Source organism: Xiphophorus couchianus, chromosome 8 (genome assembly GCF_001444195.1).
Source record: "Xiphophorus couchianus chromosome 8, X_couchianus-1.0, whole genome shotgun sequence".
NCBI classification, from domain to species: Eukaryota; Metazoa; Chordata; class Actinopteri; order Cyprinodontiformes; family Poeciliidae; genus Xiphophorus; species Xiphophorus couchianus.
The window spans coordinates 1,180,396-1,248,217 of record NC_040235.1 but is presented as its reverse complement, the minus strand read 5'-3'; the positions used below and the strand labels follow the sequence as shown (position 1 = coordinate 1,248,217).

Sequence of the window (67,822 nt, the reverse complement as noted above, 5' to 3'; positions counted from 1 at the left end):
TATCTATCTATCTATCTATGTATCTATCTATGTATCTATCTATGTATCTATCTATCTATCTATATATCTATCTATGTATCTATCTATCTATCTATCTATCTATCTATCTATCTATCTATGTATCTATCTATCTATCTATCTATCTATCTATCTATGTATCTATCTATGTATCTATCTATGTATCTATCTATCTATCTATCTATGTATCTATCTATGTATCTATCTATGTATCTATCTATGTATCTATCTATCTATCTATCTATGTATCTATCTATGTATCTATCTATGTATCTATCTATGTATCTATCTATGTATCTATCTATCTATCTATCTATGTATCTATCTATGTATCTATCTATCTATCTATGTATCTATCTATGTATCTATCTATGTATCTATCTATCTATCTATCTATGTATCTATCTATGTATCTATCTATGTATCTATCTATGTATCTATCTATGTATCTATCTATGTATCTATCTATCTATCTATGTATCTATCTATGTATCTATCTATGTATCTATCTATCTATCTATCTATCTATCTATCTATCTATGTATCTATCTATGTATCTATCTATCTATCTATGTATCTATCTATGTATCTATCTATGTATCTATCTATGTATCTATCTATGTATCTATCTATCTATCTATCTATCTATCTATCTATCTATGTATCTATCTATGTATCTATCTATCTATCTATCTATCTATCTATGTATCTATCTATCTATCTATCTATCTATCTATGTATCTATCTATGTATCTATCTATGTATCTATCTATGTATCTATCTATGTATCTATCTATCTATCTATCTATGTATCTATCTATGTATCTATCTATGTATCTATCTATGTATCTATCTATCTATCTATCTATGTATCTATCTATGTATCTATCTATGTATCTATCTATGTAGCTATCTATCTATCTATCTATCTATCTATCTATGTATCTATCTATGTATCTATCTATCTATCTATCTATGTATCTATCTATGTATCTATCTATGTATCTATCTATCTATCTATCTATCTATCTATCTATGTATCTATCTATGTATCTATCTATGTATCTATCTATCTATCTATCTATGTATCTATCTATGTATCTATCTATGTATCTATCTATGTATCTATCTATCTATCTATCTATGTATCTATCTATGTATCTATCTATGTATCTATCTATGTATCTATCTATGTATCTATCTATCTATCTATCTATGTATCTATCTATGTATCTATCTATCTATGTATCTATCTATGTATCTATCTATCTATGTATCTATCTATCTATCATTATGTATCTATCTATGTATCTATCTATCTATCTATCTATCTATCTATCTATTATCTATCTAGTATCTATCTAGTATCTATCTATGATGCTATCTATCTATCTATCTATGTATCTATCTATGTATCTATCTATGTATCTATCTATGTATCTATCTATCTATCTATCATATCTATCTATGTATCTATCTATATCTATCTATCTATCTATCTATGTATCTATCTATGTATCTATCTATGTATCTATCTATGTATCTATCTATGTATCTATCTATGTATCTATCTATGTATCTATCTATGTATCTATCTATGTATCTATCTATGTATCTATCTATCTATCTATCATGTATCTATCTATGTATCTATCTATGTATCTATCTATCTATCTATCTATTCTATCTATCTATCTATCTATCTATGTATCTATCTATGTATCTATCTATCTATCTATCTATGTATCTATCTATGTATCTATCTATGTATCTATCTATGTATCTATCTATGTATCTATCTATCTATGTATCTATCTATGTATCTATCTATGTATCTATCTAGTATCTATCTATGTATCTATCTATGTATCTATCTATGTATCTATCTATTATCTATCTATGATCTATCTATGTATCTATCTATGTATCTATCTATGTATCTATCATGTATCTATCTATGTATCTATCTATCTATCTATCTATGTATCTATCTATGTATCTATCTATGTATCTATCTATCTATCTATCTATGTATCTATCTATGTATCTATCTATCTATGTATCTATCTATGTATCTATCTATGTATCTATCTATCTATGTATCTATCTATCTATCTATCTATCTATCTATGTATCTATCTATGTATCTATCTATGTATCTATCTATGTATCTATCTATGTATCTATCTATGTATCTATCTATCTATCTATCTATGTATCTATCTATCTATCTATCTATCTATGTATCTATCTATGTATCTATCTATGTATCTATCTATCTATGTATCTATCTATGTATCTATCTATGTATCTATCTATGTATCTATCTATCTATGTATCTATGTATCTATCTATCTATCTATCTATGTATCTATCTATGTATCTATCTATCTATCTATCTATCTATCTATCTATGTATCTATCTATGTATCTATCTATGTATCTATCTATGTATCTATCTATCTATGTATCTATCTATGTATCTATCTATCTATCATTGTATCTATTATCTATCTATCTATGTATCTATCTATGTATCTATCTATGTATCTATCTATGTATCTATCTATCTATCTATCTATGTATCTATCTATGTATTATCTATCATATGTATCTATATCTATGTATCTATCTATGTATCTATCTATGTATCTATCTATGTATCTATCTCTATCTATCTATCTATGTATCTATCTATGTATCTCTATCTATTATCTAGTATCTATCTATGTATCTATCTAGTATCTATCTATGTATCTATCTATGTATCTATCTATCTATGTATCTTTGTATCATCTATGTATCTATCTATGTATCTATCATCTATCTATCTATGTATCATCATGTATCTATCTATCTATCTATCTATTATGTATCTATCTATGTATCTATCTATGATATCTATGATCTATCTATCTATCTTATAGTATCTTATATCTATCTATCTAGTATCTGTATCTATCTATGTATCTATCTATGTATCTATCTATGTATCTATCTATGTATCTATTCTATCTATTATCTATGTATTATCTAGTATCTATCTATCTATTATGTATTCTATCTATGTATCTATCTATGTAATCTATGTATCTATTATCTATGTATCTATGTATCTATCTATATCTATCTATGTATTATCTATGTATCTATCTTAGTATCTATCTATCTATCTTTAGTATCTATCTATGTATCTATCTATGTATCTATCTATGTATCTATCTATGTATCTATCTATGTATCTATCTATGTATCTATCTATGTATCTATCTATCTATGTATCTCGGACTGAAGCTCCATCACTGTGAACTTTGGTGCCTTCAGGAACTTTTTTAATGACTAAAATCGAATGTAATCCTGATTTATCCGTTAATTTGTCCCTAATGGAGCAGAAATTTTCTCTCAGACTCTTTAGGAGACGATCAGCCGAACTTGTTGGGAAAAACTCCATCAATGTGAAGTTTGCTGCTCTGATCAGTGCAGTGGAGCTTCCTGTGGCAGCTGCTGCTAGTTGTTTTCTGACCTTTGACCTCACACCCAGTGTGTCTCCAGTGTAGAATGTCGCCGAGGCGACCGGGAGAGGGCGGTTTGATTCCAGATGCACCGTCATCGGTGGAGATGGTGCTGGACGGAGGGAACCGAGCGTTCCTGTTCATCAGCAGGAAACAAGGACAGTTTGGAACCTGAGACCCGTCCAGGTGACCCCGCCTCTCACCTGGACGTTCGCTGGAGAGGCACCAGCACCTCCTGACCCCACTGGGTCAAAGGTGTTAGAAAATAGATGGATGGATGGATGGATGGATGGACGGGTGACGACCCGACCCAGAGTAACTCCGGAGGCTCCAGCTCCTGGTTCCTCGGTTGGTTTGTGGATCTTTTCTTTCTAACAAACAAAGTTTTATGAATCTGACAGAAATGATTTTCTCACATTATGACAGAAACCAGCAGCAGCTGTTTGCTCCAGATAACATCAATATCAGAGCTGCTGCTCTGCTGGCAGACACGTCTGTCAGCTGTTTCTGTTTCCTTTCCGGTGGGCGTGGCTTGTCCCGTGTGACGTCATTTCCTCCCTCCGGGACGTTTTTAGTTTGTATTGAGAGGTTTTAGTTCCACTGAGTGAAGCTGGTGGCTGCAGCTGGATCTCCGTCCTTCTTTAGATTTCCTCCACAGGTAAATTACAGATGTATTTAAAATACTAATTTTAAATGTAAAAATTATATTTAAATAAACTTTTTGAAGGTGGAAACAAAACTCTCAGGTGAACCTGGGAGATTTTCACTGAGGTTTGCTTTAAATAACTTTAAATACATAAACGTCTGAAAGTGTTTTTGGTCTCAAAGTGTTTTGAACAAAATCCCAGTTTCTGCCAGACTGGTTTAACTGGATCAGCTGGGGCAGCCTGGCAGGGCCGCTGCAGCTTCTGCTAGAAAAAAGAAGTGAACTGAAAAAAAGAAAACTAATTTTTTACAAAGATATTAGGACATTTCTGAGAAAACCTACTAGAAAACACATTTACTAAAATTTACTAGATTAATCTCTGAAATCTTATACAAAATCGTGGAAATTTCTGAGTTTGAAAAGTCAGAAATGTTCTAGGAAAAAAATAAACATTTTTAGGTGAAAAATCTCAGAATTATTTTAGGAAAAAATATAGAAATGTTTTAGTTTGAAAAGTTAAAAAAAACGCAGAAATATTTAGATGAATCTAAAAACAAATTTATAGAACAACTTGGAAACATTCAGGCCTTAAATTGTGACTTTTCAAGCTTCATTTTAGTGATTTTTATAGAAAATCAAGGAAGAGAAAGAATCATTATGGAGGGAGAGCTGCGTCTATTCTATTCTGCTCTATTCTATTCTAGTCTGTTCTATTATGTTCTGTTCTATGACGGCGGTTTCCTCTTACAGGAAGTAATCCGCTGTGAAACCAGAACCTTAAACACAAAGCAGAAGTTCTTCGTAACCAAACCGGACTTTAAGGAAATTGTCTGATTTTCTGTTGCTTCTTGTTGGTCATATTGAAAGTTGCCCGCTGTTCAGTCGCGGCAACCGCAGAGTTTCCTTCTGTTTCTGCAGCAACCAGTCGAGTTGAGCCCAGACGAGGCGATGAAGGTTCTGGTGGTTCTGGCGGTTCTGCTGCTGGCGGCGGTTCTGGTGGACGGCAGAGTGTTTGAGCGGTGCCAGTGGGCCCGAACCATGAAGAGCTACGGGATGGACGGGTACTGGGGCATCAGCCTGGCCAACTGTAAGTCGGCCGGAAACAGATTATTACCATTTCCTGTTGTCGGTATTATCAACAAAATTTACATTTTGACAAACAAAACGGTTTTCTGGTTTCAAACCGGTTCAGGAAACCGGATCATTTGTGATCATTTTATAATTAAATACTTTAAAATAAACTAATCAGACTGAAACATTTTTAAAATCTAATATTTACCTATAATTATATGGAGGTTTATGATCTATTTAGAGGAGAAAATAAGAAATAATGGCAGTAAATTAAATTACTGCTGCCACAGTTATTGGCACAATTAGAAGTATTATAAACATTTAGCTAAATATTTACATTCAGGCTAAATACTTAGCTCACCAACTATAGCTATATTTAGTTTATTTAGATCTGATCAAAAATATTTAGCTCGAATATTTAGTTAAACTAAATATTTAGCTTTAATCTAAATATTTAGTTTAAGGCTAAAATATTTAGTTTGCAAGCTAAGTATTTATACTAAATATTTAGCCCAGTGGATAGAGATAAATATTTAACCTTAAACTAAATATTTAGCTCACAGATAAATATTTCCTTAGTAAAATTGAAACTGTGGAATTTATAAACGAATGAATAACAGAGGAAATGTGACATTGACCCTTTAATGACTAAACAATCCAAATTATTGCTGTTAACTTTACAAATGGCCGCTTCCCATACAGAGGCTTTGTGGACAACATTAGCATGACGCCAGAGGATGACAGGCTGGGATCTCTGACTGTCGGATGCTTCGGTTACTGCCTGCTGACCCTCTGCTGGCCGTTTAAACATGAAACTGGTTTTGTCTTCAGGGATGTGTCTGACTTACTCTGAGTCGAGCTACAACACTATGGCGGTCAACCACAACCGGGACAAATCCACCGACTACGGCATCTTCCAGATCAACAGCCGCTGGTGGTGCAACGACACCCGGATCAGAACCGCCAACGGATGTCACATCATGTGTGAACGTAGGTCAAGAACCTCCAGCTTTTAAATCAACACAATGAAGCAAAATATGTGGAAAATACTGAAACATGGCCACACATTCATCCATATGAGCTAGACCAGCAGGCTAATGTGTAGCTTAGCTTAGCTTATATGTAGCCGCTAACTGAATAGTTAGGAGTTAGCTAACCCTGAAGCGCTAGTCATGAAACACTAGCTCTGCTAACATGCTATACCAACATGGTATTTAGCAGAAGCTAACGCTAAAGTGCTATATTAACACAGTATTTATGGGAAGCTAACCAAAGCGCTAACTTCAGTTGATATTCTGTCTGCTCTTGAAAAACGACAAACACCAATTTAATGCCAACATCATTTCTATGTTCCATAAAGTCCTTGATATTCTATTTATGCTTCTATTTTGTTCTCTACTGTCTGTGTTTTGTTTTGTTCCTGTTTCTGGTTTTAAATAAAGTTACTGGGAAAAAAAGAGAGACTGTGAGGACAGGAAACGTAACCACTGCGAATACACACTTCAAAATAAGAGCATGAATACAAACTACTGGAATAAATCTTAAATTCTTACAGATGTTAAACTTTATTCAACTGAAAGTTTACAAAACAGCTAACTAAATTAGCTCTTGATAATTTATTCAGAAAAATTAATTTAGGGGAAGCTAAGAGCGCTAAATGTTAATAAAGTTAGCATTAGCGCTAATGTAAAAATAAACTAGCAGCAACTGGCTGCACCTTGGTTGAATGAGGTCAGAGATTTCGATATTTATCCAATCACCATTTTGTTAAATATTTTCATTTATTTGTCATTTTGTAGGAATCAGTTTTCACTTTTTTTTGTGCAATTTTCTTTGTCAAAAAGCCATTTTTTAAAAACTCATAATTAATTTGTAAAAGCAATGCAGAGGCTAAAACATCCAAGTGGTTGAAGACTTTTAAAGGCGTCTGGTGTTAAAGGCCATGAAATCATTTTCCATCGACCTGAATACAGAATTATTCATCATATTTAATCCATTTAAATCGATTTCTCTTTGTTCTGTTAGCTGAGATCCAGTTTAACCAAAATAAATCAAAACTAATTATATCTGACTGAATTTAAGATGAAATTTATTTACTAAAGTAAGTTTTGTTATTAAATAAAAAGTTCTTAAATCCTCTGGTAGGATTTTTAATGTTTTCTTTCTGTATCGGAGTAAACGAAGTGTTTTTAAACTTCTGTGTTTTCTGTCCCAGAGCTGCTGAGTGACAATGTGGACGTGGCCATCAGCTGTGCGAAGCGTGTGGTCAGGGATCCCCAGGGCATCGCCGCCTGGTGAGATCATGTGACCAGCCTGGGCTGATCTGCTGCGTTTAGATCGCTCTGTATGCTGATGACGTTTTCCTCTGTGTGGCTGCAGGGTGGGCTGGAGGACGCACTGCAAAAACCAGGACGTGAGTAAATATTTGGACGGATGCGGCCTGGATTCCTCATTTCTTTAAACCAGGAAGAAGAAACTCTGATCAAAATCAAAACTTCATGGAAGCTGATTAAATCTGTTCAGAATGAAATGATACAATCAGAAGATGTGGAAAAGTTCTGCTCTCTATATTCACTGTTCAAATTAAAACGTTGATTTTTAACCTGATGACTTGCTTGTGTATTTTTTAATGATCTGAGGCCCAGATGTCTGTATTTCAGCTTTGTGTTCAGAATTCATTTTGTTCCTGTTTAGCTTCAACTCACCAGCATTTCTTTATTTGTCGGTTTTCTTTTAGTTCAGCTTTTGAATTTTGTTCCTCAGAAACAGTTTGTGTTTAATAAAAACAGCAGATCTGCTGGTTTGTTCCTACTTTTGGAGATATTTTTGTTATATATGTACTTTCATCATCAGCGTCGAACTGTACAGTGGCTGGATTTAATGTTTTAAAGTAATTATCCTGTAAAAACCTCAAAGCTGTTAAAGGATGCTAAATGCTTGCAAACCAGAGTTTGTGTTTTTTTCTATTTCCAAAACGACATGAAATAAAGATGAGATCTTAAATTAGATCAACGGAGAAAATATTATGCAAAAATATGAATGATCGTGTGTTTAAAAGCCACAGTTAAAATGCTCTGGTTACTTACAGACGAATGCTATTAGTGTATATGCAGAATGTATAAAAAATACCGTCTGCTGAAAGCACATGTTGATTTATGCATTTATCCAGAAATCTTTGCTAAAAATGGAGATCGCTTCATAAATTATTCTCTAATTTTTATAACCGTTACATAAAAATAAATGTGTTTGATGGTGAACCCAAATGCAGAAAGGCAGAGGTGGCAAGTAAATTTTGTATTTAATTAAAAAAATGATGAAAAACTTACAAAAAAACACCGGGAGCCAGAGCAGAACAAAAACCATAAATCCAAGGAAAATCCAGCAGGGAAGAAACCGGAAAAATAACAGGAGGAAGCAGCAGATGTGTTCAAGTACAGGGAGAGTGGATGTGGAACCAGGACCTGCTGATTGGCTAACGGGTCGCAGGTGTGAGGGAGAGAAAGTGGCACAGCGGGCGAGAGAGAACACACAGGAGACCAGAAAATAAATCTAACACTAAAAAGAACTAGATCTAAGAAACTAGAGACACAAAATAAACTGGAATCACTAAGAAACTGACAGAAACCACCAGGACTGCTATGCTAACACTAGCATGTTAGCATGGAGCTAACAGGCTAATCTGGTCCAAACTGGTAGGAGTTTGGAGGAAATTCAGTTTTTTTTAAATGAGGAAGTGAAAGATGTAAAATCTCCAGGTCTGTGAAACTGGGGAGTTTGGCAACAGATGGCCAGAAGAGGAACCAAACTGGATGGAGGAAACAGGAAGTGAAACCAGATCAGGAACCAGATCACACTGCTCAACAGCTTTTAGATCACATGAGTCCAACTCAAGGCTCGGGGACCAAATGTGGCCCGCCATAGATCCTTATGTGGCCCTTTAGGCTCCAGATGCTAAATTACATCAACCAGGTTCTCCAGTTCTCTGTGATTATGGAAACTCACATGGCGTTACTGGTTCTGATTGTACTGGTTCTGGTTCAGTTATTGGTTCTGTTTGGGATGCTGGTTCTGTTTGGGATGCGGGTCACGGCCAGGGCTGGAAGCTGGAAGGTGGGAGTCGGTTAGAAACTGGCAGCAGAAAGTCATTAGTTGATGCTAATGAGCGCCGGCAGCCCGATTTAATCAGAACCAGAGTTTGACATCTGGATGGGAAACAGTTCATCAGCCCGGTTCTGGAGGACCGGGTCAGGAGGTCAGGGACCTCCCTGTTGGAAGCACTTAACTAGATTTTAATTTTGTAGCCTCGTCATCCTCGGTTGTTTTAGTAAAGCTACAAAATTAAAATGCATCACGTTCTTTTGTGTTTTAATTTTAGTTGATTTGGTTGAATTTGGACCAGAACTTCATCCTCACAGCAGCTGCTCCACCTCCAGCTGCTGTGGTTCTGACCCAAACCAACCTGTTCCCCTCCTGGCCTGTGGGGGCGCTGAACCAAGAACCACTGAAGGAAACGACACAAAAAGCTCTGAAGACACTGAGAGCAACTTCCTTCTTCACCAGATGGAAACAAAATGGAGGCGCCAGATTTTTCTCTTTAGTCTTTGGCTGAAGACCAGGAGCCATTTCTGCTGCTAGCGCTAGGCTAGCATGTTAGCTTTGGTTGGATTTACCCAGAATGCCTTGCGCTGTAGTCCACTTCCTGCTTTTGGAGCGGTCTCTGTTCTGTTCACTTCAACCAACCCAGACTGAAGTTTGTAGACAGACCAGAGTTAGCTTAGCATTCACACCTCACCAACCGAACCGGACTTTCTAGACAACGGGCTGGAGTTGGATTAAAGTAGATTGAAAGACGCATGACTTTTTCACCTTTTTGGCCCTGTTGGGGCTCCATATATATTGAGATTGTCAGATCAGTGACAGTGTAAGATATAAACGCTGGTCTCCATGTTTACATAGATGTATGCGCTCTCATCAGTCTGTTTACTCTGGTGGCACAAAGACAGATTCAGTTTCTGAGTAAAACTGAGTGAAGAGACTCACAGGGTTCCCAAAATGTGGGTCAGGACCCAGAAATGTGGTCCAACATCAACCAGAAGCAACCAAAACCACCAGCTTCAGGCAAAACGTCAGACGTTTCACAGGTTTATGTTTATATTTGACTTTTCTGGAAAATTATGGAAAAATTTAAACCTAAAAATCTTCCATTCAAACTGTCAAGATATCCAAACGTCCTGTTTGTTCCAGGAAATCCTCCGACTTCCAACCGGATCAGAAGAACCACAAAGAAACTGAATATAATCTCTTTATTTACTCCAGTTCAGGAAATGTACACTAAAGTTCTCTGAAGGTATAAAAATTTGTTTTAAATAAGTAATTATTCTGTTTGATATGTCTGTAAATTCTCATAATTATTAAATGAAACCCTGAAGACATGAAGCTCCTCCAATCAGGAGCTCAGAGAGTTAGAAGAGTTAAGCTGTCCTGCAGGCTGGTGCCACGCCCAACATGGCGTCGGTCTGAGGAGGCGGAGTCAGGAGGGGCGTGGTCTCCGGGAGGCAGAGTCACCGGGGCGGTGTCACTGGGGAGGCGGAGTCACCAGGGGCGGAGTTACCGGGAGGCGGAGGCTGGTTCAAGGCTTTGGTTGCTGGTTTGGATCCGTCTGAGCTGCTCCGGGTCCAGGCGTATAAACGGTTTCCTGAGCTGAGGAACCTGAGGAAGGTTGGAGGAAGCGAAGCGGGTTCTGGTCGGAGCGGGCCGGGTTTGAATCTGGATTTAGTTGAAGGAGGAAACCCTGAGGATGGTGGACAGGAGGACCCTGAGGACAGAAGGACAGAAGGACAGACGTCAGTCCTGGTTGATAATCAGACATTTGATCCTGTTTCTTGTTTCAGCTGAGCTGCGACTAAACGAGACGTTTTAAACATCTCCACCACTGAGCCTCTCAGTAAAGTTTACTTACAATGGAAATCAATTAAGTTATACAAAGAATTAAAAAATATATAAGAAACAATAAAATCAAGTCAAAGGAAAATAATAAATAGTAGTGGGCCCAGAACTGCGCCTTGTGGAACCCCACTTTAAATAACCTGGGAAGACCCAGATGATGATGTCATGGCTTCCAAAGCTTCTGATTGGTTACTTCTCAACACAGGTTGGTAACAAACTGAATCAAAGGACAAGCAGGACGTTGGTGACCCGGTTACTCCGGTTCTGACAGGAAAAACGGGCCGAAAATCCAACAAACTACGACAAATAAAGACTCTTCACCAAACACTGAGGGAAACGTCCTCCATTTCTTCTACTCTCCCGTTCCCATAATTTGCTGTTATGCAGCTACAGGTTCTGATTGGCTGCGATTCCTTCCTGGAGGACGACAACAGCTGACATGATGCTGCCATCACCGAATCGTTTTCACTCTCCTGGTGTTAACTCTAACTTTTCTCTAGCAGAGAACTGAAGCCGGGTCAGTTCTTCTGCTCTGTCTGCAGACGGCTGCTGGTACTGAGCCCGGTTCTGGTTCTGCTGTTAAAGGGGAGTTTTTCCTCTCCACCGTCGCCTCATGCTTTTTAAACCAAGATGAATATAAACTGAAACATCTGGTTTCAGCTGCAGGTAAATTTATCTGTTGTCTCTAATTTGTCTCCAACTTTAATCAGAGGAAACATTAAAAAGTTTCTGCCTGAGTTCATCAAAATTCCACGTTTCCTTGCTGCAGACTGGTTTTCTGACTGGTTTTATCTGATGCAGACTGGCTGACTGTTAGCTGGAGTTTCCAGAGGAGCTGATTCAGGCGATTTTCAGCTGCTGCTAATTAGAGAATGTTGAAGCACAGAGAATTATCTATCTGCTTCAAAGTCCTTCAGAGACAGTGAGTGTGTGTGTGTGTGTGTGTGTGTGTTCGGCCTCGATCGGGCTGCAGATTATCAGGATTTTCTAATTATTAGGCGTAATTAAGACAGAGTCGTGGATTATGAGGCTGAATCCTGAAAACGCTGCCGCAGATGCAGAGAGACGCTGGAACAATACAGAGTCCATCACCGAGTGTGTTCAGCAGTGGTGGGGGAGGGGCAGTGAACAGAACCACACACTGGACCTGCAGCAGAAACACAGACTCTTTTCTGCATCAAATATTAGAAATACTTTAATTAATGACGTTATTAAAGGTATTCTGCTGATTTCAGGCACAATATTCCTCATAGTGGAACTTTTTTTTATAGTTTTCAGACAAACTTCAGTAGTTTAGGTGACGGGCAGAGTCCAGCAGAACCGTCTGCTGCTGCAGAGACACGAGATGGAACCAGAAGAAATGAGCTGAAACCAGTTAAAACCAGCTGAAAACAACAGAAACCAACTAAAACCGATTGAACTGGACCAAACCACCTGACAATGGCTGAACCAGTAAAAACCATTTTAAACTGGGTGAAACCAGTAGAAATTAGTTCATGTCCCCCTGTTAAACCAACAAGTTGTTGATTTACCAACATCAGAAATGGAGTTTATCTGCTGTTCATCCCTCATGTTTGTTCATCTTCCTCTGATATGTCTCCCTCTCCCCCCCCCCCAGCGTGTTGCTGCCCCCTGCTGGCCGTTTCTGACCTAAACAGGCTGCTGGCTGTAATCCCTCCTCCACTCTCACAGCCTCTTTTTTTTTTTTTTTACCCCTCTTTTGTGGGCTCTAGTGTCCCTTATATGACAGCAGGCTGACAGGAAACGGGGAAGGAGAGGGGGGAAGACATGCGGCAAATGTCGTCGGGTCCGGGAGTCGAACCCGCGACGGCCGAGTCGAGGACTGAAGGCCTCCAAATATGGGTCGCGCTAACCACTACGCCACCACAGCACGCCTCTCTCACAGCCTCTTTTAGCACAAACGGCTAACATGTAGCTAATCTGCATCAACATCTCCACAGAAACACACACACACACACACAGCTGCATTAACAGCAGGTCACAGCAGGACAAACATCCTGACTGACTAACTGATGTGTTGCTGACAGATTGAGTTTAAACGGTTTTATGCTCTTAATGCACCGATCCATGTGCCAGAGGTCGGAACAGGCCCGATTTTAGCCGAATCACCTGCAGCAAAAAAAGCTGAGAATCAAACAAACTCCCACCATTCAGTCAACAAACTGCATGTAGTTTGATTGGTTCGTAATTCAGTAAAAAAACAACAAAAAAACAATAAATGCTCTGGTGAATTAATGAAAATATTCTTGAGTCCAATTTTAATCTAATTTAAAAATAAATGGGCTGTAATGTTCAACGTCACCACTAGATGTCAGTGAGGATCCTAATCAGCTGTGAGGTGTTGAAGTGAATCAAGTCCCAGTTTAAGTGAAGCTGTTGGGCTGAACTCCCGTCTGCAGCCTCATGATGGCGTCTCAACACTCAGGAGCAGTGGTCCCCAACCACTGGGCGCAAGAAATAATTAACTACTTCCGCATCTTTTATTTTGAAAAATCCTAAACCGGATTTTACCGGTTACGTCTTGCGCGTCAAAATTGAGCCAACTTGCAGCAGACTGAGTACTTTAAGATGCTGGTTGGACGGCTGCTGGATTGTTCCTGTTTCTCTCCTTCACCTGGACCCACGGACCTTGCCTGCATCTCGGTTACCACGGTAACCAGGTTGCCCTGCCTCACCTGTCCGTCTTTAGGCCGTCTTTCCCTGCAGCAGTTCCCGGGAGTTTTCGGCGGCTCTGGCTAAGCCGTCGGCCGTCAGCGCCTCCTCCAGGCTGCGGCGGGCCTGGAACACCTTCAGCTCCTGATCCCTGCCCAGAACACACAGAACCGGGTCAGAACTGCATCTGAGCCGCTCCAGAACTTCTGCTTCGTCATTAAGAACCGTTTCCGTCTGGGCGGATCTGGTTCCCCTCAGCAGAACAGAAACATAAACCAGATCATTAAACATGTTGAGAATCTGTTCAGATTCTGATCAGGAATCAGTTCAGGGTTTGAATTTCTGCAAAATAATGAATCTGTTCAGAATTAGGGAATAGATTCAAGAATCTGTTCAGTTCATTTAGAATCAAGACTTTCTCAGAGTCAGTTTGTTCATTTTGGGGGAATCTGTTCAGGAATGTGTTTGGAGTCAGGAACTGTTCGCCTTTGGAATCTGTTCATTTTGGGAATCTGTTCAGTAGCTGCTGGAATCAGGATGTAGAGGTGTTACTGGACCAGAGGGCTGACGGCTGATCTGAACAGAACCAGAACCAGTAGAACCACAGACCAGAATGTTCCCACTTTAATTCACATGAAGAAGAAAAACACAAAGAGGAAGAGGAGGGGGAAGAGGAATGGGAGCAATTTGGGATGACAGGCACATTCAGCCGGAGAGACGGAGAAAGAATGGGAAATTAATGGAGGGAAGAGATAAAAAATGAGGAGGAGGAGGGAATACTGCTGGAGGGAGAGAGGAGGAAGATAAGGATGTTTCTGGAAAGGAGGAGAAAATGAAGTGGAGGAGGAAATGAATGAAGGAAAACGGGAGGAGAGGAAGCATCCGGAAAGAGGAAGATGGATGGATGGAGAGAAAAAAAGAGAGAGAGAGAGCGAGCTGGGAAGGACAGGTGATGAAGGATCTAGTGATGGGTTTCAGTGATTCTGCTCCCACAGTGCCCCCTGCTGTCTGACTGCAGGAAAAGCAAACATTCAGCCTGAAACCAGAAACAAGCAGCAGATCCCAGTATTCCCAGTATTCCCAGAGGAACCAGCTGAGTCATCCCAGTTAGTTCCACAAACCGCTTTAAACTGTAGGATTAAACTTTAATTCATGTTTCAGTTTGAGCCTGGTTCTGATCCAAACCTCCAGGTTAAAACACATTTACTGTTAAAACTCCATGGACTCAACTTCCCAGAATTCCCAGCAAGTTTATTGTGTTGATTATTTCCCAGCCTATTCCAGGCCTGGAGAATCCTTAAATTGATCCTGGGATCAGAACCTCCGTGGATCATCTGGTCTGACAGAAGAATCCTGATTCTGAACAGATTCCTGATTTGAACAGTTCTGGAGGATCCCTGAATGAACCGGCTCCCCGGGCCTCACCGGATCTGCTCGTCCGTCACGGTGAAGGGCTTGCAGAGCGGCTGGGTCGTGTTCAGCCAGATGGCCGGGTTCTTCTCGGCCGCCGCCGACGTCTGACCCGTGATCGGCGCCGAGCTCATATGCAGGGCGCTGGCGATGGCCGACAGCAGGACGTCGTCGCCGGCGTCCGGCCCGATGCCTGCGGACAGGAGAGGTCGGGGGTCAGGTGTCGGGGGTCAGGCCGGGTTCTGCTGGAGGTTTGGGTTTTACCTCGCAGGCCTTTGGGCAGGTCCATGCTGCGCAGAACCTGCTCTGTGATGTCCGACGACCGCAGGCCCGTCAGACGCTTCTCCCAGAACAGCTGCAGAACAAACACGGGCTATGAGCCGAACCAGAACCAGAACCAGAGGTCATCAGAACTGCAGCAGAACAAAGACGACCAGAACCTCGGCTTGGTTCTAGTGGTCATAATGTTTTGCCTGATTAGTTTATAATCGTCTGTGCTCATTGGTCGTCTCTTCTCAGAGCTGATTCCTGATTGGCCCTTCTGCGCTGTCCGGCGGCGGCTGGTTGCCATGACAACCCGGGCCCCGCCCTCACCTGTCGCGGCTGCTCCACGGCTCTCTGCAGGTCCGTCTTCACCTTGTTTCCGGGGTGACTGGTAACCTTGGTAACAGGCTGTTTGAAGATGGACGCCGTCTGTCTGATGGGCAGAGCCGTGTTCAGGTCCGGTTTGCCTCCCTGCAGGGAAACAGAAACAGGTTGGGGCCGGTCTGATTCATCCATTCACCCATTCATTCCCTCAGCATGAACCTGCCAGGAGCTGCAGGGTTAACTCATCGCCATGGCAACAGCAGGAAGTCTGTGGAGCGCCATCCAGCTCTGAACTGGTCCCGTCGAGGTTCTGATGGATCCAGAACCGGTCCTATTAAACATCACTGGGCTGCTTAGTACCAGGAACCCGATGGGTTCTACCGGCCGAGTCTAACTCTAGTGGTTCTGGTTCTGAATGTTTTACCACCAGAACCTAGAGGCTGGTTCTGAGATTCCGGTTCGGTTCTGGAGTCACTTTCAGTTCTTGTTCCAGACGAGCCGGGTCAGAACGGACCAGAACCACAGTTCTACAGAACCTGGAGTCAGACCTGCTTTAGCCTAACAGGTTCTGCTGAGGTTTCATTTGGACTTTTTCTGCTTTTTCACCGTTTCACAACAGAACCCGACCAGAACCGACCGTGTCCTGATTCTGAACTGATTCTTTTTTTCTGAACAGATTCCTGAACCTAAAGAGTTTCCAGCATCCGAAACAAAGAGTGGAAACATTTCTCCTCTGACCTTTGACCTCTGATAAGATTCATGATTTTAAACAGAATGAACTGAATCTAGACTATATAAACCCGACTTTGAACAGATTCCTGATTCTGAACAGATTCTCCAAACAGTGAACTGTTGCCTCCCAGCAGGAGAATCTCTGATTAATCGTGCATAAGCCACGCCCCCTTTCTGGCCCCGCCCCCATCGTAGCTCCACCTACCTTGGCCAGGTTCTGTGCGTCGTGTCGGAACCGCTGCTTGTTCTTCTGCAATTTTCCGGGCATCATCTTCCCGGTCCGGAAGTCGAAGCAGGCCAGGTCCACGGCGTTGCCCAGGTAACGGGCCAGCTGCGGCTTGCTCCGGAACTTTTTCCCTGTCGGACTGGAGGAGACGTGAAACCGGGTCAGTCCGGACAAACTGGACCTGCAGGTTCCGATGGGTCCGGCTCAGTCTCAGGACATTCTGCTGCAGATTGGGTCACATTCTGGGAAAATAACTGAGACGCTCGGAGAGGTTCCGATTAATCACAATTGGTTAATTGTGATTAATTGATTATTGAAATAATCATCAATATATAAATACAGATTTCTATTAGCATCTTTAATGTGTTTCTAATATTGTAAAAATGTTTCAATGGTTAAATTAAAAATGTGGAACAAATATTTTTATCTGATTAATCAATTAATAATCGATTAATCGTCAGAATAATTGATTACTAAAATGATTGTTATTTGCAGCCAGAGTTTAAACTGGGTCAACAGAACCACGATCCACAACAGCAGAAAGAGAAAATAACCCAGCTGCTGTAGTGGCCTAGTCAAAGTCCTGATGTCAACCAGATGAATCAAGCTGCTGTAGTGGCTTAGTCAAAGTCCTGACGTCAGCCGGATGAATCAAGCTGCTGTAGTGGCTTAGTCAAAGTCCTGATGTCAACCAGATGAATCAAGCTGCTGTAGTGGCTTAGTCAAAGTCCTGACGTCAGCCGGATGCTGAGATGGGTGGCTCTCCAGTGTGACTCACTGGGAGCCACTGGGAGCTCTGGGCTCAGACTGGAGCTGCTGCTCTTCCAGGAAGCTGCTGACTGACTTCCTGACTAGCTGATGAGTCACCTCCCGACCCAACCCGACCCGAAACTCAGCCTTTCAGGAAGTGGCGGAACCGCCAGCGGCGCCCAGCGACAGGAAGCGCCGGCGGGCGGCCGCTGCCTTGCCGCAGTGCAGGCAGGCCTGCAGCGGGAGCCGCTTCCTGTGACCCCAAGCTGCAGCAGAGAAGAAGAAGCTGCAGTCCACTCCAACCCCATCTGCTGATGCATGATGGGAAAAGTCCAGACTGATACAGGCCCGGGTCGGCAGGTCCCACTGAAAACAAGTTCAGCTGTACCAAACCTCTCCACTAGATGGCAGCATGCAGGACGGCCTGTCCCTTTAAGAGGGTCTGGAGGAGATCTGGGTTTAATAGTAGATGCAAGTCGGGTCTCTGTGTTCTTCTGGGTCGGCTGTGGTTCTGGACCTGGAGGCCATTTTCTCTCCTTATTGTGGAATCATGACCTCTGACCTTCACTGAGCCGGTGAGGCCTGCGGAGCTTCAGATGCTGTTTTAGTTCCTCAGGCCCCCAAGTTAGCATGATAAATACTTAGCATGCTAGCTATAGCATGCTAACTATAACATATGCTAACTGAACATTTAACGTAACAAAGAAGCAAAGGATGAGCTGTACAGACGTTTACCAACAAACAGAACAGATTCAGGAGTTTATATTCAAGTTCTCAAGACCCCGCTTTTATTTTGATAGTCCTCTTCCACTAAACAGCAAGAGAATTTGAACATTAGCTCAATATTTAATTCTGAGCTAGCTAAACATTTAGTTTGTATACTAAGAGTTTAGCCAACTTGGAGCTAATTAAATATTTAGCAAGCTCAAAATTGAGCTAGCTCTAAGCTAGATTGGGGCTAAATACTTATGTTAATCTAAATATTTAGCTTGCTAAGTATTTAGTTAGTTAACTGAATACTTAGCTTGCACAAAGCTAACTAAATATTTAACAACCTCAAAGCTAAATTCAAGCTAAATATTTAGTTCATATAACTGCTCTTAATATTTAGCTTTGAATAAAATATTTAGCTTGTGAAATTAATATTTAGTTTCATAACTAAGTATTTAGTTATGAAACTAAATATTTAGCTTACTCGCAACTAACCAAGTATTTAGCAAACTCAAAGCTAGATTGGATTTAAATACTTAACTAAGGGGCGTGCTGTGGTGGCGCAGCGGGTTAGCACGCCCCACGTTTGGAGGCCTTAGTCCTCGACGCGGACGTCGCGGGTTCGACTCCCGGTCCCGACGACCTTTGCCGCATGTCTTCCCCTCTTTCCTCACCCTCCTTCCTGTCTGCCTACTGTGCAAAAAATACGAGCCGCTAGCGCCGCAAAAACTCTTCGGAGAAAAAAAAAAAATACTTAGCTAAGTATTTAAATCTAAGTAATATTTATTATTCTAAATGACATGCTGTTTCTCTCTCGACAGGCTAAACAACCCAAATTATGACTGTTAATTTCTGACAGTTACTAACAGAACCCTTTAATAAACCACATTCCGTTCAGAACATCAAAGCCCAATAAATAAATAATAAACCAGAACCCACACTGGGCCCGGCTCCAGCCTACTTCAGGCCGTCAGTCGGGTTCTGGTCAAGTGATTTCTTCATTCTAGGGTCAGGCAGTGAGCAGGCCTGCAGGATTTAAATAAATGTGACTTAATTATTTAACCGGGGTGTGAATACTTCCTGTATGGTGGAAACGTGTCGTCGGGTCATAAAGCAGAACCCTGCAGCCAGTGTGAATACTTTCACAGAGTTCTGTTTGTTGGCTCGGTTCTAGAAATGAATCATTCTGGACTCTTTGCACACAACCGTCCTGAACTGGGTCAAATAATCCGGGATTAATCTGGATCAGAGCAGAAGTTGCTGGAACTAAGTGAAAGCAAACAGAACCTCGGAACCGGCTGGCTCAGTCCCAGTAGTTCCCGTCAATTCCAGTAAACCACTGGTTCTGTGGAAAAACACTCCCAGCGGGACATTTCTGGAACCGCAGAGCTGGTTCCCATAAACACTTCTCAGAGTAGGACGGCTCGGTTCGGACCAGCAGCTGCTGGTTCCGAACTGATGGATCACCTGTAGTAGTAGACGTCGCTCTTTCCGGCGCTCAGCCCGGACTTCCTGATCACTTCCTCCTTCTTCCAGCCGGGCGGCAGCGCCGGACAGTCCGTCTTCTTCCTCTCCATCACCGCGGGGCTCCCGGTCCGGATCGGTTCCGCTCAGTCCCGGACAAACAGGCGGCGCGCCGAGCTCAGGCGGACCGACGTCACCAACGTTAACGGCAGCGGTCCCGCCCCGGTTCGGCTTCTCTCGGCTTTAACTCGGCCAGAAAGTGAAACCCGGCTCGGACAATTCTGTGGCCCGGGAGGTCCGGACTGGATCCGAGGTTCGGTTCCGAGTGTTCGCGGGGAGAACCGGTGGGTCACAGCAGCTGAACTGGAGCTGAACCGGACCAACGGCAGACTGTGACGTCTCAGTCGGATCGCACTTCTACGACAGGCTCACGCCCGAAGATCGTCTGTTGCACAGGATGACTCACTCCTGACTCAAAAACGTCTGAAACTACAGAACGCTTACAGTTCCGGGATTTATCTTAATAGCATTTCCGCCTGAATAACCAATCAGAAAACAGAATGCAAAGAAACCCCTGAGCTGAGAATAAAGTTAAATAAAACGTTAAGTGATATATATATGTGTAGTTGACAAATAAGCTGTAATAAAAATAGTTTATATTTTTTATTTTATGTATTAATTTAATTCTGTGTTCTTGTTGTTTTCTATTTCCATGTGGATCATATATTGTGTACAAAATTAACTTCCTAAACACCTAAACACATGTATTCATTTCAATCTTATATTGAATTATTATTTTTTTCAATTTGCTGCATCAGTGCCAGAAGTTTAATAGTGAGACGCTGAAAGTTATTTTCAACCACAACTGATTTAATACATATTTTTTGGTGAAGATGTGGCACAATTTGATTAATTTTTCTAAATAATCATAGAAAGGACAACACTACTCCTTAATTATTTTTACATTAATTCTGTTCAAACTCAAAGAAATGTCCACAAACTCTAGTTTACAGCGACCTCGTCGTGTTCTCTTCATGTCAAATCAGTGCAAGATGTTTTTTCTCTTACACTTAAAACAGTTGAGAAAACAAGTCATCATCTACCCAGAATGCATTGTGGCATGAACACGATTTCGGTGCGATAATGTTTTATTTAATTTTATAAAACTAAAGAGTGAATATTTTTTTACTGTGGTATTTTACATCTGAAATAAATGTTTTCAAATAAATTAGTTGTGTATCCCTTTAATCCGAAGAGGACTGGCGCAGTCCGAGTCGTTATGGCGCTAATAAAAACAAGCTAGGAGACTCCTAGCCGGGATAACCCACCGACATGTCCGCCTCTTATTGCCAGCAATAACTTAAGAATTAATAAGTAAATTATTTCAGAAGTATTTAATGTGATAAATAAAAACACTGACCTCTATTGTCGGTGTCGTAGGTTTCTGTCTGTAAATGAAAAAGCTGCTCTCACCTGGTGGCTGCAGGAACTTCGCAGCGGGGTCCTTCGTCCCAGGATGGCCAAATTACTGCCAGTTCAAAATACACATTACTGCGGCGTTTCCACCATGACGTCGACTCTTTATTTGGCTATTAACCCTCCTGTTATGTTAGGGGTCAAACTGACCTGTTTTAAAGTGTAATTTAAAAAAAATGTTTGGAGGTATTTTTCTTTGCTTGAAACTTTTTCTATTTGTCTTAGTAGGTGCACCCTACATATAAATTGAAAATGTATTCATTTTACCCATTTGCAACCTCCATACGTCTACATATTACACAGATACTGGCGATTTGACCCGGCAGTCAAGTTGAAGGGCAATAAAGGATTAAAAAATGTCCAATTCTATGTTTCCTTGCAGATATGAACCATATTTCACCACACACACACACACACACACACACAAGCCCACTTTCTCACTATTCTCACAACATTGAAAGCTCAAAACATTGTCCTGAGCCGTATGCAACGAAATTTCGTTCTGTATACACCCTGTGCATGCAAAATGACAATAAAGTCAGTCTAAGTCTAAGTCTATTCTCTTGACTTGTCTAGGAAATTGCGTGAAAGCAGATTCACACCCTCACTGAGTGACACTCAGCAGAAGTGGAGGCAAACATAAATTTGACTCATTTGTTTGATTTTAATCAGCGGGTCAATTTGACCCAGAACAGTATGATTGTCTCAAGTTCAATTATAAAGATCAACCATTGAAAAAGTCAAAATGTAATATTAAAAAAATGTACGAAATATAAATTTCAAGCAAATTGTTGTTTGTGTCTAGGTTTTGTTCAGTGGACATAAAAAAATGTAAATTCCATTGTTTTATGTCCAAACAAGTAAATGATTAAGTTGTCGTCAATGATCCTTTATTTGTGAGAAATAACAAAAATAATTGCAAAAATATTGATTGAAATGGTTAGTATTGGAGTTAATAATCAGATACAAAATGTTTTGAAGGATTATTTTTGGTTTCTGACATTATTGCATGATTAAACTCTCTTCACATCAAACTGACCCAGGAACATTAATGCTGTCCCTCAGAAACGGACAGCAGGGTTAACAGAATATTAACATGAGAAAACTATAAAATAAGTCAAAAATAAACTTGTTTCAGAGGCACAAATGCTGGACGGTCGCTCTGCCATATCTAGAAATCAACGCAATTTCTAAATTATAACTGATTTAAACTTAATCTGGTAAATTTGTTGAAATTTTTATATTAAGACTAAAATGAACAAATTCACTCGTCTTTTGTAAAAGTGTCTTCAATATAAACCTTAAACTAATACTGTAGATAATATTTAATATTTATAAAGTTAACATTTAATGTTTACTGCGTGTTGAGCTCAAAGCTGGTGTAAAAACAGGAGGTCTCACTTCAACACAAATTGTCAGTGTTTACTGGTTAAAACATGTTTGATCTTCAGTGAATTTACTCAGGAATTTTATTTTAAAAAGTGAAAGTTCATAATATTATGTCATAATATGTCCAGTGAAGTAAAACTCCTGTCTTGAAATTAGTTTTAAAGTTACTGCAGTGAGTATTTGGTGGAACCTGGACATGGAGGCAGAAACTGGAGCGTTTTAAACATTAATGTTTTATTCATGATTGTAACAGGAAAAGGAAATGATGTGTAACAGCAGAGAGTAAACAGAGGAATGATCAGAACAGGAAGTAGAGCTGAAAGTGCAGCAGGAAACAGGAAGAGTCATGATCTGTTATGTGATGGATCAGAACATGATGTGGAATGTCTTTCAGTCAGAGCTAACCACGCTACGGTAACCACGGTAACAAACACGTCTAGTACTCCTCCCCCTCCTCGTCCTCGCCCTCCACCGAGTCGACGCCCACCTCCTCGTAGTCCTTCTCCAGGGCGGCCATGTCCTCCCGCGCCTCAGAGAACTCGCCCTCCTCCATGCCCTCGCCCACGTACCAGTGGACGAAGGCCCGCTTGGCGTACATCAGGTCGAACTTGTGGTCAAGGCGCGCCCAGGCCTCGGCGATGGCCGTGGTGTTGCTGAGCATGCAGACGGCGCGCTGCACCTTGGCCAGGTCTCCGCCCGGCACCACGGTGGGCGGCTGGTAGTTGATGCCCACCTTGAAGCCGGTGGGGCACCAGTCCACGAACTGGATGGAGCGCTTGGTCTTGATGGTGGCGATGGCGGCATTGACGTCCTTGGGCACCACGTCGCCGCGGTACAGCAGGCAGCAGGCCATGTATTTGCCGTGGCGCGGGTCGCACTTCACCATCTGGTTGGCGGGCTCGAAGCAGGCGTTGGTGATCTCGGCCACCGTCAGCTGCTCGTGGTAGGCCTTCTCGGCCGAGATGACGGGCGCGTAGGTGGCCAGGGGGAAGTGGATGCGCGGGTAGGGCACCAGGTTGGTCTGGAACTCCGTCAGGTCCACGTTGAGCGCGCCGTCGAAGCGCAGCGACGCCGTGATGGACGACACGATCTGGCTGATGAGGCGGTTCAGGTTGGTGTAGGAGGGGCGCTCGATGTCCAGGTTGCGGCGGCAGATGTCGTAGATGGCCTCGTTGTCCACCATGAAGGCGCAGTCCGAGTGCTCCAGGGTGGTGTGGGTGGTGAGGATGGAGTTGTACGGCTCCACCACCGCCGTGGAGACCTGCGGCGCCGGGTAGATGGAGAACTCCAGCTTGGACTTCTTCCCATAATCTACCGAGAGGCGCTCCATCAGCAGGGAGGTGAAGCCGGAGCCGGTTCCTCCGCCGAACGAGTGAAACACCAGGAAGCCCTGCAGGCCGGTGCACTGGTCAGCCTGCGGAGGAACAACCGGGTCAGAACCGGGCCAGAACCCGCATCTGCTGCTGCTTTAGGCCGTCAAAGTGACTAATGATGTTAGACGATAAATCATAGCAGAAGTTTGACATCATTTTCAAGTAACGCATGATAATGGTATGATGATTTAAAATCCAAAACATTCAAATTTACTCAATTTAAAATAAATAAAAACAATAAAATTAATTATAAAATCTCCAGATGGCAGCAGACTGAAGACTTATCATCCAGGTTTTGTTGCGACCGGCCTAGTTCAAGCACCATGGAGCTGAACTCACCAGTTTACGGATGCGGTCCAGAACCTGGTCGATGATCTCCTTGCCGATGGTGTAGTGGCCGCGGGCGTAGTTGTTGGCAGCGTCTTCCTTCCCAGTGATGAGCTGCTCAGGGTGGAACAGCTGGCGGTACGTCCCAGTCCGAACCTCATCTACAAAATAAATTAAAAATTTACTCTTGGGTCAATTTATTTACATTAATAAAACCTCAAGTAACTTTTATTATAAAATATAAACAGTCACAATGTCATAAAGGTATGAGACAAAATCTGTGAAAATTAAAATTGAGCTCCTCTGCTTCTCCCAGTGCTAACTAGAAACAACCAATCAGAGCCAGGGGGCGTGTCTTAGCGCTGTCAATCACTATGTAAAAAAACAATTCTTTTCTTCTAAGAGTTACTGGAGCGTTAAGCCGTGAACTCGGATGTTTACCGATGACGGTGGGCTCCAGGTCCACGAACACGGCCCTGGGGACGTGCTTCCCGGCGCCGGTCTCACTGAAGAAGGTGTTGAAGGAGTCGTCTCCCCCGCCGATGGTCTTATCGCTGGGCATCTGTCCGTCCGGCTGGATGCCGTGCTCCAGGCAGTACAGCTCCCAGCAGGCATTCCCGATCTGGACTCCGGCCTGGCCGACGTGGATGGAGATGCACTCGCGCTGCAAACACACAGAAGCAACAACTACAGGATTCAACAGAACACCAGCTGATAAAGGCTGCAAAGATATAAAAATACTGATCTTTACTTTCTGTTTGCAAAACATCTGCTGCAGAATTTATACTTCAAAAGTATTCATATCTTCTGCATAAAAATGTTTTATTCAATACTAAAGCTCAGCAACATTTTATCAACCATAACTTTATTTTTTCTTTTTACATTTTCATCTACTTTGTCAATTCCTAGTTCTGTTTTGTTGACATTAAGCTCTTTTCACTAATGTTGATTTTGAACCTTCTTTGAAGCCATTTTAATATGACAGATTTATAATCTTGATCAAAGCTCCAACAAATATCTCATTCATAATCTCTGAAAACATCTAAATACAAACTAAACATTTATTAAAGTGTTTGAAAACATTGTGGCGGGCATGTCAAAGTATATAGAATTAGACAAAAACATCAGGGAAATAAAATACACCGAATAAGGTAAAAATTTACAGTATAAAAATACAAGGAAATTATATTTTTAAAAGTCTGCTAAGGTTCAATGAAATTCGAGTGGAATAATTTAAGAAAATGTACATGTTTTTAATTTAACAGTAAAATGAAAAGCGGGAAAATACAGCAACTGAAATTTAAACACGGCGCTCATTCCATTTTGATTGGCTGTCGGTCTCCATGGTCCCGCCCCCAGCTCCCGGAGGAAAGCGGTTCCGTCCTCCGGCCCAGCTCCAAGCTGGCGCTGGTAGAACCTGGATAGCGATGCTAATAGAACCGGCCGAGGCTAAGCAGCAGCAGCAGCAGCACCAGGACCGGTTCGGAAGGAGAAATCCCAAAGAGTTATAATTAAATAACGCTGCGGTTTTCAGACGGTTTCTCTGATCCCGAGCACGTGACCCTAAGGATTTACGGCGCGAGCTGAAACCGTTAGTTATTCATCTGTTTGAAAGTGCGCAGTGACCGACTGACGGAAAAAACGACCAAATAATGCCCGGAAAATCCACCATCCTATTTAAAACCTGTGTTTGAAGTAAAAATCCGGGTAACTAACAACTGAGATCGGTTTGTAAACCAAAAGCCGCGTCGCAGCGACAATTAAAAGGATACTTTAAATCCCACAGAAAAAATCCTTTTGACCTCTCCTGAATTTCCGTTATAAGCGAACAGTTCTTACCATTCTGTGCAGTTGGTTTTGAGGTAAACGTCAACAAAAAAAGCCTAGAAGAGGGTTGGACGTCTTACAGATCGACTGTTAGGCGGTCGAGGAAAGACAAAATGGAGACATGCAGGCGGTTCGAGCCGCTTTATGCAACGTACCATCAGGCCGGAGGGGTTGGACCGAACCACTGGGTGCAGGGGAGGGGGGTCGTAAAACAAATTTATGAGGGTCGCAGGTTTATAAAACCAAAACAGACTAAATATAAAACATAACATTTTTATTTCAAACATGGGAAAAAATTCATATATCAGGAGAAAATACAGGAAACAAACAACACTTTCATATCCAGTTCAAAAAGCCAGTTTATTAAATCCTAAACTCAATAATAATAATAATAATAATAAATGTTTTGTGGCAGATTATCTTTGCAGGTAGAATTCAATAATATTTTTGGTGAAAAAAGTAAAATAAATAAATACATTTTAAAAAAGCATCCAAAGAACAACAATAATACAGTCTAAACAAACTCATAATACAGACTGAGATTTCTTTTATCTATATTTTTGTAGATTAAGTGGATTCTGTGCTTATGGAGGAGACAGGCCTATAGAAAACAAATGCAGCAACTACAGTATATCGTAATTATGTACTGCCCGGTGTTTTAGTTTTAAATTAGCGAACATAAAATCAAAGAAAATTAATTAAACTGAATGTTTATAAGGCAAATTTTAAACCAAATGTACATTCTTCCAACACAGCGCAAAACTGTGTGAAATAAAACCGGAATAATAATAATAATAATAATAATAATAATAATAATAATAATAATAATAATAATAATAATAATAATAATAATAATGGGGGTGGAAAAAACCGGTTTATGTATGAACAGTGGAAATATATCTGTTTCACAGCAAACAGACCGATGTCAACACTTGAAAGAGTTCAACGCAGCTACTTCCGTTTAATGTTTGACTACTTCCTGTTAGCAACCTGTCAGTTCAAACTGACTCTGAGCAGCTTAGTTGTAGACCGTAACCAGGGAGTCCTCCTGGATTAACCGTTACCCCACGGCTGCACATGGATAAAACACATTTCAGACCATAAAATGTTTTTCGGTTATTTTCGTCCATGTTTGCAGCTTCCGGTTCTCTTCGCAGCGCAGCTCGGCGGAGTTTAGGTGAGAAAACTTCTGAGATTCAGTTCGCCATCTTTATTCTGATTCTCCAGTAAAAACTCCCCGTTAACACAACTTCTGTTAGAGCTGAGGTTGAAACTTTAAACGGGGATTTTGTTTCTGTTTAGCCATTAAAAGTTATTTTAGCACCGTTTGCGCTACATATAAAACAAGAGATGGCAAACTTCCATCTCCTATGTTGATCCCACAGGGATACATTTAGAGATAGGTAGTAACTAGCTACATTTACTTTAGAAACTAAAAAAATAATCAGATACTTTTAGGAGTAGTTATACTACACTGTACGTTTTGCGTTTACTTTAGTAATATTTCTGGATTCTCTGCCCACTGTGAGTAACTTCACTGAATGAAGAACAAACGTGTTTTAACCAAAAAATGCAGGCCTGCAGTTTATATTGAAGTGAGACCTCTTGTTTCTACAGCAGCTTTGTAGTTCTAAACATTTGGAGACGAACAAGAAATCAAGAAACAGTAAACAATGTACATTATAACTGCAAATATTTTCCCCTGTTCTAACTTATAAATACACAACCTTTCAACCCATTAGGTTAATCAATTTTATATAGAAAAAATAGATATGGAAAAGTTTTTCTTCTAACTAATATTTATTGTTATTTATTTATATTTATATTATTGGTATGATAAATAATGTTAAATAATGTAATATTATATTATTTACACTATTTATTTTTGTATCATTTATATTATTTATTCTACAACTGATAATATAATGTAAAGAACATTTATGTGTAAATATTATTTATTAATAAATTCTTATGTATACATTGATAAGTAGAATTTACATGTTATGAACAAACTCAGTAAAACAACGGAAAGCAAAAACCAAAACAGGTACACATATCTATCATCGTCAAAAACATAAAAATAAATAAAAAATTACATAAAATGTGTCTGATTAAATCATTTTTAAATATAAAATCTTATATTCTGATCAGTTACTTCAGCAGCCTCTTTTTACCAAATACTTGTTTATTCCTTAATTATTTTTATGAATGATTACTTTTTACTTGAGTAAAAGTATGTTAAACTGACTAGAGTACAATGTTTGAGTGCTCTACCCCGGCATTTGGTAGTGGATTTAAAACTCGGTCAGAACCTGATTTGGGTTTATTTCTGTGTAAATAAAGGATGGAGTCCAGCAGCCTGGGGAGCGACTGTCTGTCCCCGGAGTCGACGGTGACGTCTCTGCTGTCGCGCTCCGGCCACCTGCGCAGCGGCCTGCAGCCTGCGGGCCGCAGCGCCAGCGCCACCTTCAGGTTCAGAGACCAGGTGATGATGATGAAGAGCGGTGAGGCGCTTGTTGCCGGGTGATTCTGAGGTGTGTTTTTTTCCACCTGCAGGTCTTTGATTCGGCGTCGGCGGCGCTGGACGCCTACATCACAGACTTCAACCGCAGCTGCCAGCAGTGCAGGTCGCTGACGGCGTCGCTGGTTCTGCCACGCAGCCAGCCGGCCAATCACAGGACGGCCAGAAACAGAGACGGTGCGTCATAGAAACATAATAAAAATAAGTATTCATCCACCATGGAGGGATCTTTTATAAGTCAGGGGTAAAAAAATGTGGCTTTTTTTGGCATAAAAAACGATTTAATTTCATGATAAAGCAAATTAACTTAAAATCTAAACCATGAAATAAAGGATTGCATAAATACTCACTGTAAGTGGAGTTTGCAGTGATCTGATTGGCTGATCTGTGTGTAGCCTGAGCTCCCTGTGTTCTGATTGGCTGATCTGGTTGTGGCCTGCAGTCCTCCGGGAGCGTCTGACCGACAGGGAGCTGGACTTCCTCAGCCTCCCCGTCAGCTCCCTCCATCACCGCCTGAACCGCGACCGCATCTCCATGACAACAGAGGAGCTGCTGTCCATCCCCTGCGACGGCTCGATGCCCGTCACTCACACGTCTGCCTTCATCCGAGGTCCTTGAACGCACCACCAGGATCACACCGGCCCATGTTTCAGAAGTTGTGCTGGAAGTTTGTCGTCAGTTTGCGATAAACGTTACGTTAAACGTTAAAGGAGCCGTCTGTGTCTGTCTCTCTGGCGTCAGGCGTCCTGTGCCGGTCCCGGGGTTCTGAACCGGTCCCGTCCTGCGCCGGATCCAGACTCAGCAGCAGCCATGTTGCTCACCAACACCTTCACCTGGACCCAGGGCCTCCAGACCAGTACCAGAACCAGAAACAGAACCGTTTTCCTGCTAGGACCTCCAGGTTGGTGGAGTCTGTTTGGATTCTGCAGAACTGGTGACAGAAAAACTACAAATCTTCACAACATGAATCAAATAAAGCTGAGGTTTAAATTATGATGCACGATAAACCGGCACCCACGTCGGTATCGCTCGATATCAGTCCGTTCTTTATCGGCCCGATAAATCAAACTGGGCCAAAATCAAAAACCTATAATTACACCCATCTTAATTCTGTCTGGTTCTGGTTGTTTTTTTACCAAAAAGCGTCAAAACTGTAGAAAAAAAAAAATCAGTAAATACAAATTATCGGCCAAAACATCAATATTAACATCAGCTATCACCATCGGGCCAACCTTTCATATCGCCGCATTCCTGCTTCATTTTTATAAAAAATCCAAAATGGTGTCTTCAAATGCGCTTTAGCATGAATCCAAGTTAATAAAAGAAAGCAAGAATAATGTCTTCCAGCTAGAAATTAAAAATCTGTTTATTATTTTAAAATTCTGCAGTTTATGCACAAAGGCATAAAGAATTCAGGAATCGCTTTTTTATTCCCATTTATGTTAAAAATGAAAACATGGAGTAAAGAGTCGGTGTGTCGTTTGCATTGAATTCTGAGTAAACAGTTTTATCTGATCTTTGCTCCTCCAGGGTTTATTTTGATCTGATGGACTGAATCATTTGAATGTTTCCTCCTCCAGGTCGAGAGGGAGGCTGCAGACGGACAGACTGAGCCAGTCTGCTGACATTCCTGCTGTAGGTGGTTTGGTTTACTGACCTGTTGTAGTACCTGAACCTCCCTCTGGTCCTTTAACCCCGGCCTCCTCAGTCTGCACACAGAGCTGCAGATCTGCACCTTCCTCGCTGGGTGACCAGCAACAAGTCGGTCCTGGGCTGCTCTGAGGTCAGCAGCCTGCCGGACCTGACCTACCCCAGCTGGGTCCTCCGCGCCGCCGAGCCGCCGCCCTGGGAGGAGCGCGGTACGCCGCAGGTCACTTCCTGTCTCTGTGCTCGCTTGGTCTGGTCTGACTGCAGCCGGATGTCTGTTGTTTCCCAGGCGATGCTTCACCTGGAGCGGCCAGAGGGAGAGCTCCGTCCTGGGTGTTGGACCTGGAGATGGACGAAGAGCTGAAGGCAGCACCAGCACAGCTGAGAGGGAGGTCAAAGGTCAGAGTTAATCTTCTTTACCTTTAATCTCATTTAGGGATGCACTCATCCACTTTTTCACCACCGACACAAAATCTGAGGTTTGTTATCGGCCGATACCGATCCAGAAAAACAGCCTATCTGCCTTAAAGGGGCAGCGTCGTGTTTTCTATGCTCATGGTTTCATTTTACAGAATAATCCATGTTTCCTTCGGTTGTTATTAAATGGCTCACATACCAATAATATGATATAAAAAACATTGTCACGATACCAGATCTAGATTGTCTTTCAATACCGGAACCGATGCAGGTATTGATATCGGATCGGTGCATCCTGAGGATCCTGAGGATGAAAACGTGTTTCTGTTTTCTGTTCTCGTCTCGTTTTCAGTGTGTGGTTCAGGCTGAAGGGGAGCAGACGCTCCGAGAGCTGCGGCTGCAGCTGGCCGAACACATCTCTGCCCTCACTGCCCAGGGGAACGGATCCGGCAGCCTGGCGGCGCCGTTCAGAGGTACGAACACAGCAGGGTCCAGTCAGCAGCAAACCCACTGAGGCTAACATGATGCTGAACCCGTCCAGACAACAGGATCGAGTCTCTAATCCAGAAGGCCGATCAGGTTCTGGACGCCCTGAGTTCTGGAGGAGCAGAAGGTTCTGGAGGAGCAGGAGGTTCTGCAGGAGCAGAGGGTTCTGGAGGGAAAGGTGAGACCAGGAACTCATGACATCACACTCAGTAAGACATGACGTTCAAAACATTCCTTCTGAAGTGAATTGCAGAGAAACGATAAAGAAATTCTTCAGTTTTTGTTAAATACGTCCAACAAACACTCAGTTCATGTCGGACCTTGACCTCTGACCTGCGGCTAAACTCAGAGCTGCAGCTTCAGGAACCCTGATGTGGTCCCGCTTCTGCTAATGTGCTAATGGAGGAGCTAACTTTTCATTTAGCGCTTTTGCTAACTTTGAAAATGTTTAGTGCATTTAGCTTCCTCTACATTAGTTTTTCTGAATTAATTCAAAAGCTCTAATAACTGTTTTGTTGGAGTGAAATGACGAACTTGAACCAGCAGAGGGCGGTGGAGTCTGCTGTAGCACATGTAGTAACAATGACACGTGATGGAAATCAAAATTTAGCCCTTTAACATTATGTTCCACTAAATGCCACGTTGATATATCAGTTTAGTTTCTTCATTCTCTGATAAACACCATGTTTATATTGCAAATTAGTATTAGCTTCGGCTAAATGCCATACTGACGTAGCATTTTAGTGACTCTGTTTGGGGTTAGTGCAGCTAGCTTTTGATTAGCCACTGAGCTGGTTTGTGTTTTTCAGTGAGTCCTGTTGGCACCGAGGACCTGCTGCTGTCCTCGCCTCTTCGCTGCCCCTCCCCCACTCTGTAAGATCCATTTCCTACATGATTGGTCCGTTCAGATTTCCCTCAGTGACTCAAACTTGTGATGAACCTGCAGAACCACAGAGCTGGAGTCGGATCAGACTCTGCTGGATCAGGAGGTAACTCTCGTCCTGGCGGGCATTACTGATCGCGCTTAATGCTCCACAGTTATGATAATAATTATAACACTGATGGGTTTATAAGAAGCTAACATGCTAAATCAGTTGAATAAACACAAAATATTTAATCTTTAGAGTCTTTATCTTCGTTTTATTTGCTAATATTTATCATAATCGCTCTTAAAAATATAATCAAATCACTGAATTCGCTCTCTCAGGTTTTGAGCAGTGGTTACCATGGAAACGACACTGGTACGCAGCCCGGCCCGGTGGAGGCCATGAAGCAGATGCTGTTCCGGCTCCAGGCCGTGGAGGCGGAGCTTCAGAGGCAGCGGATGGACGCCGACGGACAGAAGACGCCGGAGAAACAGGTGGAACTTCAGCAGAACCCGTTTTACCCGAACTTAGCAAAATAAGTTCTACAGAATCCTGCTAATGACCCGATTATTGAACTCTGGTGTGTGGAAGCACAGAGACTCTGACCTTTTGACACGCCGCTCTGTCACAGGCGTCACAATTTAATTTTTACGTTTTGTATTTATTTTGCACTTATTTACACAGGATTTTTTACTTTTACTCACATTTTATCTCATTATTTTTATTTAGTTATTATTTTTGTTTTCTATGGTACATTGATAAAAGAAATTTAAATACAAAATATGGAAAACATTAAAAATTTAATGAAATAAAATATGAAAGTAATTTTTTTATTATTAAATATATTCACAATATGGAAAAATTAGGAAAAAGGTAACTCAGATCATACAGATAATATGAAATATTAATACTGTTGAAAATGATAAATATTCGTATACAGTAGGTCACCCTGTATAATCAAATAAATTGTGAAAATTATTATTTTTTTGGATGCGATATTTGACAGTTGAATCGTTTCATCCGGCCATTTATTTGTTATGTCAGTTTTTCCAGGATTGGTCCTCCATACATTTGCTCCAGAGTTCTGGTTAAACCCGGCCTCTCTTTCTTTAACAGGTATCCAGTTCGGTTCCGGGTGTTTCTGTGATTTGTCGCCCCCTGCTGGTCCAGTAGTGGTAAAACAGGAGCTGATCTGTGTTGCAGGAAGCCGACGTTGATCCAGAGCTGCAGAGTTTCCCAGGAAGTCCATCGCTAAAGAGGTCAGACTTCAAACCGTTCAACACAAATCCAAACAGAAAAGTTTTCTGGTACTTTACAATGTTGAAATTATTCCATAAAAAAATACAAAAAGTTGTAAAATCTGCATGTGTCATTCTTCATAAATTTAGCAAAATTTGTTGCTTCTTCACGTTTTTAGTCAAATTAGGACCCAAAGAGCCACAGGACACTAGGAACGTTGGTTAATATGAGGGGAAATGGAGCCTGTTTGTACAGTGAGGCACAGTGGTGGCAGCATCATGCTGTGGGATTTTAAATCCAAAACAAAGCACCTGAGTTCTGCACACAAACTTACTTCAGATTGTCACTAAATCTTTGCGTTCATCAGCTTTAATGCAGCTCTGATTACTAACAGTGATGCAAGGTGGTGGCAGCATCATGATGTGGGATTATTTAAATTTGTTTTAGTATAAAATAAAACACCTGAATTGTTGTTTCTGTAATTGCACTTAATCCAGTTTCATTTCTAATAAATTGCTGTGATCCATCAAGGTGAACTTCCTGGTTGTCACTTCCTGGATGTCACTTCCTGTTTTCAGAGTCGGGCTGTACCTGAACCGCCTGAAGCTGCTGGTGGAGGATCCGGGTCAGAGAGGAAGACGGACGGACTCCTCCTCCCAGCAGGACTCGTCCTGAAGCAGACGGGCCGGCCCGGTTCTGCTGACGTTCTGAACCTCGGACTAAAATAAAAACGTTTCAGTAGCTCTGAATCTTTATTAGAGGAACTCGGCGCTAACTTCCTGTTTCCTCCCGCAGCAGGAAGTGCTCCAGTGCTGCATAAAGTTTATTCTCTGGTAGTTGGACCTGCGGGTCGGTTCTGACTGGTCCAAACATCAGAGCCAGACGTTGATCAGTCCGTCGCTGCCAGCCGACATCAGAGTCCCACCCTGGAGGTCAAAGGTCACGCTCTGGACGCTCTTCCTGTGTCCCGCCAGGGTGCTCACGCCACACGACTCCGCCTCCACCAGCCGCACCAAACAGTCGCCGCTAGCAACCGCCAGCAGCTTCCCCGATTGGTTGAAGGCCACCTGGTTGGCGGCGTGTGGCCCAGCGTCCACGATGCCCGTCGGCGCCGCCGGCTTCCGGGTGTCCCACAGGTGGACGGTGCCCCTGGAGTCACAGGACGCCACGGCGTTCGTGGTGGGGCTGAAGGCGGCGTGGTTGCAGGGGTGGCGGTGTCCACGGAACGTGGCGGTGCTCACGCCCAGCCGGCCGTCCCAAACCACCACCGTCTTATCGGCGGAGGAGGTGAGCAGCAGGTCGGAGCACGGCAGGAAGGCCACGCTGTTCACCGAGGCGCCGTGGCGCCGCAGGATCATCCTGCAGCAGCCGCGGCTGGGGTCCCACATCCGGACCGTCCCGTCGGCGGAGCAGGACGCCAGAATTTGGCCGCTGGAGTGGAAGGAGCTGCCCCAGGTGGGCTGGCTGTGACCGGCCAGCAGCAGCACGCAGCGACACGCAGAGAAGTCCCAGAGTCGGACCTGCAGCACAAACCAGAACCTGCAGTCAGGAGACAGGAAACGGGAAACCAGGAGACAGGAAACCAGGAAACCAGGAGACAGGAAACCAGGAAACAGGAAACCAGGAGACAGGAAACCAGGAGACAGGAAACCAGGAAACAGGAAACCAGGAGACAGGAAACAGGAAATCAGGAGACAGGAAACCAGGAGACAGGAAACAGGAAACCAGGAGACAGGAAACAGGAAATCAGGAGACAGGAAACCAGGAGACAGGAAACAGGAAATCAGGAGACAGGAAACCAGGAAACAGGAAACCAGGAGACAGGAAACCAGGAGACAGGAAACCAGGATCCAGGAGACAGGAAATAGGAAACCAGGAGACAGGAAACCAGGAGACAGGAAATCAGGAGACAGGAAACAGGAAATCAGGAGACAGGAAACCAGGAAACAGGAAACCAGGAGACAGGAAACAGGAAACCAGGAAACAGGAAACCAGGAGACAGGAAACCAGGAAATCAGGAAACCAGGAGACAGGAAACCAGGAGACATGAAACAGGAAACAGGATCCAGGAGACAGGAAACCAGGATCCAGGAGACAGGAAACAGGAGACAGGAAACAGGAAACCAGGAAACAGGATCCAGGAGACAGGAAACGGGAAGGAAATGTTTCCTGCGACATGTTTTCCCTTCACAGATCTGATAAATCCATTAAACTCGACTAAAAACAAGCAAATCTGCTGAAGGATGTGGGAGAGAGTCAAACTAAATATTTAGTTAGCAAACTAAGTAAGTTAAGTATTTAAATTTAAGCTACACATTTAGTTAGCAAGATAGACATTTAGCACTGAACTGAATGTTTAGCTAATATGCTAATTCCCTTGCCAGTAACTGGAAGTGAGCTATCAAAATAAGAGCTGGGTCTTCTTACGGAGTTGCTCATGTCACCAATTTAAATAAATAATCAAGGCTGATCCAAAGTGTCGATAGTTTGGTTTAAAAGTGGCTCCGGTGTAATCTGTGGAGCCTGAGTCACGTTTTAAAACGGAAACTCACCGTCTTGTCTCCGCTGGTTGTGGCCAGTCTGGATCCTTCAGGGTGGAAGCTGCAGCCTGACAGCCAATCAGAGTGGCCCTCCCCTATCAGCAGCATCCGGGCAACCTGACGTCAACATTCACAGCATCACCCTACAGCTTAGGTATCCAACTCAAGGCCCAGGGGCCAAATTGGCCCCCAAAGCTTTTTACATAAATAGAACCTTTGGGGTAATAGATGTGTGATGCTGAGAGCTCTGGTGTAAAAAAACAAACATCATCCTTCTTCTACTTCCTGTTTTCTCTTCTTTGTTGTTTCCTCTAGTAGTAATGTCCGGTTGTTTTCATAGACTGAAAATCCGCCTCATCATGGCGCAAAAACTTCGGTTTTTTTATTGGCTTAAGTCAATTTTTTCTTAATTTCAATGTTAATTTGAATATTTTGTAACAGTAATTACAATATCAACAAGAAAATAAATTTTGGGACATTAATGGAAACACCGCAATTGCGGATTTCTTTCCCACATTAGCGGAATATAAACAAAGTTTTACCGCGTTGGTAATGGACGTGCGGCCCCAGAGGCCGGCCTACCTTCTCCCCGCTGCGCGGCAGGTCCCACAGCCTCCAGGTGCGGTCGTCGCTGGCCGAGGCCAGTAGCGGCCTGCCGGGGTGCGGCGCCACGCCGCTGATGGGCAGCTGGTGCGCCCGGAAGGAGCAGAACAGCTGGAAGCTGCTCTTCTCCGGAGCCTCCGGACCGGCCGGCAGCCCGCAGGGCTCCATGGCTCCGCTCGGGCTGCTGGGTGGAGGCTTCCTTCTGGGTGTCTCCGGTTCCGGTTCCGGAAGCCTCTGGGCTCGCTCTTTCTGCAGCCCGAGGAGCGTCTTGGTCCGCAGAGCCGCTTCGTGTTTGTCCCGCAGCCGCTTCAGCGCCTCCTCTGAGTCCTGCAGCTGCTCCTGCAGCTGCTTGCAGTCCCCGGTCAGGACGTGCTTCTGCTCGGAGAGCCGCCGGTGCTGCTGCCGGTGGTAGTCGCTCTCCTGCTGCATGCGCAGCAGGCTCTGCGCCGCCGTCAGCACCTGCTTCCGGAGCTGCTCGGCGTCGCCGCGTACGGCCTCCAGCTTCTCCAGCAGCGCCTGGCGGTGGGTCAGCGCGTCCGGGACGAAGATGCCGCCGCCGCCGCCGCCCCTGGCCCGGCTGTGCCACTCCAGCTCGAAGAGACTCAGGGTCCGGGTCAGGCCCAGCTTGCGGAGGAAGTTCCGCAGGAAGTCCTCCACCGACTCCGGGATGTCCTGGACCACCGGGTCTTCTGGGTTCACCGGGGGTGAAGAGGCTGAGGAGGAAGAGGAGTCCTCCTCCTCTTCCTCCTCCTCCTCCTCCTTCTCCTCTTCGTCCTTCTCCTCATCCTCAGCCGGTGACTCCTTGAGGGAGTCACAGTTCTCCTCCACTTTGTCTCTTTTCTCCTCCACTTTGTCTCTTTTCTTCGCTGACATTTTCTGTCCTTCTCCTTGTTGTCGCGTCGCCAAGGCAACAGCTCACCTTCGGAAGTCATTATTGTTTACTCCGTTACCGTGGCAACGCATCGGCGCATTAAAGAAACAGGACATTTTAAACTTTTGATTCAAATTAAATTTTGAATCAAAACTACTTTATTGATCCCAAAGAGAAATTAAATGTTCAGAGTTAATGATGACGGTGAACCTTATAATGAGTTTAACTGAAAACTTTTATCAGACTCTAAATTATTCCATTAAACTCTTCAGTCTAAATATGTTTATTCAGAAACAGGTTTCTAAATAGGATCTATATCTTCTCTTTAAATTTCTACGTGCTTCTTTACATCTCATGCTAAATCCTTTATTTGTTTTTTTCTGTTAGCCTGTGTCTTTATATTCATTATTTATATCTTAATATATTTAAATTTTACATTAAACAAACATTAATCACACATTATTTAAAACATCCGATTAAAATGTGTTTCATTTATGATTATTAAATATTAATAAATAGTAATAATTTGGCTTGAATCAATATTTGTGAAGTTAATTTATTTCATATTAACGCAGTTAATTGTTTATTCTGTTACCATGACGACCACGTGTTCAGCGTTATTTAAAGTTTGTGGGCTGCCCGGTAAGAAACCGGGTCGGAACCAGGCTGGTGCAGAAGCGACGGCAGCTTCCGGTGAGTTCTCCTTCGAAAACATGTTGAGATGTTCGGGAAGTTAGAAGAAAGAAACGAAAATGTTTTAATCCTGGATTTATTCTCAATGTCTTCCAACATACAAAACAAAAAACAGAATAAAGGACAACAGATTCTGGTCACAGTAAGACAATTAAAATAAGAAAAAACACATTAAAAATAATTTTTTAAGTATAAATTACATTACCTTTTAAATCAGGGGTGGGCAGTCCTGGTCCTCGAGGGCCGGTGTCCTGCAACTCTTAGACGTCTCCCTGGTCCAACACACTTGAATCCAACAGCTGAATCACCTCCTAAGTGCAGTCAAGTTCTCCAGAGTCCTGCTAATGACCTCATTATTTGACTCAGGTGTGTTGAAGTAGAGATGCATCTAAAAGTTGCAGGAGACCGGCCCTCGAGGCCTGGAGTTGCCCACCCCTGTTTTAAATGTTCTATCCATAAAATACATATATTTTTTAGTTTATTCGTGGTTTTTGAGTGGTATGTGTTTAGGATACAGACTAAGTCTGATGAATTAATTTCAAAAATAAAAACTTATTTCTGTTTTTATAGAACTATTCCTTAACTGTACCTTGTATTGAAGTTATTTTCATTTTATTGTTACTTCATTTATGATTTAATTGTGTTGTTACAATAAAGTATTTTTAGATTTATTTGTTTTGCTTCTATAATTTCATAAATTCATACAATTCTCCTAAAATAAGACCAAAGCCTGTTATAATAATTCGGATGGTTTTCCTGACTGGCCGGCAGACGGCGCTGTTTCCGCCTGACTCTGGTCACGTGACTTCCTCACATGACTGTCAGCCGGAAGGAATCAGCAGGAAGATCGTCCCTCTGTTGTAAATATATATTTTTTGTTTTTTATGAATTGTTAAGTATGAGTTAAACATTTTACTGCTCTCGGAGGTTTAGCTGCTAAACACAGAACATTTACCGGTTCTGGTTCCGGTTTGGTGTGTGCTTTAACGGCTGTTTCCGGTCCAGAACAAACAGAAATTCCTGCCTTTAACTGTTAACGGAGGAAATATTAATACTCATGTGTTCAGGTCGATCTGTTTACGGTCACACGTGTTAACTGCAGCGGAACAAACGCTTAATTTAAAGTTTTTCAATTCCGTTTGGGTTAAAGATGGTTCTGGAACCGTTAACCCAGGTTCATTAAGCTAACTGGTTCTTTAAACTGCCTGTTACTTGTCAACACAACGCTGGTCAGGGCTGAAGTGTAGGGTTAGCCGTTTTCCTGGCTGAAGGATTGAAACGTTTTCACTAGCGGCTTTATTTAGTTTTATTCCCTTGAAAGTGAGATAAAAAGTTCAAAGAAAAACAGAAGAACTGAGAAATATCATTGTTTTAAGATTATAAAACATGGTGGAGGTAGTATTATGATGAGGGAGCTGTTTTCTTTAGGATGCAGAGGAGCACTGATTGGCATAGATAAAGAAATGTAGTTTAACTCAGATTACGTTTTGTTATTGAAACTCTGGGTTATTGTTTGAAAAAAATACAGTTTGAATAATTTTGGATTTTTATTATTTTGCAGTGGGTTTTTAAACTAGAGATGTGAATCTTTAAATCTAGCTTTCAGTTTGATTCAGGAACATTTTTTAATTCAGAAACCATTTTTCTGAAACGGTTGAGAGATTCTGTTCAAATCTGACCGAACCGAGGAAAAGAGTGTAAACAACTAGAACATTTACTGAATCAAATTTAATCAGTTTATATTCAAACAAAAATAGATTTGATCATAAAATTCTGTACCAGTGTTAGCTTAGCTTAAGTATTTAGCTTTTTCTTAAATAAGAAAATATCTAAGAATTATTGGAAATGCATACGGTGGTCGGTGAACTCGTAATAAAATATAGAAATAGAAGCAGCAAAGACGTTTAACTTGCATTTTAAAATCAATTTCTGAATTGATTCAGAATTCCCAGGACTAGGAATTTCAATGCTTTATAGATCCTGCTAGGCTTGTTGCAGTAATCAATAAACCAATAAATTGCATGATAAATTAAAATGAGCTCAATAATTTCCTTTTGCATGATTTGTTGTTTCTCTGTTTCTACCAAAATCTGGATAATAAAAGTTTTCAGTCTCAACTAGCTTCTTTTATTGAAGGATCATTTTGTTTGCAGAGACTCATAATTCATTTTATTTGTTGTTTCTGTTGTTTTGTTTATTTTCATCCATCCATCCATCCATCCATCCAACCATTTCATCTGTTTTCATCTGTTTTATTTATGTTATATATTTAAAATATCTTCCAGTTGTCAGAATTGAAAGTTTATTGATCTTTGTGTTCTTGCATTATATTATTGTTTATCACAATAACCTTTGGGACGATTCATCGTCCAGAAACACGACAGGCTTCCAGCTTAAACGATTCTCAGGATGTTTCTGCTTGAAAGAAATAAACCACCAAACTTAACGGATGTGTTTAGTTGATGATTTGACATTTTTTGTTGTTGTTGATGTTTCCACTCGAGTGGAGTGTTACTTCCTGTATGGTCACTTCCTGTTTGGTCTCAGTTCTGGTCAGGATGGGTTCTGCGGTGGAACGGACGGACAAACACGTCCGGGAGTATCTGCTGTACCGAGGCTTCACCAGCACGCTGAAGCAGCTGGACAGCGACATCAAGGCGGACAAGGAGAAAGGCTTCCGGGTGCGTTGGACCGGACCGGACCGGACCGGACTGGACTGGACCTGACCCGGTCTGACGGTTCCTCTGTCCCCCAGGTGGACCGGATCATCGAGCAGCTGCAGCAGCTGGTGCAGAGCTTTGACCTGGCCGGGCTGAAGGAGTACTGGCTGTATCTGGACCGGCGCCTGTTCTGCAGGCTGGAGGACGTGTACCGGTCCACCGTCAACAAGCTGAGAACCAGCCTGTACCGCTACTACGTCATCAACACCATCCAGGTCTGGTACCTGATCCAGAACCAGCTGCCTGTCAGCCAGAGGGAGCCGGTTAGCCGCTTTCGCTAGGTGCCGTTACCGTTCACCGAGTCAGAACCGGACTGTTCTAATGCGAGACCAGCAGGAACCGTTCACATAACGCCTCATTCTTATCAGTTTCTATAAAATACGACTTGAATCAAAGCTGACAAAGTTCCTGATTATTTCGCTACATAAAATACGTTTCATGCAGCGCGCCACAACGGGAAATAAGGCAACAAACGTGAAAAGCAACTTATAATAACGTTTGTGTCGACTTTACTGTACGCACAGACCTGTTGCCATGGCAACTGACTGACAGCTTCACCGCCGCACGAGTGTTCCTGATAAACCTGAATGTGAACCAAAAACACAAAAACATTCTTCACATAAATCACCATAACAGAACCTTCAGTCCGTTACAGTTTCACGTTCTTTTAGTTTTCAGGGTTGATGTTTATTTTGCGATTATTAATAAGTGGCAATCTATGATAAACATTTGCTCTGCTGATAATCTGTCAGTGTAGCTGTGTTGGTCACCTTATGTTAGAAACACACCGACCTGCAGCACATCTACATGCTAAAATTTCATAGTCAAGCTAGCATAGCTGAGCTCCTTCCTCAGAATTGAAACCTGTGAAATGTCATTTCCTTGTAGACAATTAATATGAAAACATTGGGACCTTTTTCTGATTCTTTGTGTGATTTTGTGTCGTTTTCATGACTCAGTGCATGACCCATTTCTGACCCATTTCTGACCCGTTTCTGACCCATTTCTGACCCGTTTCTGACTTGATTTTGACCCGTTTTCGATCCGTTTCTGACCAGTTTCCGACTTGTGTTTAACCAGTTTCAAACCCGTTTCTGACCCGTGCAGAAAGGAAACCTGGAGAAGACGCAGGAGTTCTTCCAGAAGCAGGCGTTGGAGCTGCAGGGTCAGGCCGAGTGGCGCGACTGGTTCATCCTGCCCTTCATCCCGACCCCGGAGCAGAACCCGGCCTTCGGGCCGTACTTTTCCCGCCAGTGGGCCGACACCTTCCTGGTGTCGCTGCACAACTTCCTGTCGGTCCTGTTCCAGTGCATGCATATCCTTCACAGGAAGCCGCAGCTGCAGATAAACAGGCTGAACGAGGCGATAAATCAATCTGACAGATTCGTCTAATTTTCGTCTTTTGTTTCGATGTTTTTGGAACATTTCGATGTGAAAATGAGAATTTGTTCTCAGTCAACTGATCTGGTGAAGAGAAAAACATTACAGTTTTGGAAAATCTGGATTTTTTCCCAATAGTCTAAAGTCAGAGCACCCAGGGCGGCCATCTTGTTTTACAAGCCTGTTTAGCCACTTTTATGTATTTTGGATCTGAAATCTGAATGCTGGACCGGTCACAACAATCATTTCTGCTGGACGATAAATTGCTCCAGAAATTATCAACATATTGGTAACAGTATAATAGTGCAAGTAAAAACCATAAATCAAATGGATCAGAGTGTTTCTGTAAACAAAATCATCTGAATGAAAGTTATTGTTTTTAATTTATTATCTGATTAATTGGTTATTGCGACATTTTTTTCAAAAATTAAATCATAATGTTACAAGAATAAAGGTGAAATAATACATGAATGAAGTTGTGATATTAGAAGAATAAAGTTGTAATTTTATGAAAAGTCCAACAAAAAAACAACAAAATATTAATTATCCAATTTTTTTCTTTTTAAAACAAGTTCTTGTAATTTTAAGACATTCTTCTGGTAAAATCTTTAATCTGCTAATATTAAAACTTCATTCCTGTAATTAAACAATCGTTTCATAGCCTGGCCCATCGTACGACTCACAGAATGAATAACTGGAATAAAAGCCACTTTTGGAAGATATTTTCTGTCGTTTCTTAGAAAGGAATCCGATTTGTTCTGAAAATAATTGTAGGTTTTGTTTTAGTCGCCCAGCAGCAGCCGAACCAACATGCTGCTTTATTTATACCTGAGTCACATTTTGCAGGTGAATCTTTTGGTTCCTTAACTGAGCTCCACCTCAGCCGGTTCTGCTGAGCTTCGACTCCGAGGTCCAGAGGATGACGAGTCTGGCCGAGGAGAACGAACAGCTCCGCCAAGTGGTGAGGGGAGGAAGTGTTTCTGATCCAGTGGATCAGGTTGATCAGTCTGTCTACATGGTTTGATCTGCTTTCATTGCCAGCGCTGCTTCAGTTCATTGAGGTTTCTGAGCAGCATTTCGATCAGGGCTGGACTTTGACTAGGCCGTAGCAGCCTCAGTCCTTTACTTTTTCATCAGCAGTTTCATCTCTGACGCCGTTACGCTTCAGCTGATGTTTGCAGAATGATGTGTTTTATTATTCTGACAGAGTTTTGTGTGTTTCTCCAGCTGTTCGCCCTGCAGACTGAGAGCCGGGACCAGAAGGACGGAGACGAGGCGGTGCAGCACAAGCTGCCGCTGTACGTCCAGAACATGGACCGGCTGGGAGACACTGAGCTGTGAGCCTCTAACATCTCTCTTTACTGATGACTGACCGAAGCCTTGATTAGTGCCTTCCTCCTGTTTTTAGTCAGAATTCAAGACATTTAGTGATATTTTGTTACAAGAACTGAGAAACGGCCAACAGGACAGATTTTACTGACCCAAAGTGGTTGCCATGGCTACATATCTGACATTTATAGATGTTACTGCTTTTACATGTTACATCTACTTTATCAGTTGTATTATCTGATATTAAGTTAAGTTAGCTGTTGTTAATATTGGTCAGTTTTAGCTTCAATGCTAATGTTTTTAGCATTTTGTTTCAGTGTTGGGTTTTTGGTTATGTGGTCAAATTGTTGGCTGTTAGCTTCAGTGCTAATAGTTTTAGCTTCATCATCAGTGCTGATGAACATGCTAATGTTCTCAGGATTTAACTTCAGTGCTAATTCTTTATCATTTAAAATTAATGCTCAGAATTAAGACTCAGTGCTTAATTGTTTTAATGATTTAAGTTTAATACTTACATTTAATGTCTGCTTTTGTTATTAATGCCGACAACTTTTACCATCAGTGCTAATTGATGCTAATTGTAGCATTTAGTTTCCTGCTAATGTAGAAGTTTTCATGTTCATCATTAGTTTGTTAGGTTTAATGTTTAATGCACTTGTTTTAAATTTTGGTCATATATTCTGTATTGGCAGCTTTTAGTACTAAGGTATTGCTAATGTTTAGCATTTTGTGCAGTGCTATTTTTGGTTGAAATCATTTTATTAGCATTTTGGGGCTAATGTTGCTTAGCTTTATTGCTAATGTATCTCATATAACTGTCACATGACCTCATTTACTCACTGTGGGCTGTAAGTGGATTTTGGTTGTTTTGAAGTTTGTTAAAGAGACTTAAAACAAAAACTACAGAAAACACACATGGCATGTAGCGAGAGATGTTCTGGAAAAGAACAAAGTACTAAAGGTTTCTTTAGATCTGAGGTACTTGATCTAACCAACATTTTTCAGCACTTAGCTTTGCTGCTAATGTTGTTAGCTCTTAGCTTTATATTGATTTCAACAGTTTAGTACTACTTCTAATGTTAACAGTTTCTTTTGTTTGGTGTTAGCAATTAGCTTCAGTGCTATTGTTTTCACATCCAGTGTTACCTTGCTAATGTTAGCACTTTGCTTCATTGCTAATGTTAGCACTTTGCTTCATTGCTAATGTTAGCACTTTGCTTCATTGCTAATGTTAGCACTTTGCTTCATTGCTAATGTTAGCAGAATTTAACTTCAAGCATAATGTTTTCAGCTGTTGGTTTTGGTTGCCATGCATTTAGCATTTTGCTTTTGTGCTAACATTGTTAGCATTAAGCTTTGGTGTTAATGTTAGCACTGAGTTTCTGCTCTAATTTCTACTCAAAAATGATTTTTAGTAATATTTTTAAATTACTAATATTACCAAGGGAAGTTATACCCTTAGTAATAATTACTAAGTTTAGTAACATTTTTGTCATCTAGCCAAAATAGCTTTAGCATTCGTTAGCGCCTGTAGAACATTCTGGCTCCATAGGTTTAAAACAGACTTATATCTGGTTTTATTTAAATCAGAACCTTTTTAATTGTCCATTTTTTTATTCTTGATTTGTCCTTCATAAGTGTTTATGATTTTAACTGTTTGCTAGCTGTGCTCTCCTTCAGCTAGCTGCATTTATTTAGCCTCATCGACCGTCCGCCATGTTGTGCAGAACTTTCTGTGCAGCGGCGCTAGCTTATGTTTACAGGCCAGAATGCATCAACATGAAATGATTCACATCCAAATGGCAGCGGCTGCTATTTTCTGTTACATTTACTGTTGGCATGGCAACCATCAAAACCAGCCTAAACCATCTGAGTAAAGATTAATATTTCAGTTTGAAAATTGTTCATGAAAAGGTGTTTGTATGAGAAATAACCACGGTGAGTGTCCTAGAGGTAAACTGATGTCTGCATAGCGACAGATAATGTTTGTGTCTGTTTGTTTATTCATGTCTTCATAACTCCTCATTTAAAATACTTTAAATCACTTTTGGGTGGATTTTCTTCTTGCACTTGATCAGTTCTGTGTGTTATAAACATTTATTTATATGTGAAGTGTTTTGACCTGATTTGTGTTGTTGCTTATTTATTTCTGCTGTTAGAGTTTAAACTGTGTGCTGTGATGATGTTGCCAAATAAACAATTCACCTGATGAATTGTTATCTTTGTCCATGATCCATTTGTAGAAATCAATTTGCAGTAAAGATCAGTTTCTGTAAAGAAAAGGAAAATCTGAGACTGAAGACCAGAACAGCTCCTGTTCCATAAACACTTTGAGATATAAAATGTAACATTTAGCAGGAAACACATGAAGCCTGAATAAATTGTACTTTTGACGGGTCTGATTCTTCGGAGTGAACCACAGAAACCGTCCAGAACCGTGGAAGATCCACTTCTGCTCCCAGAATGCAACACTTCCATCCGTCATCCACTTTTTTATTATTATTATCATTAAAGTTTCTGCAGGACATTGGAAACCATCACAGTTTTACTATAAATACACCAATCAATGAACTATTAGAGAAAATGTGTTAAATAACATTTTTATAAAGATAAAAATACGATTTAGAAATCCTCATCCAATGTCATTAAGACCAAATAAAACATTTATAGGTTTTCTGTAAAATAAGGTGAATCTTTTACCGTGTCAATCAGTTCAGTTTGGACTCGGTTTGAACCAGTTCATCTGTGTTTGTTGAACTCTTGTGTGTCGCAGGGACTTGGTGTCGAGTCAGCGAGTCGTCAGCGCCGCCACCGCGCCCTCCAGGAACTTCTTCTCCACGCTGCTGCCTCAGGCCAAACGGGCCCCGATGAAGGCGCCGCCGCCCACCTCAGGGTCCCCGAACCAGGCAGCGCTGGGCAGGAAGGAGCTGCCAGCCAATCAGGTGACAGCAGGGGTTTGATCAGCCAATCAGGTGATAGCAGAGGTTTGATCAGCCAATCAGGGGACAGCAGAGGTTTGATCAGCCAATCAGGGGACAGCAGAGGTTTGATCAGCCAATCAGGGGACAGCAGAGGTTTGATCAGCCAATCAGGGGACAGCAGAGGTTTGATCAGCCAATCAGGGGACAGCAGAGGTTTGATCAGCCAATCAGGGGACAGCAGAGGTTTGATCAGCCAATCAGGGGACAGCAGAGGTTTGATCAGCCAATCAGGGGACAGCAGAGGTTTGATCAGCCAATCAGGTGACAGCAGAGGTTTGATCAGCCAATCAGGTGACAGCAGAGGTTTGATCAGCCAATCAGGGGACAGCAGGGGTTTGATCAGCCAATCAAGGGACAGCAGGGGTTCGATCAGCCAATCAGGGGACAGCAGGTTATCCTGACTGTTTGGTTTTACCTGTTTAATGTTTGCAATGGTGAGCAGAATCCATTCTTGGTTTCTGATGAGCTTCTGTCCTGGAACCTCAGTTATTTCTTTGGTTCATTTTAGGCAACGCTAACTAAAAGGTTAGCTGTGCTAACCCTAAAGCACTAATCGTGAACATTTGGTCCAATAATGCTAATGGGCTACACCAACATGATGCTTAGCAGAAGCTAAACGCTACACCAACAACATATTTAATGGAAGCTAATGCTAATGCATTGTACCCTAACTTGGTATTTAGTTTAAGCTAACGCTAAAGCACAATAACAACACAGTGATTAGCAGGAGCTAATGCTGAAGCGCTACACCAATATAGTATTTAGTGCAAGCTAACAGTAAAGTGCTAACCGTTAGCATGGTTGCCGTCCTCACCCTCAGTCACTAATTTAGTTTTGACATCATAATTTACATGCTGTATAATTCCCTTAGATATTGTATTCGTGTTTATATCTTTTTCTGTTCTGTGTTTTATTTTGTTCCTGTATGTTTCTTGTTTTAAATAAAGTTATTGGGGAAAAAAGTGGGGAACATGAGGAGAGGAAATGGAACTGCTGCGTCTTCAAAATAAGAGCATGAATATAAACGTCTAATTACTAGGATAATTTTTAACAGGCAATAAAACTTCAACACAGGTTTCAGAATGAATTTATTGTTTTTATTTTGTTAGCGTGGTTCTAGTTCTCTTCACACCCTGGCCATGGTCTCTTCCAGCTGCTGCCATCAGGCAAGAGATACAGAGCAATAAAAACCAGGACAAATCGCCTAAAAAACAGTTTTTACCCGATGGCAATCATGGCACTAAATTCAAAGGCATAAGAACTTCTGCTCTTGACACCACTTTGTTATAAATGTCAATTCTGTGGCGACACCTCCAGGCGCTGCAACCATCTTCTGATGTCTAAGTTTATTTCTCATTTTGTACTATTTATTTCTTTATCTTTGTATATTATGTATATACACATAACCTGCATCTTAACTCGAGTCGAGCAAATCTCAATCTGTAATCTGTTGATGACAATGACAAATAAATCTTATCTGTTGCAAAATTGAGTTGAACCAAAACACAGATTTTATTTCCCCCATTATTTATAATTAAAACAAATGATTTATTTTTAGGCTGTAAAGTGTAAAGAGTCGTCCCAGTCTAAGGAGGTAAAAGCCGCCTCCAGCCAGTCTTCGTCCAGCGAGGCTCCCAGTTCCCAGCCTCAGGCCATGAACCAGAACAGCCGACACAGGAGGATCCAGGAGCACGAGAAGGAGAGGAAGGAGCTTTTCTCCAGGCCGTCCCCTCAGGTACGCCTCACCTGGTCAGCGCTCTGAGTCTGAGGAGCTTCACCTCAGCTTTACGTTTCCCTCAGGCTGCAGAGAACAGAGCGGACGACGTGGATGCGACCGCAGCGAAGAGCTTGTTGGAGCCGTCGGATTCCTCCGGCAGGGAGGACGGAGGCCTGCAGGTGGAGCAGCCCTTCATCAAACTGAGCCAGGAGGAGTACGGCGAGCATCACTCCTCCATCATGCACTGCAGGTACAGAGTCACACCTGAACACCTGAACTCCGACAGACTTTAAACCGGAACTCAAACCTGCTGCCTGTCTGCAGGGTCGACAGCTCTGGGCGCCGGGTTGCCAGTTTGGATGTAGACGGCGTCATAAAGGTTTGTTTATTTTTATTTTACCATCTTCTAACCTCTGAAAAATCAAACTAAGTGTAAGAAACTCTCTCCTCTCTCTGAAGGTTTGGTCCTTCAACCCCATGATGCAGACCAAAGCCACCATCATGTCCAAGTCTCCTCTCCTGTCCCTGGAGTGGGCCACCAAACCAGACAGACTGGTAAGACTTGGACAAACTCTGCTGCTGCTGTGAGGAAAGTCTTGATCCAGTCGTGATTTTTCCATTAGCATCTCTGGAAATCCTCTTTAAAACCGGCCCACAGGACGGATCAGTACTTTAGCACAGGATGGCGGCTAACCCTGGTGACTGAATGTTTGTCTGGTCAGTTGTTATTAGGCAGCGGCGTTGGGACGGTGCGACTCTACGACACAGAAGCCAAGAAGAATCTCTATGAGATGAACATCGATGAAACTCATCCACGGTAAACCATCAGCTAACTGTTGGCTTAAAATCTACATGAACATGCTAACAATGCTACTTCTGGGCTAAAACGCTCAGCTGTAACACTTTAGTTAGCATGTTAGCTGCCAAATTGCACAGTAAAGCAATTAGCCTATAAAGATATTTATTTGACCCTTAAACTCAGGTTTGAGCAGATTTCATAATAAATATTAATGTATAAATGGGTCATAAGAACATAAATGCTGTACGAATGGATGAGAGACATTAGCAACCAGCTAACGTATTAGCTGCTAAATGCTACAATCAAACAGTTTGCAGATGATATTTTTTATTCCCATGAAGTTTAAAAAGCAGTGAGAAAAGATTTCATATTAAACTTTTATTCGCCAATAATCCAGATTGTATTATTAATACATCAGAAAAGCAGATTGATAAGAAAAGTTAGCAATTAGCTAAGCAGTTAGCATGAAGCAGCTAAAGAGTTTAATATTTCCTTTGGAATCTGTCAAAAACTTAATTCAGCTTCAAACGAAATTAGTTTTCCATGAATTTCCGGAACCAAATCATAAATCAGTAGCTATTTGTGAATGGAGATTAGCAACATGCTAGCTAGCTAGCTTTTTAGCTGCTAATTGCTACACTTTAATTTGTTTTTAGTCAATAGAAATAAAACATATTTACATTATGTCAAAAATGTCAACTAGAGAGTACCAAATGATCCAGATGCTGGAGTGTTTTGACCCAGAGGAGTGAATTTATCTTGATAACTTTGGATTTTGTCTGTCAGTATTTTGTCGTTAGCCTGCAGCCCCAGCGGTTCGTCGTTCGTCTGCTCAGCTGCAGCTCTCAGCCGCTCTGGAAGTGTTGATTCTGTTCCTCGGCTTCCCATCCCGGTGTCCGGTCAGCTGCTGCTCTGGGACACCAAGACCGTCAAACAGCAGGTGGGGAGCTAACTAGCTTAGCAACATATTAGGTATAATATGTTAAAATATTGTTTTAGCTGAGATCCAGTATGTTTTCTGATGCACTGGAGAACATTTAACCTTTGAAAAGGATTTTATGTTAATAATTTAATCTCCTGTCTTCCAGCTCCAGTTCTCTCTGGAACCAGAACCAGTAGCCATTAACTGCACCGCCTTCAACCACAACGGGAACCTGCTGGTGACGGGAGCTGCTGACGGCGTCATCAGGCTGTTTGGTTGGTGTTGTAAAAACTCCGTCAGCAGTCTGTAGTCATGTTTGGGTGGAACTGATTGGTGCGTCTGCTCCCGCTGTAGACATGCAGCGCTACGAGAGCGCCATGAGCTGGAGGGCTCATGATGGAGAAGTTTACAGCGTGGAGTTCAGCTACGATGAAAACACGGTTTTCAGCGTCGGGGAGGACAGGAAGGTGAGCGCGCGCAGGCCGCGTAGTTCTGCTGGCTCGACCGCCGGACTGAAATCGGTGTGTTTGTGTTCAGTTCATCCAGTGGAACATCCACCGCTGCGGCGTGAAGCAGTCGGAGCAGGTTCTGCCTCAGGACGCCACCGGCCCCTTCGTCCTGTCGGGGTACAGCGGCTACAAACAGGTGAGTCTCATTTAATCACAAAGGATCCAAACCGACCGAACCCGTCGACATGACGACCAGAAGGTGCACAAACTGGACATGATCTTTAGCTTAACGGTTACCTGTGCTAACCACAAGCTGATAATCATAAACATTAGCTTAGCTAACGCTACAGCGCTAAACAGAAAATTAGCTGTGCTATTAGCGGATTAGCTTAGCTGTGCCCGTCTGATCTGTCTTACAGGTTCAGGTTCCCAGAGGAAGACTGTTTGCCTTCGACTCTGAGGGTCAACACGTCCTGACCTGTTCCAGCTCCGGAGGACTCATCTACCGAGTGCGTACCCTTCATCATCCTCCTCATCATCAGTCCTTTGCTCATTTGTAGCCTCTTTGTTAGCGGTAGCCTAGCTAAAGGTTTGAAGGGTCGACTCAGTGGCAGGTGTGAAACAAAAGTTGCTTTATTTGTTTTAATTTTATTGTAATACTCTTTAAAACTTGCTGTATGGAGTTTTATCTAAAGGTGACCTGAGAGTGGAGCCCTGAGGAACTCCTGACTCTTTGCTCCTCCTCTTCCAGCTGACCAATGGGGAGCCAGCGCTGGATCGGGTGCTGTCACTGGGCGGACACAAAGCCCCGGTGGTGACGGTGGATTGGTGCTCCGCGGTCGACTGCGGCACCTGCCTCACGGCCTCCATGGACGGGAAGATCAAACTCAGCACGCTGCTCGCACAAAAGTCGTGACCCTGAAGACGTCGGGGGTCAAAGGCCGACGTAAACGGATCACTGTGCAGTTTCTAATGTTGTCTAACGTCTATTTTTGTTTCATGTCGTAATCAGCATTAAAGTCTGACTTAAAGTTTCAGCCTAAAGCCCGTCTTCAGTTTGGTTCTGTTGAGGCTCAAAGGAAAATCTCAGATTCTGGATCCGTTTAATGACGTCACAGTAGCTCTGACAGAGCAGCTGAGCCTGATGTCTGTTATGATGTCTGTGTCTTCAGCGTTTGGGTTGCACAAATCCAATGAAATGCTATCTATAATATATATATATATATATATATATATAAATAAAAGTACAGTGGTGGGCTCTGCTAACTAAACCTTTTAGTACCATTAGCTTCTGCCTTATCATTTAACAGAGGCTAACAGTGAAAGGCTACACTAGCAAGACAGTACGAATAAGCTAATGCTAAAGCGCTAACTTCTATTAAAATTATATTTGCCTGTTTAAGACCACAAGACTCAAGGACCAATTTAATTTTGACATTATAATTTACATGTTCTTTAATGCCCATCCATATTATATTTATGTTTAGATCTTGTTGTCCGTGTTTTATTTTGTTTGTTTCTTCTGTCAAATACAGTATGGGCTCTTTGCACCTGCTGCGCTGACGTCACAACCACATGCACAGATGCGACTCTTGTTTCCGCTTTGAGTTACCATGACAGCTAGAAAAGACAAAGTCTTATTTCAGACGAAAATAAAACAATACTATGAACATTATTGTCTTCCTAATATAATGGGCTTTTAAGTTTTCATGGATTTCCAAGCGATCCTGAATTAAGAAGACGGTGGCTTGTAAATATTCGTCGCTACCAGCTAAAGCTAACGCAGCACAGCAAAGTTTACATCCTTCACTTCACTCCGGATCAACTTCTTCAGCCTAAAGCAGAAGGTAAAGGAGCCTCCTGTGTTATTTCCATGGAATCACTTCTGTATTCAGCCTGAAAGAGTTTATGGGAACCAGAGAGCAGACCAGAACCAGACAGCCGAGCTACTGACCCGCCTGGACACACTGCTGTAAACACCGTCCTGCTTCACAAGAAACATGCTAAACTAATAAAGTGAAATAACACGGAGCCCTTAAGGAACACGGCCATATTTTTCTAAAAGCAACAACTGAACCTGAACCGTCAGCTGAACTAGAACTCCGACACCAGAGCTGCTCTACTGTTAAGCTATGGGCTTGTTGTTCCTCAGGCTGCAGAAGCAAAAAGCCTGAACCGTAAAATCCCCGTTACTTGGTCTCTGACACTAACGACAATAAACCACCTAATATACTTGAACACAAGGTAAAAACATTGTCCGTTAGAATGGATGAAAAATGTTTAGATACTTAAATAGCACATTTTTACAAGAAAAATGTCCGGCATAAGCTAAAGCTAATGTTAGCCACAAAGTTTAAAGAAAGTAAAACTTACCTTCGTATCTGTGAATAACGAGGCGAACATCTTAAAACCTTTCTCCAGCTTATTGTCGGGGCTTCAGATCGATGTTCATCATTAACTGTTACCTTGGACAAGCCCTGCAAACACCCAGTGGAAAGAGCCTTTTTCAATAGATCGGAAAAGATTGAGCCGCTTTTCCCGAACGTGGAAGCTGAGGTGCAAAGAGCCCATTTCGTGGCGTGGGGGGAACGGAACTGCTGCGTCGTCTTCACCCCTTCAAAATAAGGGCATGAACATAAATGTCAAATTATTTCAATAATTTTAACATCCTTTAACTAAAACACAAATATCAAACTTTATTCAACTGACAATTTACAAAGCAACCAAGTAGACTAGCGCTTTAGAGAACTTATCCAGAAAAATGTACTTAGAGTAAGGTAAGTGTGTGTAAAAAAGAGGATAATTTAATGCTAACTTTGAACAAAACGTTTGGCTCTTTCCTCTTTAATTTTCCCGGGATCCTCGACGAGTGGCGGCGTGCTGCTAAAACGAAACAACAACAAAGCGTGTTGACGTCACAGATCACAGAGTTTAATCTCATACAAAGCAATGAACAACAAAGCTGCAGAGGAACAGAGATATGCATTTTTCTCATAAAAATAAAGACAGACACGGGGAAGACAAACAAACACGAAACAAAGACAAAGAAAAAAAAGGCAAAAAATAGCGGCCGCTCTCTGCATTTTCTCTCCTTACACGTCATCTTATACCAAATAGGTGTTTCCCTATTTAATTTATGCAGCCAAGGCGTTCCGTTCTTTGACCAACTGGAAACTCCGTAGGGACTCAGAGAAACTTAAGAACCTCCCTGATTTACGGCAAAGATGTCTGGTTTTTGTCTCAGTAAAAGGGCGGACCACTTAGTGCTCATCCCTTCCTGGTACGGACGCCGAAAAGTCCTGAGATGAGATTTCGCAGATACCTCTGAAGTCTCTTCCCCCAAACTTCCTTAGTTCTCCCCATTGGAATGCTAATTTTATTGCCCTGTGTGTGGAGGAGGCCCCTGCTTGGCTGAATGCCTGCTATTCAGCTCCGTCTCGCATCTCAGACAAAACCTGTTCCAAATAAGAGTATTGAATATACCTTTTTACACATGTCGTAGATTAACTGTATTAAGCACTAAAAATAATCATTTTTCCTTAACATGTGCTAACCGTTTTCAAAGTTAGCTAATGCTAGCCAAAAATTTAGCTCTGCTACTATTGTGCCCACCCCTGTACTGTATATTGACTGACGAACTTTGTCAACCTCTGATCTTGAGTAAAAGATTTTGGTACTAAGAATTACCTCTAAAATGAAATAGTTGCAAAAGTTAACATGTCTTAGATCTGGTAGGTGAAGCTTTCATTCGTCTGTTAATGTTTCTATTCTCACAAACATTGCAAGGATTTTTTTATTAACCTTTCAGCTCCAAGAAGGAAAAAGATGCCAGACACAAGAAAGGTAGTTTAACATTTTTGCTTCTTTTTATTAGTTAAAAAATATTTTGATACTTTTATTTTTCATATTTGATCTGAAATTTGATAGAATCACTCATTCATTTTGTAAAAACTATACAGTGAAGTCAAGTTTATTAGTATATCACATTTCATAATGAAAACATAACATAGTCTTCTATTGTGGAACAAACAATATGTTTTACATTTTGTGAATTGCCATCATCAACATCATTAAGGAAAATAATCATCAAATACACATCAATTATTTTAATCAATATCCCAGTTATTATTAATCAAAGAAAACAGTTTTTAGCCTCTGTTTAGTAGAATGCAACATTTCTTCTGTTTTGCAGTGACAGTTGTGGTTTCAGGATGTTCAATAGAAGGTCTCTGATGTCACTGAGTGGTCAGTGAATGCAACAATCCAGAGAATACCAGTATGGCTAATTGGAAGGGTTAAAGGGGAAAGCCTCTTGTCTCTAGAAACAAGATGGCCGCATGACTAAGGTCAGCACATCTCCCCCTGGATGAAAGACAAGACTTCTGGGACAATGTCCTCTGGACAGAGGAGACCAGAGAGGACACGTTGAACCAAGATGGACAGAACCAAACACAGCAGATCGTCATAATCACTTTATGCTAACTGTAGCACGGTGGTGGAGGGATGATGATCTGGGCTTTTTTCACCCTAAAACCTGGGTATCTTGCAGTTATGGACTGGACTATGAACTCTGTAGACCAAAGTATTCTGGAGTCAAATGTGAGCATCTGTTCAACAGATGAATTTGAGGTCTGGAGCTCACTCTTTTGACCTGGGTCAATTTACTTTTACAGAATAGTTACTGTAAAAGTAAATAGTCAAGGTCCTGCAATTGTCTAGTCCAGACCTCAACCTAATTGAAATGCTGTTGTGGGATCTTCAGCAAACCCTAATAAACTGAAACAAAGCTGAAAAGAAGAGTGGCTGATGGAGTCAGATAGAAAACCTGCTAAAGAAGGTTTGTACAGAACCAGATCTCTAAAAGCTACAGACAACGATGTTTCTGGATGAAGGTTCATCTGGTCTTCAGGTCCAGGTTAGAGTCTGCAGCCCCTCAGGTAGCTGCTCAGGTCTCGGTTCTGACAATAACGACGCCAGGCCACCCTGAAACCAAAAAGAGTATGCTACATGATCTCGTCCAAACACGAATATCAAAGCATCACTGCATCACAGGACCCACCATGCTCCGACGCCATTGGGATCCCTGACGACACGTTTGGCACAGGTGATCGCTTTCCTCACATCGTCTGTCAGGAGTTCTGTGGGAAGATTCAAAAACTGGAGCTTCTGCTGTCCAGGAGAACTCCCAGAGTAAACATGAGGATTCAACGCTTACGGCTGCAGTTGATGCCGCATCCATTGGATGTTGAGACTCCGCCATCTCTGCACCACCAGCGGCTGTTGATCTGGAAGATGCCGTAGTCGGTGGAGCCGTCTGTGTTGCGGTATTTGACGTTGGTGTTGAAGTTTGACTCGTGTTGGGTCAAGCAAACCCCTGCAGACAATCAGGAAACACAATGAGAGGGAGGAATGGATCAGTTGTCATTGGAGTAACTATTGAACATTTAGGAGTAATGTTTGTTATACTAGCCAGTTTATTACTGCACTAGTTAAGCGTTGATCCGTTGCTGCTTGTTATGACACGCTGAGTGGCTAACGTTGCTAACGTTGTACCTGTTGATCGCGTGTAAAGTCAATCCCAAAGATCTTCTTGTTGTCCAAATTTGTTCCAGTCAGATGAACCATTTATGAACAAATCCATTTATTTCACGATACACGGCCACAGTGTTAACAATGACGCCGCCACAACGGTCAAAAACTTGTATGCCCTTACGGGTTCAACACCTGTCAACTACCTGTGACCTCTTGGTTCACATACTGGAGCCGGCAGCCCCATCTAGTGACCAAAAACCAAAAATATACATATTTGGCTCCAATAATTGTTGTCTATCCCTTCCTAAATCCCTTCAGGGTTATGAAGGAACTGGAGTCTATCGCCAACGATCGTTGAGCAAGGGACGATGATTAGAGTGGAAACACTCATGAAAAACAACCATCTACCACTGACAATGAGCTGAACACGACCTGGACGTCTAGACGTCTACAGGAAACCAGAAAACCAAGAAATGCAAAAGAAGAAAATGGAAACTCCATCCAGAAACATTCTGGACCTTCTCACCTTGAGGCAAATATATTAAATAAGCTTCCATGTAGCACCATGCCGGTGTTTGGACCTGAATCAGTCTGAAGGTCCAGTGGAGGTGACAGATTTATTGATGGTAACCAGTGACGTGTACAGGTAGACACTACGTGGTGGTGGCAGAGCGACACATCTACTGTTTTCAAGTCACAATTGAACAGAGGTTCAAACAAAGTACTAAAAATAATGAAAATAAAACAAACAACCAAAAACAAAATGCTATGCTAACGGTTGATGGTTCAGCACTTACAGTCGGCCAGGCTGACGCCACGGTAACCATCCATGCCATTGGCCTTCAAGGTGCGCGCCCAGGCACAGCGCTCAAAGACTTTAGCGTTGGCCACAGCCACCAGCAGCAGCAGCACCAGGGTCTTCGTCATCGTCATCTTCTGGTCCGAATGGTTTCTCTGCTGGTTTCCAGTCGATGTGCTCACCTTGAAGATCTGTGGCTGCTTAGCTGCTTCCTAATCTGATCCTAAAAGATCTGACCTCCTTCTGCTCTGGTCCCTCCTTATAAACACCAGAGCAGAGGAGGAGACTCACTCACATCTGACTTTACTATATTATTTTATTGTTGTTTTATAGATTTTAGATAGAGAAACTTTCAATGAAACATTAACTGAAACATCCAGTCTTGGTTTTCTAGGAAATCTTTATTATTTTATAGCTCTGTTTGACCCGACAGGAAGAAGTGGTTCCTCATTCCTGGAATCCAGCATAATGTTTGTTTACCTGTCCAGGTATGCTGAATCATGCAGGCAGGAAATATTGGCTGTGATGATACTAGTAATAATGGTAAACATAATACAGTCCACAATAGAGAAACCTGTAACAGACATCACATTATGTCTAGTGTTGTCATTAAAATCATCACATCAATCACATTGATCAATATTGATCAATATTTAATCTATTATGGTTCAAAAGCAACGCTTGGGTGGGTTTTCATCTTGATTTAAGGAATTCAGTGTCTTCTGGAAGTTTGTTCCAGGTTTTGTGGTGCATAGAAGCTGAACGCTGCTTCTCCATGTCTGGTTCTGGTTCTGATGCAGAGAAGAACCAGAACCAGAACCTGAGGGGTCTGGAGGGTTGATACTATGACATCAGATCTTTAATGTTTCCTGGAAATGTTCTTCAGGTGGTAGAAGGTCCAGTTTGTAACAGTCTTTATGTGACTCTGAAGGTTTGGGTCAGAGGTCAGAGGTCATCCTGATCTCTAGTTTCCAACTGGAAGAACTGAAGCTGTGTGCTAAATAAGCGGGATCCTAGGATAGTACCTTGATAGTACCTAAGTTTCCTATTGACATGAAGAAATCCCTGTTAAGATTCTAACCAACTGAGTACTGAACCAGAAAATAATAGCTAGTGGCTACCAAATACTAGCATTCGGTAGCAGTTTGTGTAATCTTGGACATGATGTGATTTTTATTCTGTTTCTGCTGCAGGTTTGAAGTAAACAAGGAGGTAAAGTTTAAGCTACAAGGTCAAAGAGTCAATTATGAAAACAGTAAATTTAATCCCAGTTTACAATAAATCAGGAAAAAAAGGCCTGATGAATCTTTTTTACTGCATAGATACTGGAACCAGTTCTCCATTTCCTTGTGGTTTTACTGGCAGCACTGTAAACATGAAGGTGGAATAGATAAAGATGTTTGATTAAATGAAATAAAAACAGTCCAGATCATCCTTCAGTTCAAATGACTGTCAGTAAACTGATGTACGGAAACAAATTATATGATAAATAAATCATTTATTATTGCAACAGGACCAGTAGGCATGCAGAAAAACAAAAACAGAATACAGATAAAGATGAATGTTTTCATTAATAACTGCGAAGTAACAAAATTAATATTTAATAAACAAACACCAAAAGTATTCACAACTTTTTCCTGAAGTTCAGGAAGAGAATGAAAATGATTAAATCTGCTCCAATATTTATTCATTTCAATCTAACAGTTTTTGCTTCAACTCATCCTGTGAAAATAACTATAAACTTTTACTGATGGCGTTAAAAAACTCCAAAAACCATTCATTTATTGCGTTATAATTAGTTTGATCTGATATGAAAGAAGTAAATGTTTTCACCAAACTATGGGGTCACTGAAGAAAAGAGCAAATTTCAGTGAAGTACTACAAAAACTATTACATTTCTTAGTTTCAAAAGTTAAAGTTTTTCCACTGTTATAGCCATAAAGTCAACATCTATGTTTGTAAAAACTTAGTGCAGATGTAAAGAAAAAGTCAATGGCTTCCTGCAGACAGAACCAATAATAAATGTTCATTTGTTTCCATGTTTATGTTGCACATGTAGCTGTTATTAACTTATAATTTTAATCTGTTTTAACCCTTATAAGGTCCAGTTCTGGAACATTACTACATTTAAAACACAAAGAAATGTACAAATGTTGACTTTTCTTGTTTACTTTTTATCCATATTCATTGAACCTTATTGTTCAGTCTTGGAATGCTATTGGATAAAAACTGTGCATAGAAGTTTCCCCTTTGCTAAGAAATATTTATTCATTGTACCAGATTATTCAAAAGAAGTCAATAAAATAAACAATGCTTGTACAAAATGCAAACTTTTATGTTATATTTAAAATAATATTTTCATAAACTCTTATGAACCCCTCCAAAAAATCTAAAAAACATATTTACATCTCTGAAAAAAACCTGTAAAACTCCTACAGGTTGAGCGCATTTATTTATGTTTTTCTGTTTAAATAATCTAATTACATGTTATATTATTTTAATAATCTCATTAGTTGGGTAAATGTTGCGAACAGTAGTAAAAGTAAACATGTGAATGTGAACTTGGGCCTGATCGGAACCGCTTACAGTGCTGATTGAGTCTGGCTGCTGGGACGATTCTGGTAGTTTCCCGGACTGGCCTGTGGGGGCGCTGTTGTTCCGCGCAGCATAGATCCAGCGGGAGAAGAAGGATCAGAAGCTACAACAATAATCCAGGTAAACGCAGCTCCGCAGGGGGAAAATCTGAGAAAAAACGGAGGATTAAGGAGAAAATTCCCGGTGTCAGGATTACAGAAGAAGGATTAGGAGAAGAAAAGTGGGAATAGTCGTTCCTGGAGGTTAATCTGGGCGCCATGTTGTTTATTTTTCCAGATGTTTTGATGCGCAGACTGTAGCTTGTTTTTGACCCCCGGCGCTGTTTTTGTTATTTTTGTTATTTTTGATTAGTTTTCGTGGCTGAGCTCCAGCAGCAGCAGCGGACATGGAGAGCCTCTACAAGCGGAAAATGTTCGCCTCCATGAGGAAGACCAAGGTGGCCGCCTCCAAGAAGCGCCAGATCGGCCTTCCCGCCTCCATCCTGGACGACAGCGATGAAGGCTCGTTCTCCTCCTCCTCCTCCGGGTCCCAGTCGGACTTCCAGAGCTCCCCGGAGGAGGACAGCGAGCAGGCGGACCGGGACTGGAGCGAGTCTGGCGGGAGCTCCAGCGACGACAGCCGCTCGGTGAGCCGCAGGAAGCGCTCCTTCCTGGGGGGCGATGACAGCTCCTCTTCCTCCAGCCCCGGCGGAGAGGAGGATGAAGAGGAGGAGGCCCGGAGCCAGCCGAAGAGGAGCAGCCAGCCGCGGAAGAGGAGCCGGCTGCAGAGGCAGGAGGAGTCGGACTCGGAGCAGACGGAGGAGAAGCGGAAGGAGGAGGCGGAGAAGGAGAAGCGGAGGCAGCGGCACAACAAGCTGCTGGCGCTGTCCCGGAGGATGAAGGCCCGCGTGCCCAACAGGAGGCGGAACCGGGTCAAGCAGGTACCCCACAGCACCATGCTGCCACCGCCAGGCTGCAGCGAGTCATGTCGAACCGCCCAGGTCCAGTTAAAGTCCACCAGCTCAACAAACTGTTGATGTTTGTGATGGTAGGACTTACAGATGGTTGCCATGGAAACTGGTTGAGACCCAATCAGGCTCCTTCGCTTCCTTAGTCCTCACTGTGAGGCGGCCATGTTGACTGGATGGAGGGATGCAAAGATCCATCCTTCCATGTGTGACGTCATATTCATTCCCCGGAAACAGGAAGTTCTGGTTTACCTAAATAAAGTTCCTAAGCAGTCAGAAAACTTAAAATAAAACAAATAATTTCAGAAATGTGCAACATCCATCCATCCATCCATCCATCCATCCAACTGTTCACTCATCCATCCATCCATCCAACTGTTCACTCATCCATCCATCCATCCAACTGTTCACTCATCCATCCATCCATCCATCCATCCATCCATCCATCCATCCATCCATCCAACTGTTCACTCATCCATCCAGACATTTGCCATTTCCTTAAAACTTCTCAAACTGGAATTAGAAAAATAAATTTGCTTAATGGAATCACAGATTTAGAAAACTCAGTTTCTCAATAAGAACCATAGCGCAGGATTTTTATGACTCACTCATATTCAAACATTTAAGCATATTTGAATGTTTCTTATTTTATAGAAATAGGAAACATTTGCAACATTTGCAATATTGTATTTTTTAGAAATTAGCGTAATATTAAAGTTTTGATCTCATTTGTAACGTAAACAACAGCTCTGCTGATGGAGCTTTACGCCTCCTTACCAGCAGGGGGCAGAAGGTGTTACAGCATCAGCTCATATTTTTATCATTTATTAATGAAGATCAGACATCTTGAACCAGAACCAGTGAGGAACCGGTACTGACCGGAAACCTTCTGTGTTTTCAGGGTTCTGACGACGAGGACGAGTCCAAAGACGGCGAGGACAAAAATGGTGGAGACAAGAACGGCAGAGAAAAGAACGGCGGGGACAGACATGGAGACGAGGCGGAGCAGAAGGGTGGAGACGAGGGGACGAAGGACGAAGAGGAGGAGGAGGAAGAGGAGGAAGACAAAGAGGATGAGAAGGAGTAGCCGGTCCCGGGTCCGAACGTCGGAACCAAAAACTCAAACTGTCGCTTTCTTCTTCTCTGTTTTTCCTCCTGCAGTCGACGAGCCGGACCTTCACGACGGTTGCTATGGAAACGGACCCAGACAGGAAGAGGATGTTGAACGAGTCGGTTCTGATGAAGATCTGATCAGAACAGGACCGATCTGGGTCGGAGGGCGGAGCAGCTCAGCGACGGAGCTTCATCGCCGTGACTACACTTCCCATGATGCTTTGTGTGACAGAGTCCCGGCCTCCAGGGGATGGACCGGGACTCCAGAACCGTTTGGGGTTCTGACCCGTTTAGGAAATGCTCTCCAGGCTTTTTGGACTCATTTGATCCAGAATCGCAGAACCGGACCTGGAACCAGAACCGGACCTGGTTCCAGACCAGGAACCAGAACCAGACCTGGTTCTGTCTGACCGGGTCATGTGTACATAAACCCGACTTCCTGTTCCTTTAATCAAACTGCGGCTCTGAAGGTTTCTGTCTCGGTTCTGTTGAAACCGTATTTTAGCCCGGTCCAGTTCTGCAGAACCTCGGTACCAGTATTTTGACCGATCTGAATTCAGTTTTTATTTGCAGAAGGTTTTCCAGCCCTCTGAGGTCAAGAGGTCATGACCCCAGAGACGTTCCGACAGATTAATTTCTGCATTTAGCTAGCAACTTCCTGGTTGGAGCTCTCATCCAATCAGGATGCATTGTTTAAAGTGGGAGGAGTTAAAATATGAATTAATGAATCGTTGATGACATCACAGAAGGTTTGAGCCTCAGCTGGCGGCTCAGTCAGCTACATGAACAGATGTTTATAACCAGCTAACCTGAGTTTTTATGATTAGTCAGCATTTATTTAGAGGTTTCCATCGCAGGTCTTCCTGTGACCTTTAACCCTGAAGCCTCCTCATCATCACTGTGAAGGTATCACTTCCCATTCTTAGGGTTTCTACAAACATAATTATGGAAACATTACTTCAGTTCGCTCATGGGTTGCAGTGCTGCCCCCTGCAGGCTGGGCGGCGTTGCCCCCTGCAGGGCAGGCGGTATTGCCCCCTGCAGGACGGGCAGTGTTGCCCCCTGCAGGACGGGCGGCGTTGCCCCCTGCAGGCTGGGCGGCGTTGCCCCCTGCAGGCTGGGCGGCGCGTTGCAGTTTTAAACTCCCTCATGTTTCTGTCGGCTGGAACCCTCTGAGAAAAACCTAAAGGTGGAATGTGAAGATCTTCTGTCGCGTTTTAAAGGTGGAATATAAAAGTTTTAAACATTTTAGTGATTCTGCCTGCAGGACGTCGGATCAGATCCGATCAGCTGCAGGAAGTAAAGAAGGAATCTTTTAAAAAGAGCAAAACTGAGTCATTTAAGGCAGAACCCTAAAAGGACTTAAAGCAAACGGGTCGGATCCTGTTTGGTTCTGCTGCTTCTAAAGCTTCTAATTTCATATCAGCATTAATAACTAATGTAAATACATCTGAAATACACTCTGTACCGTTCTGTTGGTTTTTGCAGCGCTGCGTTTGTGAGCTCGTTTAAAAACTTTACAAATCACGTCCCATACTCCTCGATTTTTCTTCTCCGTTTCTGATGTTTCAGTTTGGAGATTCATCACAGCTGGGGTCCGTCTACGGAAGCTCTTAGGGACAAACTCACCGAAACAGTTTCTACGCAGGATGTAAGCGAGTTTACGCTGGTTTTCAGTGTTTCTGTTGCTTAATAAAAATGCTTCACACCGAACCACACTGCTCTGTTTTTATTCTCTGTTTTAAAAACAGAGGCCTTTTCAGATTGTTGCAGCACTGACTGCTTCTGGAGCTGCTTCCTGCCCACAGCAGCAACATCCACATGGTCTCTATGAAGATACTTGGATGATGGGAGTCATTAAACTTCTTTTCTCTTTGGGATAAATAATATTCTTATGAATTGAATTAATACAACTGTGTTTTATAGAACTGCTTTATTGTTTAGTTGACCATCTGTTTTATTGGATTAGATTTGTTAGAAATTGTCTCACAGAAAAGATAGATATCGGAAAAACAATTAAAATTAGTAACATTGTTCTTAGTGTGGATGAAATATTTATTAAAGTCATAAGAAAGCTTCAAAAGTCCTTGTTTTGTGTGGAGAAGTCTCCGTCAATCACATGTAAGAACGGAGGTCAGGTGACCGGACCTTGGCCGCCATCTTTGTTACTGGCGGTGAAGCCTTGTTTGGATAGTGAAGGGGGAGAGCAGCGAAGTTTAACCCGGGAGAAGTAGCTGCTCTTTGGGCTGAAACATGGTCCAGACGTGCTCAGCGTACGGCTGTAAGAACCGGTACCACAAAGACAAGGACATCTCATTCCACAAGTAAGCGGACCGGAACCAGGTCCAAGCGCCGGGAGTCGTTAGCTGCTATCGCTATAGCCGATAGAAACCAGCGGCCACCCCCTTAAATCTTCTCGCGCTTCTATACGGCTTGTTACGGTGTAGTGGAGGCGGCAACTTCATGGTGTGTTCAATTACACCTCGTAATCTAAAACTCATGTTCAGATTACGAGTCAATAATCAGATAACTATAGGACGCTTCAAGCTTTGGTCATTTTGTTTAGTTAATTTTACTTCTGAGCTCTTAAAAAGTTAAAGATGTTGATAATGGTTGATTGAATTTGATAACTTTATCGGTAAGTCAGTATAGAGAATGTATCTTACGAGGGGTAAACGCATCCCAAGTTAGGTTTCTTTTGTTTATTTTGACACTGAGCCGTAAAACTCAGTGTAGATGGCCTACAGATTTTTTAAAATTAATTTGTTTTACCGTATTTAAAGATAATGAGCCACTTTTAATTAAATCTGTGTTACTCACACCGATCAAACCGGAAATGTGTTGTTTATCATTTAGTAGAGAGTACTTGAAACACCGTTTGGTGTTTATATAAAGTATTTACTCCATGTGACAGTGTAATAACACCGAGACATTTACTTTTTAGAGGTAAAATAAAAAACACCTCAATGTGGCTGCGGTCTGAAAACAGCAGCACTACAAAACGTCAAAGTCGGTTTAAAATGCAGTTTGTGACTCAAAGTATTTATTTTTTTCGTAAACGATGAAAATAGGGTTATTTTACACTATGTAGACAATTATTAGGCTTACAAGTCTTATTTTTGAGGATTATTTTTTATTAATGAACATTTCCAGAGCTCTCAGTTAATCCAAAGTGTTAATAAATCTAAATATGAATGTTTAAGTTAAAGTGAGGGAAATATTGTGTGAAAAACACATAATATTCTATCCTGCGTTTAGAATTATGAACAACTTTCCAATAAACATTTCTGACAATTAAAACAGTGACAGTCAGTGACCAACATGGCCGCCCTTCCTGTCTGGGCCTGCTCAGGTTTCCTCTGGCGCGGCCGGACGTCTGCAGGAAGTGGGTGGCGGCGATGAGGAGGAGCAACTTCAAGCCCACCAAGTACAGCAACATTTGCTCCCAGCACTTCAGCCAGGACTGCTTCAAGAGGGAATGCAACAACCGGGTCCTGAAGGACAACGCCGTGCCCTCACTGTTCGGCTTCGGCCTCAGCATGAAGGTCAGAGGTCACACGGGCCGGTGCTCTGTCTGATCATCCATCTCATCGTCCCTCCGTCTCTTTCTGTCTGTTTTTCTCCTGCAGTCAGAATCTCTAGAGAACCCGTTCTCCTCAGAGATCGACTTCCCGCTCTCCCTGCCGGTGACCTCTGACCCTGCGCCGGCGGAGGAGGCCGGCGGCGGCCCGGCGGACGGCCGCAGCGACCCGGCGGCGGTGAGCGGCGACCATAACTACACGGCGGAGGACTCGGCGCAGCAGAAGCGGCGCATGGAGCAGCTGGAGGAGCAGCTGGAGCTGCTGCGGCGCAAACTGAAGACGGCGCAGCAGAAAGTCCGCCGGCAGCAGCGGCAGCTCAAGAGGCTGCGGGCGGGGCGGGGGGCGCGGGCCGGGCGTGGGCCGCCCGCCGCCCGCTACGTGGTCGTACCCAAACACCTCTACCACACCCTGAAGGGGGTCCAGTGACCAGAACCAGGGTTCCCTCTGACCAGCTGGACAGTTTGTTGGACTTCAGGAACGTGGACGATCAGCAGCAGTGGGGCCTCCTGCACAACCAGCAGCTGCTTTATGTAAAATAATGTAAATAAATGAGGGATTTGAAGATGAGTTTATGGTTTTTATTCAGACAAAACTCCAGAATCATCCAGACCTCCAAATCTTTTTTTAATTTGGGGCAATTTAAAATGGGGGCTGAATAAACATGCACACCACACTTTTCAGATTTCCATTCACTAAACGTTTTGATTGAAACGTAGTTGTTGGGTGTGAACTCTTCTGAAAGTTTTTACCTGTTTCTGTGTTTAAAGTTTCTAGGAAAGTAAGTACACCCTGAGGACTTCATCATCATCATCATCATCCTCATCATCATCATCATCATCCTCCTCCTCCTCATGGGTTCAGCGGCTCGCCTGGCCAGCAGGTGGCAGCAGAGAGCTGTGAGTCAGAAATGCATGAAACACAAACTGGATTATTCTACAGATTTCTCCTTTAATGGAGGATAAAACCTGATGGAGGGAAGAGCTGGAAGGATTCACAAAATATGTCAGGAAAAAAGGCTAATTATTATTATTATTTTATTTATTTTCTAAGTCTGACCAAATTTTATTTTTCTACTAACATTAAAAGTTAAACAAAAAGTCCAGATTTTAGTTTTAAATGTTTAGTTTTTCCTGATGGAGGGGATTTAAAAATGACTGTGAAAAAATTATCATTTATGTTTTTCAATTAAATATTTCTGACTATAAAAATATTTATTTAATTTCTACAGCAAAACAACAAAGTGGAAAATACCTGGATCTTTTTTATTAGAAGTGAAAAAATCTTGTGATTTTTGAAAGATTTTTTCTCCCTGTTTGATTTTTGATCTTAAGCAAGAAAAAAATTGAAGATAATTTTTTATTAATATCTTTTTCTTGTGTTGGATAAAAAGATTAAAAAAACAGAATTTATTGATTTATTTGTGAATTTCCCTTCTGGATTTTTTCTTTTCCACTTTGTTGGTTGTTTTTGTTTTAGCGTGGCGCTAGAAATGCCAAGGTCACGGGTTCAATCCCCAAAGTGGCCAATTCAAATCTAAAGTCTTCAGAAAATGAACATGTCAAAATAAAAAGGCTGGAAAATAAACCACTGTGCATGTTGATTTTGGACAAACATTAGAGTAGTAGAAACCCTGGTCCTCCAGACTCACCGCCCTGCAGGGTTTAGGTGTTTCCTTGCTTCAGTCCAGCTGATTTCAATTGATGACGGATTAAAAGGCGTTTGTTGAACTGCAGTCAGTTGAATCAGGAACATTAAAACAGGGAAACCTCTGAAACATGGAGGACTGTGGGCCTTGAGGACCAGGGTTGGGAAACACTGAGAAAGTGAACATTTCCTATGAAAATCTGAATGCTGAAAATGGCAAAAGTGTTTGAAGCCGACAGAAAGGTAAGAAATAGTCCATGCAGTGTGAAGAACCCAGGTAAAAGCTAAAACTAGCTAAAATACTAATGATAGCATCGAGGCTACCACTAGCATGCTGGGTTACAGTAAAATATTCCATTTTTTTTTTTTTTAAAACTCACGTAAAGCCTAAAATTTGAAAAGGACAGAAACGTTCTCCGGATCCTTCTGATAAAACCGGAGGGTGAATTAAATCCAACATCATATTTCAACATTTGTTTGGAGGCATCGTTTAGCACGGTGGCTATAAAAAACACGCTGCATGCAGCAGCACGAGAAGAGAAACGTCAAAAACTCAAATTATTCCCAGCTGTTAAACTGCCCAACTTCAAAATGGCCGCTGCCTCGTTTCCTCCATGACAGCCAGAAACATCCACTGTGAAACACGGCGGACATTTTATATTGTAATTCTCAGTTCTGCCACAGGATGGAGCAGTTTCCCCATTTCTATGAAAAAATGAATAAAAAGCTGAATATTATAAAAGTATGAAGGTTATGAAAACCAACAGATGAATAGTATAAATGGTGAAAATAGCAACTGGCAGAAAATCCTGACTGTAGACTGGGAGGAACGGTCCTGGTTCTGTTACTGGTTTTGTTCCTGGTTCTGGTTTTGGTTCTGGTTCTGTTCCTGGTTTTGGCTCTGGTTTTGGTTCTGTTACTGGTTTTGGTTCTGTTACTGGTTTTGGCTCTGGTTTTGTTCCTGGTTCTGGTTTTGGTTCTATTCCTGGTTCTGGTTTTGGCTCTGGTTCTAGTCCAAACTGACCCAGCAGACAGAACCGGTCTCTGTGCGTCACTGTGAGTCGTCGGTCGTCACGGTGACGCACGGCGGGCGGAGGCCGTCTGACATCAGCCTCCTGCGGGGTTAAAGGGCGTCGCCATGACACGCAGTAACAACAGGCTGTCACCTCGGCGGTGTCGGAGAGGCCCGGCCGGGACGGTTCTGGTTCTGACTCACGTCTGCGTCTGGTTCTGTCGTCATGGGAACGCCTCTGAGCTGAGACGATTCCCTCCCTCCAGAAAACGTCCAGCAGC

General features: G+C 42.3%; 8 protein-coding genes across 11 annotated transcripts; 4 read left to right on the top strand and 4 right to left on the bottom strand.

Annotated features, from left to right (window-relative positions):
• The first annotated feature begins 4,036 nt into the window (after positions 1–4,036).
• LOC114150171 (lysozyme C) lies at positions 4,037–7,854 on the top strand. Its single transcript, XM_028026452.1, has 5 exons — positions 4,037–4,188; positions 5,095–5,263; positions 6,079–6,237; positions 7,463–7,541; positions 7,627–7,854. Exons 2-5 carry the CDS (start codon positions 5,125–5,127, stop codon positions 7,706–7,708), a joined length of 459 nt encoding a protein of 152 aa, XP_027882253.1. The 5' UTR covers positions 4,037–4,188; positions 5,095–5,124; the 3' UTR covers positions 7,709–7,854.
• A 2,682-nt stretch (positions 7,855–10,536) lies between these two features.
• On the bottom strand, positions 10,537–20,309 carry mbd2 (methyl-CpG binding domain protein 2). Its single transcript, XM_028026483.1, has 7 exons — positions 19,751–20,309; positions 16,802–16,961; positions 15,871–16,011; positions 15,541–15,631; positions 15,292–15,469; positions 13,890–14,017; positions 10,537–11,062 (listed from the first exon to the last, which is right to left on the bottom strand). Exons 1-6 carry the CDS (start codon positions 19,858–19,860, stop codon positions 13,900–13,902), a joined length of 798 nt encoding a protein of 265 aa, XP_027882284.1. The 5' UTR covers positions 19,861–20,309; the 3' UTR covers positions 10,537–11,062; positions 13,890–13,899.
• Positions 20,310–22,827: 2,518 nt separating this feature from the next.
• LOC114150188 (tubulin alpha-1B chain-like) lies at positions 22,828–26,294 on the bottom strand. The gene is made up of 4 exons (XM_028026482.1): positions 26,152–26,294; positions 24,754–24,976; positions 24,325–24,473; positions 22,828–24,026 (listed from the first exon to the last, which is right to left on the bottom strand). The coding sequence occupies exons 1-4, from the start codon at positions 26,152–26,154 to the stop codon at positions 23,049–23,051; spliced, it is 1,353 nt and encodes a 450-aa protein (XP_027882283.1). The 5' UTR covers positions 26,155–26,294; the 3' UTR covers positions 22,828–23,048.
• Positions 26,295–27,108: 814 nt separating this feature from the next.
• c8h18orf54 (chromosome 8 C18orf54 homolog) lies at positions 27,109–34,056 on the top strand. The gene is made up of 15 exons (XM_028026481.1): positions 27,109–27,316; positions 28,483–28,624; positions 28,696–28,837; positions 29,103–29,270; positions 29,402–29,561; positions 30,241–30,295; positions 30,369–30,519; positions 30,597–30,706; positions 31,077–31,197; positions 31,266–31,388; positions 32,020–32,083; positions 32,157–32,199; positions 32,418–32,570; positions 33,280–33,335; positions 33,894–34,056. The coding sequence occupies exons 2-15, from the start codon at positions 28,484–28,486 to the stop codon at positions 33,988–33,990; spliced, it is 1,584 nt and encodes a 527-aa protein (XP_027882282.1). The 5' UTR covers positions 27,109–27,316; position 28,483; the 3' UTR covers positions 33,991–34,056.
• Positions 34,055–37,716, bottom strand: LOC114150186 (sperm-associated antigen 16 protein-like). The gene is made up of 3 exons (XM_028026480.1): positions 36,438–37,716; positions 35,868–35,972; positions 34,055–34,835 (listed from the first exon to the last, which is right to left on the bottom strand). The coding sequence occupies exons 1-3, from the start codon at positions 37,329–37,331 to the stop codon at positions 34,188–34,190; spliced, it is 1,647 nt and encodes a 548-aa protein (XP_027882281.1). The 5' UTR covers positions 37,332–37,716; the 3' UTR covers positions 34,055–34,187.
• A 189-nt stretch (positions 37,717–37,905) lies between these two features.
• Positions 37,906–51,363, top strand: wdr91 (WD repeat domain 91). Of its 2 annotated transcripts, XM_028026479.1 has the most exons (19): positions 38,004–38,022; positions 38,794–38,882; positions 40,570–40,703; positions 40,778–40,957; positions 41,850–42,057; positions 43,001–43,083; positions 43,350–43,459; positions 46,225–46,393; positions 47,991–48,167; positions 48,233–48,399; positions 48,474–48,528; positions 48,609–48,704; positions 48,872–48,966; positions 49,735–49,888; positions 50,037–50,145; positions 50,225–50,337; positions 50,408–50,515; positions 50,739–50,828; positions 51,071–51,235. In XM_028026479.1, the coding sequence occupies exons 2-19, from the start codon at positions 38,837–38,839 to the stop codon at positions 51,233–51,235; spliced, it is 2,259 nt and encodes a 752-aa protein (XP_027882280.1). In that variant the 5' UTR covers positions 38,004–38,022; positions 38,794–38,836. The 2 variants fall into 2 exon arrangements, with proteins under 2 accessions (XP_027882279.1, XP_027882280.1); XM_028026478.1 differs by lacking the exon at positions 38,794–38,882 and having other exon boundaries at positions 37,906–38,022; positions 51,071–51,363.
• Positions 51,364–55,166: 3,803 nt separating this feature from the next.
• Positions 55,167–56,878, bottom strand: LOC114150190 (lysozyme C-like). Its single transcript, XM_028026484.1, has 4 exons — positions 56,649–56,878; positions 55,535–55,693; positions 55,379–55,457; positions 55,167–55,302 (listed from the first exon to the last, which is right to left on the bottom strand). The coding sequence occupies exons 1-4, from the start codon at positions 56,782–56,784 to the stop codon at positions 55,236–55,238; spliced, it is 441 nt and encodes a 146-aa protein (XP_027882285.1). The 5' UTR covers positions 56,785–56,878; the 3' UTR covers positions 55,167–55,235.
• A 6,575-nt stretch (positions 56,879–63,453) lies between these two features.
• On the top strand, positions 63,454–66,007 carry thap1 (THAP domain containing, apoptosis associated protein 1). Of its 3 annotated transcripts, XR_003596543.1 has the most exons (4): positions 63,454–63,628; positions 64,657–64,849; positions 64,934–65,425; positions 65,653–66,007. XR_003596543.1 is itself a non-coding variant. In XM_028025578.1 (3 exons), exons 1-3 carry the CDS (start codon positions 63,558–63,560, stop codon positions 65,309–65,311), a joined length of 642 nt encoding a protein of 213 aa, XP_027881379.1. In that variant the 5' UTR covers positions 63,454–63,557; the 3' UTR covers positions 65,312–65,452. The 3 variants fall into 3 exon arrangements, 2 of the variants coding, with proteins under 2 accessions (XP_027881379.1, XP_027881381.1); XM_028025578.1 differs by lacking the exon at positions 65,653–66,007 and having other exon boundaries at positions 64,934–65,452; XM_028025580.1 differs by lacking the exon at positions 65,653–66,007 and having other exon boundaries at positions 63,620–63,770; positions 64,934–65,452.
• Positions 66,008–67,822: the final 1,815 nt, after the last annotated feature.

What these genes read in the sequence shown, in the direction of transcription:
- c8h18orf54 (XM_028026481.1), top strand. Translation starts at nt 28,484, where the DNA reads ATGGAGTCCAGCAGCCTGGGGAGCGACTGTCTGTCCCCGGAGTCGACG. An exon ending in CCTTCAGGTTCAGAGACCAG is followed by an intron (nt 28,625 to 28,695) that starts GTGATGATGATG and finishes TTCCACCTGCAG; the next exon opens with GTCTTTGATTCGGCGTCGGC. An exon ending in CGCTGCCCCTCCCCCACTCT is followed by an intron (nt 32,084 to 32,156) that starts GTAAGATCCATT and finishes ATGAACCTGCAG; the next exon opens with AACCACAGAGCTGGAGTCGG.
- wdr91 (XM_028026478.1), top strand. Translation starts at nt 37,926, where the DNA reads ATGACGACCACGTGTTCAGCGTTATTTAAAGTTTGTGGGCTGCCCGGT. An exon ending in ACGTCATCAACACCATCCAG is followed by an intron (nt 40,958 to 41,849) that starts GTCTGGTACCTG and finishes TGACCCGTGCAG; the next exon opens with AAAGGAAACCTGGAGAAGAC. An exon ending in CCACCAAACCAGACAGACTG is followed by an intron (nt 48,705 to 48,871) that starts GTAAGACTTGGA and finishes TTGTCTGGTCAG; the next exon opens with TTGTTATTAGGCAGCGGCGT.
- LOC114150188 (XM_028026482.1), bottom strand. An exon ending in CCTGGAGCCCACCGTCATCG is followed by an intron (nt 24,474 to 24,753) that starts GTAAACATCCGA and finishes TTTATTTTGTAG; the next exon opens with ATGAGGTTCGGACTGGGACG. An exon ending in TGGACCGCATCCGTAAACTG is followed by an intron (nt 24,027 to 24,324) that starts GTGAGTTCAGCT and finishes GTTCCTCCGCAG; the next exon opens with GCTGACCAGTGCACCGGCCT.
- LOC114150190 (XM_028026484.1), bottom strand. Translation starts at nt 56,784, where the DNA reads ATGACGATGACGAAGACCCTGGTGCTGCTGCTGCTGGTGGCTGTGGCC. An exon ending in TGGCGTCAGCCTGGCCGACT is followed by an intron (nt 55,694 to 56,648) that starts GTAAGTGCTGAA and finishes GATTGTCTGCAG; the next exon opens with GGGTTTGCTTGACCCAACAC. An exon ending in CCCAATGGCGTCGGAGCATG is followed by an intron (nt 55,303 to 55,378) that starts GTGGGTCCTGTG and finishes TTTTGGTTTCAG; the next exon opens with GGTGGCCTGGCGTCGTTATT.
- mbd2 (XM_028026483.1), bottom strand. Translation starts at nt 19,860, where the DNA reads ATGGAGAGGAAGAAGACGGACTGTCCGGCGCTGCCGCCCGGCTGGAAG. An exon ending in CCGTGGAGCAGCCGCGACAG is followed by an intron (nt 15,632 to 15,870) that starts GTGAGGGCGGGG and finishes TTTGTTCTGCAG; the next exon opens with CTGTTCTGGGAGAAGCGTCT. An exon ending in GTGACGGACGAGCAGATCCG is followed by an intron (nt 14,018 to 15,291) that starts GTGAGGCCCGGG and finishes TGTTCTGGGCAG; the next exon opens with GGATCAGGAGCTGAAGGTGT.
- LOC114150171 (XM_028026452.1), top strand. Translation starts at nt 5,125, where the DNA reads ATGAAGGTTCTGGTGGTTCTGGCGGTTCTGCTGCTGGCGGCGGTTCTG. An exon ending in GGGCATCAGCCTGGCCAACT is followed by an intron (nt 5,264 to 6,078) that starts GTAAGTCGGCCG and finishes TTTTGTCTTCAG; the next exon opens with GGATGTGTCTGACTTACTCT. An exon ending in CCCCAGGGCATCGCCGCCTG is followed by an intron (nt 7,542 to 7,626) that starts GTGAGATCATGT and finishes GTGTGGCTGCAG; the next exon opens with GGTGGGCTGGAGGACGCACT.
- LOC114150186 (XM_028026480.1), bottom strand. Translation starts at nt 37,331, where the DNA reads ATGTCAGCGAAGAAAAGAGACAAAGTGGAGGAGAAAAGAGACAAAGTG. An exon ending in TGCCGCGCAGCGGGGAGAAG is followed by an intron (nt 35,973 to 36,437) that starts GTAGGCCGGCCT and finishes TGTTGACGTCAG; the next exon opens with GTTGCCCGGATGCTGCTGAT. An exon ending in CAACCAGCGGAGACAAGACG is followed by an intron (nt 34,836 to 35,867) that starts GTGAGTTTCCGT and finishes TTTGTGCTGCAG; the next exon opens with GTCCGACTCTGGGACTTCTC.
- thap1 (XM_028025578.1), top strand. Translation starts at nt 63,558, where the DNA reads ATGGTCCAGACGTGCTCAGCGTACGGCTGTAAGAACCGGTACCACAAA. An exon ending in AAGGACATCTCATTCCACAA is followed by an intron (nt 63,629 to 64,656) that starts GTAAGCGGACCG and finishes GGGCCTGCTCAG; the next exon opens with GTTTCCTCTGGCGCGGCCGG. An exon ending in GCTTCGGCCTCAGCATGAAG is followed by an intron (nt 64,850 to 64,933) that starts GTCAGAGGTCAC and finishes TTTCTCCTGCAG; the next exon opens with TCAGAATCTCTAGAGAACCC.